Source organism: Triticum urartu, chromosome 4A, assembly GCF_056163025.1.
Source record: "Triticum urartu cultivar PI428250 chromosome 4A, HENAU_Tu73, whole genome shotgun sequence".
NCBI lineage: Eukaryota > Viridiplantae > Streptophyta > Magnoliopsida > Poales > Poaceae > Triticum > Triticum urartu.
Genome location: NC_141876.1, coordinates 508,123,147 through 508,195,235, shown reverse-complemented (window position 1 = coordinate 508,195,235; position 72,089 = coordinate 508,123,147).

The window sequence follows — 72,089 nt, the reverse complement described above, 5'->3', positions numbered from 1 at the left end:
CCGGGCGCTCCCTGCTCCAGCACGCCGCGACCATGCTCCTGCTCCAGCACGTCAAGACCCCGCGCTGCTCCCAGCTGTTGCGCGTGGGGACATGCAAGACCAAGCTCTCCGTCAACCAAGGCCTCCCGTGGCCACAGCAGGCTGCCGTGCCTTCACCACCGAGCTACGCAGCGTCGCGTGGCCCGGCAAGTTCAAGCCAGACCTGCCTCCTCGTTACGACGGCATGGCTGACCCTGCGGAGTTCCTCCAGCTCTACGAGCTGGGCATCGAAGCTGCCAACGGAGACGAGAAGGTCATGGCGAACTAGTTCCCCATGGCGCTCAAGGACGAGGCCTGCACCTGGCTCCTGAACCTGGCTCCAGGCACGATCTCCTCCTGGGACGAGATGCGCACCCGCTTCATCGCCAACTTCCAAGGTACTCGCGACCGGACACCCGCCGTGAGCGACATGCGCCGCATCAAGCAACAACCCGGGGAGACCCTGCAGAAGTACATCCAGCGCTTCAACAACGCACGCCTCAAGATTCCCAAGGTGACTGAGGAGGCCATCATCTCAGCCTTCTCCGACGGCGTGCGCGATGTCAAGATGAAGGAGGAGCTGGCGATGCATGAAGACCTGTGCACTTCCTTGGAGCTGTTCAACTTGGCAACCAAGTGCGCCAGGGCTGAGGAAGGGCGTCTCTCCCCCCTCGAGCTGCCTGCCGCAGACCCAAAAGAGAAGAAGCCCAAGGCCAAGGATGTGAAGCGCAAGGGGGCTGTCGTGCTCGCGGCAGAGCCAGACACCAAGCGGGGCAGAGATTAGCCCGAACCTTCCAAGGGCAGTCAGTACTGTGTGTACCACGACCTCCACACCCACAACACCAACCAATGTCAAGAGCTCCGAGCCGTGCGAGAAGGAAGGATCGGCCGTCGCCCCGACCGCGGAGACCGGGGCTACGGTCGAGGAGGAGGAAGGAATGCAGGACGCTGGGAAGACCGTGGCCCGCGCCAAGGGTGGCGCGATCAACCTCACGAGGATCGCTGGCAAGAACCGCCTCGTGAGGGACACTAGAGGGATCAGCCTCGCGAGGATCGCCCGCAAGGCAACGCAGGCCTCCCTCCGCTGCCCCCGTAGCCAAGGAGAAACGAGGACCGCCACCAGGACGAGGGGGCTGGGGGCTTCCAGGAGCCACGCGCGATCGCCTGCATCCTAGGCGGGGCTCAAGCCCCAGCCTCTCAACGCATCTTCAAGCAGTTCGCCCGCGAAGTGAATGCAGCCCTCCCCAAGCTCGAAGCCGCGCGCCCTCTCAGGTGGTCGGCGTATGCCATCACGTTCAGCTCAGCAGATCAGCTCAAGTGTGCGGCTACAGCTGGAGTCCTCCCGATGCTTTGTTCCCCAATCATCAGCAACATGGTGGTCACCAGGACCCTCATCGATGGCGGGGCAGGGCTCAACGTCCTGTCCGTGGAAACATTCAACAATCTCCAAGTGCCCTACAGCTAGCTTCAGCCAACCAAGCCCTTCTCCGGAATCACCGACGGCTCCACGGTCCCGATTGGGCAGGTCCGCCTCCCTGTCACCTTCGGGGCACGCGACAACTACCGCACCGAGCTCATCGACTTCGACGTCACTCACATTCGCCTGCCGTACAACGCCATCCTTGGGTACCCGACGCTGGCCAAGTTCATGGCCGTAACTCACCACGGCTACAACATCCTCAAGATGCCAGGAAGTGGCGGAGTCATCACGGTGCCCTATGAAGAGAAGGACGCGGTGTGTTCCCTGGAAGGAGCCTTTCAGGCCGCGTCACTGGAAGACCCGGATCACGGAAGCAGGAGGCTTCCCGAGACCGCCCCCAAGAAGAAGAAGACATCTTCCGGCCCGGCCCCTCAGGAGGCAGGCCCCTCTGGGCCCGTGCCTGCCCAGGGGGAACCTCCTTCCATCGCATAGGAAAGCGCGCCCAGCGCCCTCCTCAGGCAGGGCTCGGGGGATCCCCCTGGAGGGCCACCGACCTGGCTAGGATCATGAGGGAGGCGCTTGGGGCACCACATGGAGGCGTGTTTCGAAGCACGTTTCCCCCAAGAAGGAGTAAGGCAAGGAGAGCCAGACCCTCAAGAGTTCGTCAGCAAGGCCATTCAGGAGCTACAGGAGTCAAGAGTCATGAAAGGCGGCCGCCGCCTACCAGCAGTGGCTCCCCATCCAGGCGAGGATGGTGGGCGGCGCATCTGCATCGACATACCAGGGCTCAACCGAGTCGCCTTTCTGGAGCGCCTCTGGCCCTCGCGAGTGGGGCGCTGCGGAGGTCCACCCCATAGCTACGTTCGCATGCCTTACGGCTTGCCGAACGCGGCTGCCATGTACCAGCGCCTCATGAGGGGCATCATGGAGGCACAAGAGGCCAGGCGTTCCGCGGCCCTGGCGGAGATGGAGATGGTCCACGAGGAGCCACCAGCGCCTCCAGAGCCTCCCGAGGCCCCTGGGCCTGGGGGCTCGTGAGGATCGGCTCCCGCAGCCCACCGAGTCTGCTACACCAACACCCCTTCATCCTCAACGTCATCAGGTGACATCTTTCAAGTTTTCACTTCCAGCTGGGAGCGCCCCCGAGGGCTGCATTATTCCCAGGCCGCGTGGGTCCGTCCCTGCGGCATGTATCCCTTTTATTTCATGCTGTTAGCTTACCTTGTTGGGGGCGCCCCTCGGGCTGCATGATCCCCAAGTCGCTCGAGCCAGACCCAGCGGCATGTATCCCATTTGCATTTATTTCCGGTTATGCGTTCGACCCACCATGCTTGATTATTTGATGCCGGTCCACGGCACCTCTTCTTCTCCATGCCGACCACTTTCACGTTAAAGGGGGGGTACCTGAGCATCGCGACTCAGGGCTCTTACTGGCTCTCCAGCCCTCACCCTCTGGCCTTGTCCACGACATCGTGACCTGGCATACCAGCGACGGCTGAGACCAGCTCGAGGTCCGGGACCCGAGGACATAGAGTGCTGACATCTAACCGAATTTGCAGGGACACATCACAAGATAAGGCCCAGTGCCAGGCACAACCCGCCTAGAGGTAGGGCCCCGTGAGTCCTGCGCTGGCTCACGGGTGCCCAGATACACCTCGCCAGGCCCTACCGTGCCAGCCACGTGTCAGGGCGGGGCTGTACACGCCCCGGGGGCTCCTCCCGGAGGGGGGCCCCCTCCCACGTACCAATGGAAGCACCATGCTCCGTGCTGGCTGACGACACTGCCGAGGAGCGGCTATGCCAGTACACATACGGAAGCGCTATGCTCCGCGCTGGTGATAAACAACTGAGGGTGGCCCCCGGGCCACATCAACCTCAGGGAGCCCAAAGCTCAGTGTCTAGCCTCATCGTAACGCCTCCCCTCGGGAGTGCCGCGCGAGGGGGCTGGGCACGGGGGCTGCGCCTGGGTCACACCCAGACGCACACCGCCCAGCCAGGTCCCCCCGGGCCTGGTTCGTCGCGCGCCTCTCCCGGAGCGGAGCCAAGGTACGAAGGCCGTTTGAGCATCAAGGGGGACTTCTGAGCATCGTGACTCAGGAGCCTAACTTGTCACGTAGCCCCTCACTCCTTAGTTCCGAAAGGCTAACGGCGGTTGAGGTATGCGCGCGGCCGGGCTCTGCAGACGTAGAATGGTAGATCCACCCACATCACACCTCCCTACTTGTTGTTCGTGCGCCAAGGGGGATTCCTGAGCATCGCGACTCAGGAGCCTAACTTGTCACGTAGCCCTTCCCTCCTTGGCCCCGTCCTGGTTTTCGGTCGGGGCTAACGCTGGGTGAGGTATGCGCGGGGCCGGGCTCTGCCGGCGTAGAACATAAGCAAGTAGGAAGGAAAAGCGCAAATTTCAAGGAATTCAAAAGCAAATATTACAGTCCACACTGTTATCTCAATGCCAAACACAAGTTTAAACGCCTCCCCGAGGCATGATACATGTGTAGGAATTAAAGGCAGGACAGGAGCCACAACGGAGTCACTTGTCGGCGGTGGAGCAGCACGGAGTGGGTTCGCCTTATGGAGCAATGGGGTCGGCAGCGCCTTGCTTCAGCTTGGTGCTGAAGGTCCGGAACTTCCCCAACAGAGACTCCGCGCGACCCTTCACGGCCTCGGCAGCAGCAGCGGCACGCTCACCGCTTACTGGCTCCAGCAGGCTGTCGAGGTCGACGTCGGGATCGCGAAGGTAGATGTGGGTGAGCACCCGCATCAGTGCTGCAGAAGACAGGACACGCGCCTCGGCCTCAGTCGTGGGGCCAAGGCCAAGGGCGACATCTTCAAGAGCACGAACTAGGAAGGGAAGCAGCTTGGCAGGGCCGTCCTCGGCGCCAGCCAGCGGGCTCTCCAGGCCGCTGTCATAAAGCGTCCTCAGCGAGGAGCGAGCCTTCGCATCCATCTCCGTGAAGGCCACGCGGTCCTCGGCAAGAACCAGGGCCTTGTCGTCCATCTCGACCTTCCTCGCCCCCTACTCCTGCTCCAGCGTGCCTAGGCGGTCGCGGCGCTTCCTGAGCTTGACCTCCCTCTCCTTGACGGCCGCCTCGCCGAGCAACCTCACGCCTGCCGATGCACGGACCCGGCGACACACCAGAGAGCGACCCCTGATTCTCGAGATAAGTCACCACCCGGAAGCGCCAGCTACCGTGGCACCATCCCCACACCTAATGCAATCCCGTGTTAGCGATGCCGCTCCCCTTTCTCACCAAACGACAGCTGCTTGAGCGCCAAAAGGGGACCTCCTGAGCATCGCGACTCAGGGGCTCTTACCGGACTCTGGGTCGCTCACCTCCTGGCCTTGACCACGGCATCACGACCTGGCATACCAGCGACGGCTGAAGCCGCCTTGGGACTGGGACCTGTCGGCGCAGAGCACCAAGCCCTTGTGAGGTTCGAAAGGGAGAACTGAGCTAAGACGGAATGAGCAACTCGCACAATTCTACAACAAGGGTTATATTAACAAAACAGGATCACGGGCACCTTACAAGCCCCCACGGGACGCGTCTTTGATTCCTCGCAGGGAACAGATCCTAAAGGGACACTAACTACGCGCGCCCCTGCAAAAGACACCATCATCAACAGTGGGCCATCAAGCACCGGCGCCAACCCCATCCAGATCAGAGTCGGCGACGGCCTGACGAGCCTGCCCTGCTCCAGGAGCGGCGCCGGCTTAGGGGCTCGTAGCTGTCATCGCTCGTCTCCGGAGTCGCGAAGAGCTCGCCGGAGTCGCTAGAACCTCCGACACCTCCACCGCCTGAGGAGCCGCCAAGGGAGCGATCGGCGGGCCCAGTCCTCGCCGCAGCAGGGTCCCGGCCACCTCTCCCGGGGCAGCACTCCAGCCGGCGCCCGTTCACGTCGAAGACCTTGAAGAACATCACCGAAGCACTGTCGTACTCCAAGTGGATCACGAAGGCGCCTCTTGTCCTGCAAACCCGGGCGATTTCGCTCCAGCCTCGAGTCATGAAGACCTCGCCCGGGCCAACGACCGCGACCTCTGCCTCAGTCGTGAGGGTGCTGCAGCCGGCGTGCTGCAGCCAAAGCTCCAGGGGCTCTCCCTGTGGGACGATGGAGGCGAAGAAGGGAGGAAGGCGAATCCAAGACTGAGGAGGCATGGCGACGTGAAGCACGAGCTCTTGGGAGGAGCCTTCGGTGTGGACCCCAGGGGGGACGACCCACACCTTCGTGACCCGTCGGCGCCGATGGCGGCGCCGCCTGTGGCGTTCAACATTAGCTCCTTCAGGGCCCTCTATGTGGGCGAACAAGGGAAGCGGGAACCCCGGCGGTGCCCGCTCGCACCAAGGCCTCGACACCACCTGATGGGCCCCCTCGTCCGGGCCACGGAGGACGAGCCGTTTCTTCAGCGGGAGCGGGTCTGGTTCCTCTCGGGGAGCCTTTCCCTTCTCTGCCATCGAGAACCGGTGGATCGGATCCATCGCAGCAAGACGGAGCAAGGACCGGGAAGAAGGAGAAGCAATGAGGGGTTGACTATAAGGGTGCACGCCGTTCCGTACTTATGGCCGGCGAAGGCCAACCGCCGACCTCCACGATCGCCGGTAATCATGACCCACTTTGCATGCAGGGACTTGTCCAATCCGTGCAGTTGCTGAGGCGCCATGGGGAAGTGGAGATGCCCACGTCCAATCAACCGCCACGCGGAGCCCAAGGCCGCAGGCTGTTAGGGCCCGCGGCGCTTCGCTCTTGCCCTTCCGCCTCCCTGCACGGCCAAGTCCGGGCGCGCCTTGGGCCCAGGGCTACTATCGGTGTTCTGGGAACGGGGGTCCCCAAACTTGCCTGCCTGCGGCGTGGCTCAAAGGGGGGCCCAGCACGGCCCATCTTCATCAACACAGACCCCAAGACCCTCGCGAGGGGCCAAGCCTCGCGGGGCGGATGACACGGAGCTTCCTCAGGCACGACCTCATCAGGCTGGCTCGCGAGGAGGCGGAGAGATCAAGGTGGGGTACCTCACGAGGTGCCCATGACGCAAGCCATGACGACCAAAGGCGCCAGGCGGGTGCCAGCCCGCGCAGTGTCCTCCTTTCCTCTTTGGTGCAAAGGGAGCAAGCGCAGCCGCGGAGTACCGAGGCGTCAGGAAAAGGTTGCCATTTCGGTGCAACAAGACCAAGACCAGGATGACTGCAAGATGGAGGTCATGGAGCCCAAGACGGCGTCACCACCAGAGCTTTGTGCAGGCGAAGACTACTTTTGTCAGGATAGCTAGTACTAGCTGTCCTCCTTCAAATTAGCCCGCCATTGTTGGCTCCCTTCCCGCTCGATATTTGGGAAGAGGACCAGGGCCTCTATAAATAGGACCAGCCACCCACAGGGCAAAGGGAGAAAAAAGAGGGAGAGGTTCAGGGAGATCGAGACAAACAATAGGGGAGAAAGGGAGAGAGTTTTAGGGGGATCGAGACCAACGATAGAAGGGAGAGAGAGAGAAGGGTGACTGAACTCCTCCCAGCAGTTCATCGCCCCAGCCAAGAACAGACCCTCGCGAGGCTGTTCTTCCTTGTATTGTTCCTCATCATCAGCCCAAGAGGCAATCCACCACACCACACACTGGAGTAGGGTATTACACCACAACGGTGGACCGAACCAGTATAAACCCTGTGTCTCTTGTGTTGTTCTTTCCATAGCTTAGATCTTAGCGAGGCGGAGGGGTGCAGGTACATAGGAGGCGAAATCTCCGCGCGCACCCCAGTGTTCGAACCTCAAGGGTCTGCCGGAACCCGAAATCCGACAGTGCCGAACATGAGTTATACTAAATAAACAAAGTATAAATCGAAATGGGTAAAATTGAGCTTTATTGTCTCGTGTTTTATATGCGCGGAGCCCCTAGTATAGGGGTATACGGCTATTAAGCCTTTATCAATTGTATGTTTGTGCCGGACTCGTCTAGCCGTGTCCGTGGTCTTGACGACCTGTTTAGGTGCTTTGGCTGGTGAAGCCGCTTTACTGTGGGGCTGTCAAGGCAGCCGCACTGTCTTTCACGCGAGAGGAACACTCAATGTTTTCCCTTTAATGAGATGATGCCTCGTGGACCGGGCATCTAATGCGTAAGAGATGCATAATGCGGTATTGCATTAAAGCGGGCAAAAGCTTCGCGTCCCAGCAGTGCTTCATAGCTACTTGAGAATGGGGCGATGTGGAAAGTTAGCTGTTCACGACGGAAGTTATCGGGGGAGCCGAACATAACTTCTAGCCGGAGAGAACCCATGCAGCGGGCATCCAGGCCTGGCGTTACCCCTTGAAAGGAGGTTTTGCTATGGTGAATTTTTGTTGGGTCTATCCCCATGTTGCAGATTGTGTCCTGGTATAACAGGTTTAGACCACTGCCGCCGTCCATCGGGACATTTGTAAAGTGGAGTCTGCCGATTATTGGATCTAATACCAAGGCAGTCTAGCCTGCGTTCCAGATACTTCTAGAGTAATCCTGATGGTCGAAGGTGATCGGTTTTAACAACCATTGGCAAGACTCCTTTGGGATAGGCTGTATGGCGCGTATCTCTGGTAGCGCCATTCTGTTCGCCACGTGAAGTAAGTTTACTGTTTTGACTTCTTTTGGGAAATCCTTTTGTTTCCTGGTGCTCTGCTTGTGGGGTTCGTCGTCGTCCTCACTTGGTGTGTCGAGCCCCTTCTGTTCGGCGTTGAGTTTGCCGGCTTCCTTGAAAACCCAACAATCTCTGTGGGTATGGTTCGCAGGCTTCCCGGGAGTACTGTGTATTTGACATATCTTCTCCAAGATTTTGTTTAAGTTGGATAGCTCGTCCCTGTTATCCTTGAGGGGCGGCTTCCTCTGATTCTGTCGCGAGCTTTTGAATCCAGCATCGACCGCCGTGCTCTTTGGGCTGTTTCCCTTATTCCGGCGTTGTTCCTTGCTGTGTCAGGGTTTTCCGTTTCCATCCCTAATTTCGGATGTACTTGGGTCGCTGGTGCTACATCTTGCCAACCAGCTGTCCTCTCCTGCACAAAAGTGGGTCATGAGGCTTGTTAATGCGGCCATTGTTCTTGGCTTTTCTTGGCCGAGGTGTCTGGCAAGCCATTCGTCTCGAACGCTATGCTTAAAAGCTGCTAGGGCTTCGGCGTCCGGACAGTCGACTATCTGATTCTTCTTAGTAAGAAATCTGTTCCAGAATTTCCGGGCTGACTCTCCGGGCTGTTGAGTTATGTGACTGAGATCGTCTGCATCCGGAGGGCGGACATAGGTCCCTTGAAAATTTGACCGGAAAGCATCCTCAAGCTCTTCCCAACTTCCAATGGTGTTTTCGGGAAGGCTTTTGAGCCAATGCCGGGTTGGCCCTTTAAGCTTGAGGGGTAAGTATTTTATGGCGTGGAGGTCATCTCCTCTAGCCATGTGTATGTGGAGGATATAATCCTCGATCCAGACCCCAGGGTCTGTTGTTCCGTCGTATGCCTCTATGTTTACGGGCTTGAATCCCGCTGGAAATTCATGGTCCAGCACCTCATCGGTGAAACATAGGGGGTGTGCGGCACCCCTGTATTTGGGTGTGCCGTGATGTTCGGATATTTGTTGTGTTGCATTGCTTACTAGAGCTTGCTTTCTTGGCCCGTAGATAGATCTGGATGGGCCGTCTTTTTGATGCAGATCCTTTGGTGGATCGCGTGCCGGCTTTTGTGCGGCGCCGCCTGCCGCTCCATGCTGGCCATGCGGTCATCTATCCGATCGGGTGGCTTTCCTATTTTTTGACTGCGGGGGCTCTAAGGCCTCCTCGTCAAATTCAGGCAGTAGCTTTCGCTTTGGATAGCTTTTTGTGCGGCGACTGCCGCCATATTTGTCTGCGGTGTTGCGTACATTGCTCCATCTGATTCTGAGTGCATCTTCCGCAGTTTTGAGCTTCCGCTTCTGCTTTTTCAGGCTATGCACAGTGGCGACGAGCCTTTTGTGGATGTTCTTCTGCTCCATGAGTTTATCCGGCGTAAGGTCGTTCGGACTGTTGTTTTCGCCCGGGATGGGGTGTTCGGTTTGTTTATCCAAGTTGCCATGTTCGGACGTTTGCTCGAAGGCATGTTCGTCGTCCGTCGGCTCGTCCTGCTCTATGGCTGGGTCTGTATGGCTATTGTCTCTGTCGAGGCGGGGCTTGGAGCGGCGCTTACGTCGCCACTTTGATTGCTTTTCGAGTGAACGATCCCTCGTTGCATCCCTATGTTCCTCGTCGTCGCTTCCTTTGGGTGTGTCCACCATGTATACATCATGAGATGAGGTGGCTGTCCAGTGCCTTATAGGCGTTGGTTCATGTTCATATCCTACATCGTCGTCCATACCGTCGATGTCTTCGGAGTCGAAGTCGAGCACGTCGTTTAAATTATCGACAGTGGCTACGAAGTGGGTGGTGGATGGGCATCGAATTTCTTCATCGTCCACATCCCAATCCTGCCGGTCATAGTCCGGCCAGGACTCTCCTGACAAAGAGAGACCTGAGTGAATTCAGAATGTCGCCGAAGGGCGAGTGCTGAAAGATGTCTGCGGCGGTGAACTCCATGATCGGCGCCCAATCGGATTCGATCGGTAGGGGCGCGGAGGGCTCGGAGTCCGGAGAGGAGTTCGACACCTTGGAGTCACGGGCTTCACAGAGGACAAGGCTGGTGTTCGGCTTGATCACCGTAGAGATTGCATCCCCCGAGGTGGTGTCTAACCACCCATCCTCGATTGGTGTGATCGGCTCTGACCTAGGGGTCAGAGCGGACACAGGTGCGGCCTCTAGGGCACTGTTCAGCGGCAGAGCTAGATCATGCCCATCATGACAGTGCGGCGCGCTCGGCTGTGGCTTGAATCCCGTTGAAGATCAAGTCTCCACGGATGTCGGCCGTGTAGTTCAAACTTCCAAATCTGACCTGATGGCCAGGGGCGTAGCTTTCGATCTACTCCAGATGACCAAGCGAATTGGCCCGCAGTGCAGAGCCGCCAAATACGAAGATCTGTCCTGGGAGAAAAGTCTCACCCTGGATCGCATCGCTGTTGATGATCGGAGAAGCCATCGGGCCTAAAAGTGATGACGTAGAGGAACTCTCAATGAAAGCACCAATTCGGTGTAAAAACCGGCGGATCTCGGGTAGTGGGTCCCGAACTGTGCGTCTAGGCGAATGGTAACAGGAGACCGGGGACACGATGTTTTTACCCAGGTTCGGGCCCTCTCGATGGAGGTAGAACCCTACGTCCTGCTTGATTAATATTGATGATATGGGTAGTACAAGAGTAGATCTACCACGAGATCAAAGAGGCTAAACCCTAGAAGCTAGCCTATGGTATGATTGTTGTTCATCCTACGGACTAAAACCCTCCGATTTATATAGACACCGGAGAGGGCTAGGGTTACACAGAGTCGGTTACAATGGTAGGAGATCTACATATCCGTATCGCCAAGCTTGCCTTCCACGCCAAGGAAAGTCCCTTCCGGACACGGGACGAAGTCTTCAATCTTGTATCTTCATAGTCCAGGAGTCCGGCTATCCGGACACCCCCTAATCCTGGACTCCCTCACATATTATTACCCCTCTGATTATGAACATGAATATGCTTTGTGAGTAATTACGTTCGTTCCTGAGGACAAGGGAGAAGTCTTGGTATGAGTAGTCATGTGAATTTGGTATTCGTTTGATATTTTGGTAAGATGTATGTTGTCTAGCCTCTAGTGGTGTTATGTGAACGTCAACTACATAACACTTCACCATTATTTGGGCCTCGAGGAAGGCATTGGGAAGTAATAAGTAGATGATGGGTTGCTAGAGTGACAGAAGCTTAAACCCTAGTTTATGCGTTGCTTCGTAAGGGGCTGATTTGGATCCATATGTTTCATGCTATGGTTAGGTTTAGCTTAATACTTTTGTTGTAGTTGCGGATGCTTGCAATAGAGGTTAATCATAAGTGGGATGCTTATTCAAGTAAGAACAGCAACCAAGCACTAGTCCACCCACATATCAAATTATCAAAGTATCGAACGCGAATCATATGAACGTGATGAAAACTAGCTTGACGATACTCCCATGTGTCCTCGGGAGCGCTTTTCCTATTATAAGGGCTTGTTCTGGCTTGTCCTTTGCTACAAAAGGATTGGGCCACCTTGCTGCACCTTATTTACTTTTGTTACTTGTTGCTCGTTACAATTTATCTTATCGCAAAACTATCTGTTACCACTTATTTCAATACTTGCAGAGAATACCTTGCTGGAAACCGCTTATCATTTCCTTCTGCTCCTCGTTGGGTTCGACACTCTTACTTATCGGAAGGACTACGATAGATCCCCTATACTTGTGGGTCATCACACCCGTTGTATGTGAACGTAGAGCTTATCACACCTGATCATCACGTGGTGTCTCGGCACGACAAACTATTGCAACGGTGCATACTCAGGGAGAACATTTATACCATGAAATTTAGTGAGAGATCATCTTATAATGCTACCGCCGAACTAAGCAAAATAAGGTACATAAAGGATAAACATCACATGCAATCAATATAAGTGATATGATATGGCCATCATCATCGTGTGCCTTTGATCTCCATCTCCAAAGCACCATCATGATCACCATCGTCACCGGCTTGACACCTTGATCTCCATCGAAGCATCGTTGTCGTCTCGCCAACTATTGCTTTTATGACTATCGCTACCGCTTAGTGATAAAGTAAAGCAATTACATGGCGATTGCATTTCATACAATAAAGCGACAACCATATGGCTCATGCCAGTTGCCGCTAATTGTGTTACAAAACATGATCATCTCATACAATAAAATTTAGCATCATGTCTTGACCATATCACATCACAACAAGCCCTGCAAAAACAAGTTAGACGTCCTCTACTTTGTTGTTACAAGTTTTAGATGGCTACTATAGGCTGAGCAAGAACCGTTCTTACCTACGCATCAAGAACCACAACGCGGTATAGTGACTGCTTTTTGATCTTTAGAAAGAACCCTGTTCATTGAATCCGATTCAACTAAAGTTGGAGAAATTGACACCCACCAGTCACCTGTGTGCGAAGCACGTCGGTAGAACCTGTCTCGCGCAAGCATACGCGTAATGTCGGTCTGGGCCACTTCATCCAACAATACCGCCGAATCAAGAATCAACTAGTGACGGCAAGAAATATGTATATACCCACGCCCACAACTCCTTTGTGTTCTACTCGTGCATATAACATGTACGCATAAACCTGGCTCTGATGCCACTGTTGGGGAACACAGTAATTTCAATAAAATTCCTACGCAATCGCAAGATCTATCATGGTGATGCATAGCAACGAGAGGGGAAGAGTGTTGTCTACGTACCCTCGTAGACCGTAAGCGGAAGCGTTATGACAACATGGTTGATGTAGTCGTATGTCTTCACGATCCGATCAATCCTAGTACCAAAAGTACGGCACCTCCGCGATGTGCACACGTTCAGCTCGGTGACATCCCATGAACTCTCGATCCAGCTGAGTGTCGAGGGAGAGCTTCGTCAGCACGACAGCGTGATGACAGTGATGATGAAGCTACCGGCGTAGGGCTTCGCCTAAGCACTAAGACGATATGACCGAGGTGCATTATGGTGGAGGGAGGGACCGCACACGGCTAAGACAATGATCAACTTGTGTGTCTGTGGGGTGCCCCCCTCCCCGTATATAACGGAGTGGAGGAGGGGAGGGTCGGCCCTCTATGGCACGCCCTAGGGGAGTCCTACTCCCACCGGGAGTAGGATTCCCCCTTCCAAGTAGTAGGAGTAGGAGAGAAGGAAGGGGAGGAGAGGGGGAAGGAAAGGGGTCCCGGCCCCCACCCAATTCGGATTGGGCTATGGGGGCGAGCCTCCCACCTTTTCCCTTCCCCTCCTCTATTTCACTAAGGCCCAATAAGGCCCATATACTCCTCGGGGGGGGGGGGGGTCCGGTAACCTCCCAGTACTCCGGAAAATGCCCGAACTCATTTGGAACCATTCCGATGTCCGAACATAGGCTTCCAATATATCGATCTTTATGTCTCGACCATTTCAAGACTCCTCATCATGTCTGTGATCATATTCGGGACTCTGAACTACCTTCGGTACATCAAAACACATAAACTCGTAATATTGATCGTCACCGAACGTTAAGCGTGCGGACCCTATGGGTTCGAGAACTATGTAGACATGACCGAGACTCATCTCTGGTCAATAACCAATAGCGGAACCTGGATGCTCATATTTGTTCCTACATATTCTACGAAGATTGAGGGAGTCCTGGATTAGGGGGTATCCGGACAGCCAGATTATATCCTTTGGCCGGACTGTTGGACTATGAAGATGCAAGATTGAAGACTCCGTCTCGTGTCCGGATGGGACTCTACTTGGCATGAAAGGCAAGCTAGGCAATACGGATATGTATATCTCCTCCTTTGTAACCGACCTTGTGTAACCCTAGCCCCCTCCGGTGTCTATATAAACCGAAGGGTTTTAGTCTGTAGGACAATATACAATCATACCATAGGCTAGCTTCTAGGGTTTAGCCTCTTCGATCACGTGGTAGATCAACTCTTGTAATACTCATATCATCAAGAATAAATCAAGCAGGACATAGGGTTTTACCTCCATCAAGAGGGACCGAACCTGGGTAAAACATTGTGTCCCCTGCCTCCTGTTACCATCCGCCTTAGGCGCACAGTTCGGGACCCCCTACCCGAGATCCGCCGGTTTTGACACCGACATTGGTGCTTTCATTGAGAGTTCCTCTGTGACGTCGCCGTAAGGAAGGATGCCTCGTATCGTTGTTAAAAGCAACATTACCGCCGGGGGAGCTCTGGCTGTCGGCCAAACTCTTCGCTAGGCAATTTTGTCATGACTGCCTGTTCGGCCGCTGCACCGACGATGACTTCTCGGGTCATCAAAAACATCCTCCACGTCGGCTCGGAAGTCGCCGAGCAGATGGATCCAATGGAGCTCTCTTCCCTAAACGAACTCTTGGATCGCATCGCCTCCTTGGGAGTCGCTACGGACTATCACTGGATTGGGCTTAAATCCGATCAAAGGGAGATTAACTCTCCATCGGTCACCCATCACGTTGCGGTGGTGGAGGAACAATGCGGCAACTCTTCCTCTATTTTGAGGACTAACTATGTCCGGATTCCTGAGCTCTCCGAGCCGGATACCCGTTTACGAGAGGACATTACGCAAGCCCTGGACCTAGAATCAGGCAGCGGGCCAGACTTATCGCATAACACTCTGGAACCCAAACTTCCAAGATTGGAAACTCCTCGGCCCTTGGGTCTCAGATCGGGTAGGGGTTCAGACTCAAATCCACCCACCCACCCAGACATAAACGTTCTTTCCCACATCAGGCAAGAGCCCCATGAAACAATACATCATTATTGGGCCAGATTCCTCCTTGTGATGAACAAGGTTAAGGACTGTTCCGAGGAAGATGCAGTCTCACTTTTCTGCAATAATTGCATGGACAAGGGAATCCTTAACGCCTTAAGTCACCGTGACATATCACGCTTCGCTGACTTGGCATCCATAGTACGAAAGTAATGTGCGACAGAAAGCGCATGGAAAACCGAAACAAAATTTTGGGATAATTCGGCTCCGAATATACACCCAGTCCGAAGTAAAAGGGTGCACTATCATAAGACACCTGAGCTAGTTGCAAAGAAACAAAAACCCTCTACAGGGCATGGAACCGTACTGGAGGGATGGCTTAATGGACCCTGCAAAATTCATAGTATAATGGATACAATACCAACACACAGCCTTAGAGCATGTTGGATACTCCGGCAGGTGGCCAAAAGTGGTGAGGATCTTCTTATCCCAAATGCCACAGAGCACCATCCCGTGGATAACAATACGGTGTTAATAGTCTTTGAGACCTTTGCGTCAAATAATAGGCAAAAGCCCACACTCCACAGCATGGCCGAAATCTGCCACGTAGCATCAATAAATCCATGGAGTGACACGGCTATTACCTTCAATGCCAGTGACGAACCTAAATTCCGAACAGCCAGAGCACCAGCTGCACTGGTCCTCAGTCCAATTGTGGACGGCTTTCGACTCACCAAAGTACTCATGGACGGCGGCAGCGGATTAAACCTCATCTATGAGGAAACTCTTCAAAAAATGGAAATAGACTGGAACCGCATTGAGCAAAGTAGCACAACCTTCAGGGGAATCATACCTAGTCGGGAGGCACGATGCGCTGGGAAAATCACACTAGATCTGGTATTCGGTACGCCAGAGAATTACAAGACCGAAGAAATTACATTTCAAGTGGCCCCGTTCAGTAGTGGATACCACGCCCTTTTAGGACGTGAGGCATTCACGATCTTCCAAGCCGTACCCCATTATGGGTACATGAAGCTCAAAATGCTCGGGCCCAACAGAATCATCACCCTCGCTAGTGATCCGGACACAGCACTCCGCGCCGAAAACAAAACAGCCGCACTGGCCCTCGAGGCATTATCCGAAGCCCTCTTGGTCGAGGAACTAACCACGCTACGCTCCATAGTGGACAGGGATGACGTGATACTCGATAAGAGATCCAAGTCCACCTCTTTTAAACCAGCGGATGAAATAGTCAAATTCCAAGTCCACCCAACGGACCCTATGAAAAAAGCCTCCATCGGGGCGCAGTTAAACCCCGCCATGGACGCCGCACTACAAGAGCTCCTGCGCGAGAATTGGGACATATTTGTCTGGCACCCCTCAGACATGCCAGGAATCCCATGCAGGCTGGCCGAGCATAGCCTCAATATCCTAAAGGGATTCAAGCCGGTCAAGCAAGCTCTTCGGCATTTCTCCGAACCTAAGAGACAGCCATGGGAGAGGAACTAGCCAAGTTATTGGAGGCCGGATTTATCAGTGAGATAAAACACCCAGACTGGCAAGCAAACCTGGTGATGGTACCAAAGAAGGATAAATCCTGGCGCCTTTGTGTCGATTTCAAGGACCTCAATAAAGCTTGCCCAAAGGATCCCTTCCCCCTCCCCCGCATCGATCAAATTATTGATGCTACCGCAGGACACGAGTCATTGTGTTTCCTCGACGCATACTCCGGTTACCACCAAATCAAGATGGTGGAGTCCGACCAAGACGCAACGGCATTCATCACACCATACGGTCCCTTTTGTTTCAACACAATGCCTTTTGGGCTAAACAACACCGGCGCAACATATCAGCGCATGATTCAGACATGTCTGGAGAAACAAATCGGCAAAACAGTAGAGGCATACGTAGACGATGTGGTCGTCAAAACCAAACACGTTGACTCTTTGATAGACGACTTGAGGCTCACATTCGACAACCTCCGAACATACGACATTAAGCTCAATCCGGAAAAATGCGTTTTCGGCGTACCATCCGGAAAGCTCCTGGGTTTCATTGTCTCCAGTCGAGGTATTGAAGCTAATCCGGCCAAAATCCGAGCTTTGTCACAGTTGGCCACCCCAATAGACCTCAAACAAATTCAGAAGTTAACTGGATGCATGGCGGCTCTAAGCCACTTTATCTCCCGCTTAGGAGAAAAGGCTTTACCACTTTATCGCCTCCTTCGGCGCACCGAACACTTTGAGTGGACGGATGCTGCCACAACCATATTGGAAGAAATAAAGACCATTTTGGCAACCAACCCAATCCTGGCCGCGCCAAACAGCGGCGAACCAATGCTGTTGTACATTGCGGCAACTCATCAAGTTGTAAGCGCAGTGCTCGTCGTCGAACGAGAAGCTGACGGACATAAATTCCCTCTTCAAAAGCTGGTATACTATGTATCCACTGTCCTCATTCCATGCAAATCACGGTACCCACATTATCAAAAGATAGCCTATGCGGTATTCATGGCATCCCGGAAGCTGCGACACTACTTTCAAGAGTGTTCGATTACAGTAGCCTCGGAAGTGCCACTTAATGATATTATAAACAACCGCGACGCTACGGGCCGGATTGCCAAATGGGCCATTGAGCTCCTCCCGTTCGACATAACATACAAACCTCGATGAGCTATTAAGTCACAAGTATTGGCCGACTTTGTTGCCAAATGGATGGAGGTCGAACTCCCTAAAGAGTACGGCGCATACTCCAATTGGATCATGCACTTCGACGGTTCTAAAATGATGGCTGGTCTAGGGGCTGGCGTCGTCCCGACGTCCCCAACCGGAGATACCGTCCAGTACGTACTGCAAATATTGTACAAAGACTCCAATAACGCAGCCGAATACGAAGCTCTCTTGCATGGTCTTCGGATGGCAGTCTCCATGGGCATTCAACGCCTGGAGGTGCGTGGGGATTCAAACCTTGCAATATCCCAAATAAATGGAGACTTTGATGACAAGGATCCAAAAATGGCGGCCTACCGAAACGCCGTCCTAAAAATGTCAGCTCGGTTCGAGGGGCTCGAATTTCACCATGTGACTCGGGAAAACAATCAGGCAGCAGATATCCTCGCCCGCATCGGCGCCAAACGCGATGCGGTCCCCCCCCCCCCCAACATCTTTCTGGAAAGGCTGTTCAAGCCATCCGTAGTATGGGAAGGGGACACCGGTAACAATAGTCCGGACCTGGCCAAAATGCCCGATACCGAACACTCTGACACAATCGGAGGCTCCGCCACCGAAATAACACCTTCAGCCCACGTAATAATGGCCATTATAGCCCTGTGGACAGAACCATTCCTGGCCTACCTAACTAGGCAGGAACTTCCGGAGGACCAAAACGAGGCACGCTGCATAGTGCGGCGATCTAAGGCCTACAGGATCCACGAGGGATAATTGTATAAAAAAAGCACTACCGGAGTCCTTGAAAGGTGCATCTCCGAAGAGGAAAGGCGGAACCTTTTGGCAGAAATCCACGCCGGACTCGGCGGTCACCACGCCGTAGCCCGGGCTCTTGTAAGCAAGGCCCTCCATACAGGATTCTATTAGCCAACGGCCCGAGCAGATGCACATGACTTGGTCCAATGTTGCGCTGGTTGCCAGCTCTTTGCAAATCAAAGCCACATGTCACCCACCGCCCTCAAAACAATCCCCATTACGTGGCCCTTCGCAGTCTAGGGGCTTGACATGGTTGGACCCCTTAAAGGGGGAAACCACAAGAAAAAATACTTACTGGTCATGGTGGATAAATTCACCAAATGGATAGAGGCCAAACCTGTTAAAACAGCTGAATACGGACCAGTGATAGACTTTATATCTGGGGTCGTACACCGTTATGGCGTCCCCCACAGCATCATCACTGACAACGGCACAAACTTCACAGCCGATGAGGTAAAACTCTGGTGCAGCAAAATGGGCATCAAGCTTGATTATGCTTTAGTCTATCACCCACAAACCAACGGCCAAGTCGAGTGAGCAAACGGTCTTATAATGAGCGGCATTAAACCCAGATTAGTGCGTTCCTTAACGGAATCTAACACGCACTGAGTAGAGGAGCTTGACTCCGTACTCTGGGGGCTGCGGACCACGCCGAATCGTAGTACCAAATACACACCCTTCTTTACGGTGTACCGCGCAGGCAATATTGCCCTGTGACATAATTCATGACTCACCTCGAGTGCGCATGTACGAAGAAAGAGAAGCCGAGCTCGATCGGCAGGACAGCCCGGACACCCTGGAGGAGCAGCGCGACGTAGACAAAGCCCGTTCTGCATTTTATCAGCAACAGGCTCGCAGATACCAAAGCAGAGAAGTACGGGCCAAAACTTATAACGTTGGCGAACTAGTTCTACACCTACCGGATAAGAAAAAGAACAAGCTCGAGCCCAAATGGGAAGGTCCCTTCATTATTGACCAAGTTCTGACCGGTGGAGCGTACCGACTGCGGGATGCATCGACTAGTCGACTCGAGCCAAACCCATGGAACGCGGCCAGGCTCCGTAGATTCTACACCTAGCACCAGACTCTATGTTCGTCCCCTCCCTTTGTCCATTTTTTGCATATACATTACCTGTCTTGTTTTCTTTCTTCCTTTCTTTTATTCTTTCTCTAGGCCTTCAAGGGCCAACTTGTACCTCGCTTGCACATTATAGATGTGCTAGCCGCGCTCATCATACCTGGGGGCTTCTTTCACAGAAGCTTAATTATTTATCTGGGCCTCAGACACCGCACATGTGTCATGCTTCCGCATGTACCTTTTTTCGCCATTATATGCACCAATATGACTTAAGTTTTGGCCAAGCTGGGTTGGCTGGCTCTTGTATTTATGCCCTACGCTCCCGTTAATTTGTCTAGGGCATAAGGGAGCACCTCTGCGATTGTTACTGCCGGGTCAGTCGGATGTGTACCTCAGACTGGGTGAGGCCGAAAGCTAGCGTTCTTAAGGGAATATTCGGTCGGTGAACAAAAGATGATTTTTATTTATTATCCATATCTGCCCCAAGATGTTTTTCCTACGTTTCCTATCGCAGTCCGGACATGCACTTTAGGGCATGCTTACCCAGGGAAAGGAACCCTTAACGGAACTATTCTCCCTGGAAAATGTTTCTTACCACCCATGTAATATAACATAACTAGTTGGGCACTTGTCTGTTCAAGCACTAATGACCCCTACGCCTGGTCTCCATGCATACCCCGGTTCTTATATAACTGAGCGGGTATTCGGATACACTCCGGACTATCGGGTCCCGAGGTTGAAGCAAAAAGGTCCGCCAAGACAAATGATCTGCAATCCGGCTTGAAGGCATTATACATGTCACTTTAATTACATAGTCATGCAGACTGACTAAATTCCTCTTCTATGCCATCCAACAGGCGTCTAGCTTACAATCCTGTTGGGAATACTTTGCGGCTAATTCTACTTGCCCATAAACTAAGCTAACGGGGATCTCTTTTCCGTCGGGCCCCACAGGTCCGACCTCGGCCATGTGATTTGGGTCTGCATTGGTATACCGCGTCTTCACCATAGCCCAGGCTTCTCTGGCTCCCTGTTGGCAGGTCGATATCTTCATAATCGGAAGCACCGCCGTGCTCCCTTGAGCTTCTCCGTAAGCTCTGCAACGCCCTCTGGCAGGGAGATGGATGGCCACAAGGCCTTGGCAACACCTTGCATCACCTACTGAACTTGTTCGTGCAGATGTGAGAGCTCGGATAGAAGATCACCCACAGACCCAGGCATTTCCTCCGCGGGACAACCCGTCAGCATACCTACAGATATGACGTTGTTAGTCGGCTTCTTCGCCGAACTCCTTTAAAAGGATTCGTTCAAGCACTTACTGAAAATGCCGCGCCGAAGCCGCTTATTCTCCTTCTCGGAGTCTACAAGCTGGGCTTGAACGTCTTGTAGTTCCACGCTCAGCTTGATATTGGCATCTTGGAGATTGTTTTTCTCCCGCCTAACCTCAGTCAGCACGCGTTTGCCAGCCTCTAGCTATCGCATAACATGCTGGTCCTCCGGATTTTCTCGGGATTCATCTGCAACATCTATTGTTAGATCTGCAGCCACGCCGCACACTATATGGTAACCATAATTCTTTAAAGTAAATGTTACTAGGGGGCGACTTTTTCGGTTCCTGCAATGCGGCAACAACGGCCCGCAGTTGGGTCTTGCATTCCTCTAGCTCCTGTGACAGCCTAGTATTCTTCTCGGTAAGAACCTGCACAATAAAGATGATCCTTAAATCAGTTCTGCTAACTGTTCCAAGTCTCAGGGGCTACTGATACATATAAATCGTCAGATTTACTTACCCGTACATCCTTTACATACTGATCCGTGGCTCTGGCTAGACCAACTTGAGCAGCTCGGAGATGTGCCTCTCCAGAATTGAAGGCATCAAATGCCTTTGGTGAGAAACAAGCGTCACGGAGTACGGCCCGGGCGCGCCTATGATTCATGGCGCTTTCCACTTCTGAGTTTGTAGCGGATAATCTATCTGCATCCTCTGTAGGGGAATTATCCGGCGCCCGCCCCATATCGGCTTCCGCCTCTATGTCCGGTCCTGGCGCCCGGCTGGTGGAAGCGTGATTAGTAACATCGCCGGACATATTCCGGCGAACATTTTTCCTGTTAAAGAAACACGGGTGTCATTATATTTCGAGAAAGACGACAACCACGGAGCGGGGTTTTTCATACCTTTGCGTCGGCGTCTCCGTCCTGACCACCTTCCTTTCTGGCCTACCCGGCCTCGGTGCCTCTTGTTGGCGAGTTGCTGCGGGTTCGGCAGGGCGTCCCGAATGCCTTCCCTGTAAAAATGCCATGTGTATATGGTGGGTGAAGTGTCTAAAAGGGGATCCTAGTTTTTGGAATTGGGATTTTTTGGTTTTTCTTACGTGCGATGTAGGGAGCAGTCCGAGATAGTCGGCCGTAATGGCCACCATGGCATCATCGCAGCTTAACTGATAGAACTGCCGATCTATCAGCTCCACGAATATAACCGGATCTTCTTCAAGTCCGGAGTCGAGGGCCTGGTCAGGGTCCTCTGGTTGCGGAGAAGGGCTGCTGACCTCCTTTATGGCTTTTCGCAGTTCCTGCCGCAAAGTGGCAAGGTGAATACTTACGACAAAGAGTGCGGGAAAAAGGGGAGTAGGGAGATATAACTTACCCAGCTTGGAGGATTCTACATGGAGAATCCATCCCGTGGCTTGATGCGGGTGAACTCCTCTTCCTCACCCTTGAGCAATTCGGACAGAATTTTTGCTAAAGCGGCAGCATTATCCGGACCCTTACGCCCGCAGCGGGTGGCATCATCCGCCCCGTTAAAGCACCACAAGGGGTGCCCACAATATTGAAGTGGTTGCACTCCCCGCATTATGCAAATCGACATAACTTCGATTACTGTCAATCCTGATCGAGCCAGTGCTTTAATCCGATTCATCAGATAGAGGACTTCTCCATTGTCTTCCACCTGGGGCTCCGTGGGCGCCAACTTCGGCATTTCTTCAGAGGAGCATTGTTGAACTCAGGAAGACCCCGCTGAACAGGGTCCGAAACGGGAACGTCCTCCATATAAAACCATTCTGAAGGCCAGTCTTCAGATGACTTCTTCGGAGTACTGGACAGGTATCCGGTATCAGCGATGCGCCATATTTCGGCTCCGCCCACTTGATAAAGTGACCCCCTTTGTGTGCGAGGGACGAGGCAAAATAGCCTTTTCCACAGCTCAAAGTGAGCCTCGCGGCCCAGGAACAACTCGCAGAGAGCAACATAGATGGCGATATGTAGGATGGAGGCGGGGGTGAAATTGTGTAATTGGAGGCTGTAGAACTCCAGGAGCCCGCTGAGGAATGGATGAATTCGAAATCCGAGTCCCCTTAATAAATAGGGAACAAGGCAGACCCGTTCCCCATAGAGGGACAGGGAAAGCTCTCCGCTTGCTCCCCGCCATTGTAGGTGGCAAGCCCGGCTTGAACAGGCACCATATATGAAGGAGGGAGAAATCCCTTAGTCTGCAGTTCGACTAATCGACTGTGTGGGACTGAAAACCTCTCCCAATCACCGGGCTTAGGGCTTCGGGGGCGGGAGAAGGAGCTGCGGAGGTCGGCCATGCTGGAATGTGTCGGATTTCGGGTTCCGGCAGACCCTTAAGGTTCGAACTCTGGGGTGCGCATGGAGATATATCCCCTACCAACTCGCGCTTCTATGGCTCGCAAGAAATCTAGGCTGGAAAGAAGAACACACAAAGGACACGAGGTTTATACTGGTTCGGGCCACCGATGTGGTGTAATACTCTACTCTAGTGTGTGGTGTGGTGGATTGCCTTAGGGGCTGATGATGAACAATACAGAGGGAAGAACGGCCTCGCAAGAGGTGTTCTTGAGCTGGTGCGGTGTGTTCTACTTGGTCTGGATCCCCTCCCCCTCTTATGGTGGCTAGTCCTACTTATAGAGGCCCTGGTCCTCTTCCCAAAATGTGAGCGAGAAGGGCGCCAACAATTGGCCATTTTGAAGGGGAACATCTAGTACAAGTTATCCTGACCAAAGGTGGTCTTCGGCTGCCGAAAGCACTGGTGATGACGCCGTCTTGGGCTCCATGATGACCTCCATCCTGCCGCCCTACTGGTCTTGGTCTCATTGCACCGGAATGGTAAACTTTGCCCGATGCCTTGGACTGTGCTTGTTCCCTTTGCACCGAAGGTGAAACAAGGACACTGCACAGGCCAGTGCCCGCCTGGCGCCCGCGTGATTTCAATCGTCATGGCCTGCGTCACGGGCTCCTCACGAGGTGCCCCTGCCTTGAACTCTTCGCCTCCTCGTGAGCCTGCCTAATGAGGCTACTCCTGAGGAAGCTTCCTGTCGTCCGCCCCTCAGGGCTTGGCCCCTCGCGACGGTCCTGACTTTGAGCTGATGAAGCTGGGCCGCACTGGGCCTCCACTCAAGCCATGCCGCAGGCCACAGGCAGGCAAGTCTGGGGACCCCCGTTCCCAGAATGCCGACGGTAGCCCCCGGGCCTGAGGCACGCCCCGGCTGGGCCTAGCAGAGAAGCGAAGGGGAAAGCGCGAAGCGCCACGGGCCCCAATAACCTGCGGCCTTGGGCGTCGCGTGGCGATAGATTGGACGTGGGCATATGCACTTCCCCATGATGCATCGGCAACCTCATGACTTGACAAGTCCCTGCATGCAAAGAAATGGGTCATGATTACCTGCGATCGTGGAGGTCGGCGGTTGGCCTTCTCCAGCTATAAGTACGGGACTGTGCGAGCCTCGTTAGCGTTTCCCTTCCTGCTACTCCTTTTCTTCTTCTTGGCTACTCGCCATTCCCATGGCTCCGCCGAAGAGATTCTCGGTCGCGGAGAAAGGAAAAGCTCGTCCAGCAGGGCCAGACTCTTCACCGACCAAGCGCGGCCGGGGCCGCCCTCGCAAGCACCCCGCGGTCCCCGTAGTGGCTTCCCGTGGCCATGGGTGCAGTTCCTTGCACGGTGGTGAGCGCCCGGTTGCCGATGGGAGGCACGCCGTGGCCGCGAGGCCCACCAGGCCGCGCTTTCGCTCGGCGGAGGTGCTGCCGGAGTTCATCGTGTGGTCAGTGGACCCGACCAGCACCTAGCTCCAGCTTCCCCGTTTCTTCGTAGGTGAACTGCCGGCAGGCGCTTGGGGCGGCCTCTGGCTTCAGGCAGATGGTTGCTGCAGCAGGGCCTCCTGAGCTTCGCTGGAGGTCTCCGCTTCTAGGAATGCGGTCCTGACCCGCGGCTGGCAAACGATTGCCCGTGCGCGCGGCCTGAGCCGGCGGTGCACCCTGCACTTCAAATTCGATGGCGACGCCACCCTCTACGTGAGGGTGTTCGTGGAAGACGGTCGCCGCGCTGGGTGCTGCCCCGAAGACGATGACCACGGCCGCCTGCCCAGCCCCGGTGCTGACCAGGATGAAGACGGCGGCGGGCGTGTAGGCGGCGGCGCTTGGGGCTCGCCAAGCTTCGGCGACTCTTTCTCAGGCAGCAGCTCCTCCAGCGGTGGTCGTGACCAGCCCCCGCGCCGTCGCGCCCGCCTGGGTGAAGGTAGCGGGTCAACCCACCGTCGTGCCCTGGTGAAGCAAGAGGGGGATCCGCCTGAGCCCCCAGAGGCAGCTCGAGCTTTCGCCGCAAGTTGGTGCCGAGCAAGTCATGCCCATTTTGTTTTTCTTCTTTCCCTATGCAGAAAAAGAAGGTAGTATAGGGCCCTGCGGGGGCGTGTTAGAACTGTTGTTGTTAATCATCGTCCTGCTTCCGCTATTTCTGCGCTATGTTTCTGCGCCGCATGCCCATGTGCGGGAATTATTTAGCTCAGTGGGGTTTGACACGGTCCTCGCCTCCCGAGGCTGAGGCCTCGCCGCGCGCTTCATGTCCTGCAAGGATTAGCAGGAGGAGTAGCCTTCGGTCTGGTTGTGGGGGTAATCGGCCCAGGTCCTGCGCTCGTGTCATGATGCCCGTGGGGCACGGACTGGGAGGGGTGCTCCCGTAGCGGACCCGGACAGGAAAGCTTCAAACCATCGGGGCAGAAAACACTCGCGAGGGCGCCCGCGAACCTCCCTCGCGAGATTTGCGAGAGAAAACAAGGCAAGTGAGTGAAAAAGATAAAGAGTCACAAGCCTTGGACGGCAACAGCTCCAGTAAAACTTCAAACAGGAACGAACAAGCCAACTCCAGAAAGCAAATGAAAAAGCCGCGTCCGGCACCTATTCTAGTCTTCGACGTCTTCTCACCAGCGCGGAGCTAAGTGCTGCCACTGGGCGTGGGAGGGAGCCCCGAGGCCCGAGGGCGGCACTCCGGAGACTCCGGGGCATGTACAGCCCCACTCATTATTACGTGAGAGTGTCACGGGCGGCGAGCTTCACAGGCACCGGGCCTTTCCCAAAATGCAGCAGCTTCACAGGCATTGGCCTTCTTCACAGGCATCGGGCCTTTCCTGAAATGTGGCGGCTTCACAGGCATTGGCCTTCTTCACAGGCACCGGGCCTTTCCCAAAATGCGGCAGCTTCACAGGCTTTGGCCTTCTTCATAGGCACCGGGCCTTTCCCAAAATGCGGCAGCTTCATAGGCATTGGCCTTCTTCACAGGAACCGGGCCTTTCCATAGGCGCTAGGCCTCGCTCAGGGATAGAACCTCTAGAGATGTTGAATGTTCCACGCGTTCTGGACGGGTACCCCCTCTGGGGTCTCCAAGCGCGCGGAGCCAGGCTTGGAAACATGAACAACCTTGAATGGGCCCTCCCACATGGGAGAGAGCTTGTGTAGCCCCTCCCTGGAGAGAACCCGTCTGAGCACGAGGTCCCCTACCTCAAGAGTTCTGGGGCAGATGTTGCGGCAGTGGTATCACCGCAGTGCCTGTTGATACCTTGCCGCTCGTAGCGCGGCTTCTCGATGGCGTTCCTCCCCCAGCACGAGATTCATCCCCCGCATGGCGTCCTGCTGCGTCTCGTCGAACGCCAGGACCCGCGCAGAGCGACACCTGACCTCGTGAGGGAGGACAGCCTCTGCTCCGTAGACGAGGAAGAACGGGGTCTCGCCAATCGGCTTGGCTGCGGTTGTGCGAATAGACCACAGCACGGACTGGAGCTCGTCGTACCAGCCCCTGCCGCAAGCCTCCAGCTTCTTCTTGAAGGTCCTGGCTTTGAGGTCCCTCAGGACCTCCGCGTTGGCTCGCTCGGCCCGGCCGTTGCTCCGGGGGTGTGCCACCGAGGCGTAGCATATCTGCGTTCCAAGGTTAGCATAGTACATTTTGAAGAGATTACTGGTGAATTGCGAACCGTTGTCGGTGATGATGCGGTTAGGCACCCCAAACCGGCTCACGAGACCCTTGATGAACTTGACTGCGGAGCCTGCTGGGATGGTGTGGACGGCTTCAACCTCAGCCCACTTGGTGAACTTGTCCACAGCAACATAGAGGTAGCGATAGCCCCCTGGCGCCTGAGGGAACGGGCCCAGAATGTCTAGCCCCCAAACTGCGAACGACCAGGAGAGGGGTATAGTCTGTAGACCCCCCGCCGGCTGATGGATCTGCCTAGCATGGAACTGGCAGGTCTCGCAAGCCTTCACCAGCTCAACGGCGTCACTGAGTGCTGTGGGCTAGTAGAATCCACTGCAGAATGCCTTGCCGACGAGGGTTCACGATGATGAGTGGTGCCCACAGTCTCCGCCGTGTATGTCCGCCAGCAGCTCCTTCCCTTGCTCTCTGGAGATGCAACGTAGGGACACGTCATTGGGTCGCTTCCAATAGAGATCCCCATCCTTGATGCAGTAAGCCGTGGCCTGCCGCGCTACATGCTCTGCCTCCTCCTCGCTCTCCAGCAGGGTCCCTTGCATCAAGTAGTTCTTGAGCTCTGCGATCCAACACCCTTCCTGATGCTCTAACGCTAGGAGCAGGCGTGCCCCTGAAGCCGGGCCGCAGGACGAAGATCCCGAGGTAGGCGGCTGAGGGAGCTCCTCCCTTGGTTGTGCCGTGCTCGATAGTGACGGTGCCGCCGAGGGTTTGAAGAGCCGCTCCTCGAAGATGCCAGGCTCCTGATGCAGCCGCCTGGATGCCCTCTTGGAAATGTCATCAGCCTCTTGATTGGTGCCGCGAGGCACATGCTGCAACTTCAGCCCCCAGAACTGCTTCTCCATCTTGCAAACCTCAGCGAGGTAGGCTTCCATGTGCTCATCCTTTGGTTCGTATATCTTGTTGGAGAAGTTGACGAGGAGCTGCGAATCGCCCTTGATGATGAGGCGCTTTACCCCTAAGGCGATTGCGGCTTTCAAGCCTGCTATCAGGCCTTCGTACTCTGCTATGTTGTTGGAGACCTTTTCCCACGCTGGAAACAGAGTTGCACGGCGTAGTAGAGTTTGTCCTGGGTAGGGGATACGAGCACTACGCCAGCTCCCGCGCCGTGTCGGGAGAATGCCCCATCGAAGTACATGACCCAGCCGTCTGGTGCCTCACTTCCCGGGGAAAGTGATCGGTCCTCGCCTGCATCGAGACCTGGTGCTTCTGCCCATTCTGCCACGAAATCCGCAAGTGTGGCTCCCTTGATGACTCTGGTCGTACTGAATTCTAGCTGAAATGTCTGTAGTTCGATGTTCCATTCAGCGACTCTTCCAGCTGAGTTGGGGCTCATGAGTACCCTTTCCAAGGGGTATGCTAAGACGACTTTGATGGGATGGCCTTGAAATAGTGTCGTAGCTTGCGTGAGGCCACTAGTAGCGCGAGGAGGAGTTTTTGAGGCATGGGGTACCGCTCCCTTGTGTCCCGTAGCACCGTGCTGACGAAGTACACGGGATGCTCGACGAGGTTGAGGGTGCTGGGGCAGCTTGCACCCTCCAGAGGTCGAGGCGTCCCCTGAGATGGTGGAGCCCCCAATGCTTGGTCGCTTAGAGAGGCCTCTCCTGCCCCTGGTGCGTTCTCCTGCTGCGGTTGTTCCCCTCTGGCTGCGGTCGTGGTCCTCGCGAGGCCCTCTTGGCTTTGCTTTGCTTCAGCCCGGACGGTTGCTGCGGCCTTGGTCCAGCGCTCCTCCCTGACCGCCACCAGGGCTGCGCCAGCGGAGTAGGGGGTGGCCGCAAGGTAGATCACCAGGGGCTCCCGTGGACGCGGAGCTACCATCACTGGTGGGCTGGTAAGGTACCTCTTGAGATCTTGGAATGCCTTTTTGGACTCTCCAGTCCATTCGAAGGGGCCCTTCTTCTTCATCAGCTTGAAGAAGGGCAGTGCTCGTTCCCCCAGCTTGGAGATGAAGCGCCCTAGCGCGGTTACACGCCCGGTGAGCTTCTGCATCTGTCTGAGGGTCCTTGGCGGGCTCATGTCTTCGACTGCTTTGACCTTCTCCGGGTTGGCCTCGATGCCCCTGTGGGACACGAGAAAACCTAGGAGCATGCCTGAGGGGACCCCAAACACGCACTTCTCCGGGTTGAGCCGTAGGTCCACTTCGTTGAGGCTCGCAAAGGTTTCTTCCAGGTCTTGTATCAGGGTTTTTGCCTCCCGGGACTTCACCACAATGTCGTCGACGTAAGCTTCAGCGTTCCTCCCGAGCTGCCGGCCTAAGGCGATGTGCATCAGCCGCTGAAAGGTTGCGACTGTGTTGCGGAACCCAAATGGCATGCACGTGTAGCAGTACACTCCACATGGGGTCAGGAAAGCCATTTTTTTCCACGTCTTCTACCGCCATCTTGATCTGATGATAGCCCGAGAAGGCATCTAGGAAGCACAATAGGTCACACTCCGCGGTAGAGTCGACTATCTGGTCAATGCGGGGGAGCGGAAATGGATCCTGTGGGCGGGCTTTGTTGAGGTTGGTGAAGTCAACACACATGCGTTCCTTTCCTTCCTTTTTCGGCACAACGACCGGATTAGCCAGCCAATAAGGGTAGCGGACCTCGCGGATAACTCCTGCCGCTTCTAGCTTCTGGGTCTCTTGAACGATGAAAGCTTGTTTCTCAGTGGACTGTCGCCTCGCCTTCTGCTTCACGGGGCGCACGTTGGGGCACACATTAAGGTGATGCTCAATCATACCCCTCGGGACCCCTGCTAACTGATCAGGTTCCCATGTGAACACCTTCTTGCTCGCACGCAGGAACCTCACCAGGGCCTTCTCCTGCTCGGGCTCGAGGTTGGCTCCTATGGTGAAGGTAGCGTCAGTGGGCCCGTCCTCGTCGACCGGTACTTGCTTGGTTTCCGCCTTGTCTTGGGTGAACAGCTGCTTCTTTTTAGCCGGCGCAGCCCCCTTGGGCTCAAGGGCGTCAGTGCTGGTGGGCTGCGCCACTGCAGCCGCCCTGAAAGCAAGCTTGAGCGCCTGCAGTGCATCCCTTGTGTCTCCTAACACGGTAAGGACGCCGCTGCTTCCGGACATCTTCATGAGGTTGTACGCCGGGTGAGTTGCTGCCATGAACCGGGCCAAGGCCGGATAGCCGAGGATGGCGTTGTAGGGGAGGCCGATGGGGGCGATGTCGAAGTCGATCAGCTCTGTGCGGAAGTTGTCGTGGGTGCCGAAGGTCATTGGGAGGCGGATCTGTCCCAAGGAGGCGGTGGAACCGACTCCGACACCCAAGAAAGGCCTGCTAGGCAGAAGCCGGTCTAGCGGCACGTGGAGGAGGTTGAAGGCCTCCACCGAGAGCACGTTGAGGCCGGCACCGCCATCGATGAGGGTCCTGGTGACGGCCACCTAGCAGATGGTGGGGGTGCACAGCATCGGGAGCGCGCCCGAACCGATGGGGTTGAAGGGGTGATCATCCGAGTCGAAGGTTAGATCGGCCTCGGGCGCCACCCAGACCGGGGGGGCTTCTCGATGCTTGGAGGTGGTGCTGATCCGGCGTGTGAACGGCTTGACGTGGTGGATCGAGGGTGGTGCCTGTGAGCCACCTAGGAGAGCTGTGACGACGGGCGACACTGGTGCGGCATAACGGGCAAGGAAGAGGTCGCGCAGCTCCTCCCAGGAGATCCCAGAAACCGTCAGCAGGTGGAGGAGCCACGCGCGCGGGTCACCGGTGAGGGCCATGGGAAACCAGTTGGCCATCACTCGGTCGTCGCCCCCGACTTTGAGGACGGCCTCCTCATACACCAACAGGAAAACCAGCGGATCCGTCGCGCTGTTGTAGTGCGGCAGCATCTCAGGCTTGAACTTGTGCGGCCACTGCACCTGTCGCAAGGTGGGGGCCAAGGCTCGGAGCCCCCCGGCCCCAGTGCCGGCATCGGTTGCTGGAGCGGGCGGCGCGTTGTCCGCCATGAGGGCGAAACACGATGTTGGTGGAGAGCGGGTCGTCGAGAGGGAGAACTCCGGCGCACCCCTACCTGGCGCGCCAAATGTCAGATTTCGGGTTCCGGCAGACCCTTAAGGTTCGAACTCTGGGGTGCGCACGGAGATCTTTCCCCTACCGACTCGCGCTTCTATGGCTCGCAAGAAATCAAGGCTGGAAAGAAGAACACACAAAGGACACGAGGTTTATACTGGTTCGGGCCAGCGATGTGGTGTAATACCCTACTCCAGTGTGTGGTGTGGTGGATTGCCTCAGGGGCTGATGATCTACAATACAGGGGGAAGAACGGCCTCGAAAGAGGTGTGTTCTACTCGGTCTGGATCCCCTCCCCCTCTTATGGTGGCTAGTCCTACTTATAGAGGCCCTGGTCCTCTTCCCAAAATGTGAGCGGGAAGGGCGCCAACAATTGGCCATTTTGAAGGGGAACATCTAGTACAGGTTATCCTGACCAAAGGTGGTCTTCGGCTGCCGAAAGCACTGGTGATGACGCCGTCTTGGGCTCCACGATGACCTCCGTCCTGCCGCCCTGCTGGTCTTGGTCTCGTTGCACCGGAATGGTAACCTTTGCCCGATGCCTTGGACTGTGCTTATTCCCTTTGCACCGAAGGGGAAACAAGGACACTGCACAGGCCGGTGCCCGCCTAGCGCCCGCCTGATTTCGATCGTCATGGCCTGCGTCACAGGCTCCTCGCGAGGTGCCCCTGCCTTGATCTCTCCGCCTCCTCGCGAGCCTGCCTGATGAGGCTGCTCCTGAGGAAGCTTCATGTCTTCCGCCCCGCAGGGCTTGGCCCCTCGCGAGGGTCTTGAGTTTGAGCTGATGAAGCTGGGCCACACTGGGCCCCCACTCGAGCCACGCCGCAGGCCGTAGGCAGGCAAGTCTAGGGACCCCCATTCCCAGAACGCCGACAGAAAGGATCTTTCCGAAACACGCTTTGATGGATTCTTGCTGGGGAAGGATGGTATGTGTAGGATCGAAAGTATGTCTAGAGGGGGGGTGATTAGACTACTTGACCAAATAAAAATCTATCCTTTTCCCAATTTTAGTTCTTGGCAGATTTTAGCTATCTTAGCACAAGTTAAGCAATCTCCACACAATTCAAGCAAGCATGCAAAAGAGTATATGAGCAGCGGAAAGTATAGCATGCAACTTGCAAGAATGTAAAGGGAAGGGTTTGGAGGATTCAAACGCAATTGGAGACACGGATGTTTTTGTCGTGGTTCCGATAGGTGGTGCTATCGTACATCCACGTTGATGGAGACTTCAACCCACGGAGGGTAACGGTTGCGCGAGTCCACGGAGGGCTCCACCCACGAAGGGTCCACGAAGAAGCAACCTTGTCTATTCCATCACGGCCGTCACCCACGAAGGACTTGCCTCACTAGCGGTAGATCTTCACGAAGTAGACGATCTCCTTGCCCTTACAAACTCCTTGGTTCAACTCCACAATCTTGTCAGAGGCTCCCAAGTGACACCTAGCCAATCTAGGAGACACCACTCTCCAAGAAGTAACAAATGGTGTGTTGATGATGAACTCCTTGCTCTTGTGCTTCAAATGATAGTATCCCCAACACTCAACTCTCTCTCACAGGATTTGGATTTGGTGGAAAGAATATTTGAGTGGAAAGCAACTTGGGGAAGGCTAGAGATCAAGATTCATATGGTTGGAATGGAATATCTTGACCTCAACACAAGTGTAGGTGGTTCTCTCTCAGAAAATGTGTATTGGAAGTGTAGGTATGTTCTGATGGCTCTCTTTACGAATGAAGAGTGGGTGGAGGGGTATATATAGCCTCCACACAAAATCTAACCGTTACACACAATTTGCCAAACTCGGTGGGACCGAATGGTTAAACTCGGTCGGACCGATTCAGCAAACCTAGTGACCGTTAGGATTTTCGGTGGGACTGAGATGCAACTCGGTAGGACCGATATGGTTAGGGTTAGGGCATAACGTAATCTCGGTGTGACCAATTACACAAACTCGGTGGGACCGATTTTGGTAATAAGCTAACCAGAGAGTTGGTCAGGTAAACTCGGTGGGACCGATTCGCTCATCTCGGTGAGACCGAAATGTTACAAAAGGGAAACAGAGAGTTTACATTGCAATCTCGGTGGGACCGATCGCTCATCTCTGTAAGACCGAAATGTTACGAAGGGAAACAGAGAGATTACAATCCCATCTCGGTGAGACCGAGATCCCTATCGATGAGACCGATTTGCCTAGGGTTTGCGGCAGTGGCTATGACATTTGAAACTCGGTGGCGCCGGATAGAAAGAATCAGTGGGGCCGAGTTTTACTTTTGGTTTAGGTCATATGTGGATGTGGGAAGGTAGTTGAGGATTTTGGAGCATATCACTAAGCATTTTGAGCAAGCAAGCCATTAAGAAACACCTCATCCCTCCTTGATAGTATTGGCTTTTCCTATAGACTCAATGTGATCTTGGATCACTAAAATGTAGAGTCTTGAGCTTCAAGCTTGAGCCAAACTTTTTGTCCTTAGAATTTTGAGGGATCCACTTTCCTCATCCATGCCATGCCATTCATTGAGCTTTTCCTGAAATATTAATCTTGGAATAATATTAGCTCAATGAGCTATATGTTGTTAGGAATTACCAAAACCACCCAGGGATAGTTGCACTTTCAATCTCCCCCTTTTTGGTAATTGATGACAACATATAGATCAAAGCTTCGACAAATGATAATAGGAGTGAAAGATATTGTCGCTTTGAGAAGTATGTGAAAAGCAAGAGCTCCCCCTAAATTTGTGCATATCTTAAGATTTTCTTTGGACTGCAAATGCACAATGAGTTAGGATCATGGGTTACTCTTCCATGTCACATACATCTTGGTGGAGCGCTCAAAATAATAAAGATTGAATACATGCACTCATCACCAAGCAAAGTGAATGATCATATAAGGATAAGTAAGATAATATCATCTAACAAGCATAAGTGTAGCTTATGATTGACCACATGATCATCAATGTCTCACAGATAATAGCATAGTATCTCAAGCAATCAGAAGACAAACTAAGTTCAACCACCAAAGCAAGAGAGAATAAAAAGCAACGCTCTCTCTCGAAGCCTATGATCTATACATGTTTCTCCCCCTTTGGCAACAAGTTACCGAAAAGTTCATAGAAAATGCATAGCACTAAAACGTCTCTCAAGCTTGGTCTTCAGGTGGTGGTGTCCGGATAACTCCAAGAACGAAGGCTTCAGTCGAAGTAGATGGAGCTGATGGAGTAGGTCCTGGAGCTGGTTGCGCTGAAGCTGTAGCTGGTGCACATGAAGTGGCTCTAGTGTCTGGAACATGCACTTCAGCAGACCTCTGAGCTCTAGGCACTCTGGCAAATGCATCAGTGGTTGTCTTTCCCTTCCTCTCCTGCATATCATCTTGAAGTTGCTCCACAACAGACTAAATCTCAGTTACCTTCACATCCAAGTCATAGAATTTTTGCTCCATGATTCTTTCCAAGCTCTCCTGGTTTTCAGTCAGGGTGGCCAGTCCCTTCTCAATCCTCAGAGTGGATGCAATCAGGTAGCCCAGCTGATCTTGCTTGCTCTTCAGGAGATACTGATATGCCTCCTCCTGGGTTGGCATCTTTGCAACCTTTTCAGCTTTTGCCTTCTCCTTCTTGGCTTGTGCGTGCACAGAAGATGGTCCATCCTCATTCATAACCACAATGTTGTCCTCGAAGTCTGGATAGATAGGCATGTGCTCCTTGTCCAGCAGATATGTACCAGTGCCCATCTTGGAGTTGATTAGCTCCTAAATCTGTGGGGCATACCCACAACTCCTCTTCTGATCTGCAGCTGTCCTCTTGATAGTTTCAACTATTAGGCTCGTGACTTTGAACTTCTGTGGGACATCAAAGATGTGAAGCAAGTTAATTGCATGGCCTCTGATCATCTTGTGATCACCTGACTTTGGCAAGAGAGTGTGCCTGAGGATCCAGTTGATGGTTGGCAAGCCTGACAAAAGGTAATGTACAGATCCAAACTTATGTGTCTCAAGAGCAGCATCTGGGATCTCCTTGTACAGGTGTGCCATTGTGTTGTGATCCTTCTTCCTGTTGGCATAGACATCCAAGTCATCTTCACTTTCTTTTGGGGCATTGATCAACTTCTCCCATTCAGCAACCATGGACTGGTACCTCGTACCTTCAGACATCCAGACAATCCTTCCATCTGGCTAGAAATGAGTTGTGGAGTAGAACTGCATGATGAGCTCATCATTCCATTTTGTGAGCTTCCGCCCAACAAAGTCTACAACTCCACACGCACTAAAGCTGTCATACACTCCAGGATAGTGTTCTTCATTCTCCTTCATGTAGGTCCAGTCAACCCATCTCATGTCACACACTATGGGCTTCTTGTCAAGCAACACTGTCTCATAGAAGTCCTGTTGTTCCTTTGTGTGGAACCTGTAATCAACAGCAGTCCTTCTCCTGGTGGCATATGGATCTGACTCTCTCCATAGCCTCAACCCTGAGTCTCTCCTGATCTTCATGTTCTCAGCCACAAGATGAGCATCATTGTGGTCTGGAATCTTGGGTTTGAGCTTCCTCAGGACTTGTCCTTCATCATCTTCATCAGCAGCAACTTCAGGCACTGGAGCCTTGTTCTTCTCAGCAGCTGGTATACTCCTGGTATTCCTCTTAGGTGCACTCTTGGGCTTGGAGGCTGCTTTGGGTGCTTCTTTAGGCTTTGATGTTGCAGCCCCTGACTTTATAGCATCACCCATCAGCTTTTGTGCCTTGGGTGCTGGTGCAGCAACCTCTTCTTCCTCTTCCTCTTTAGAATCTCCCATGATTGAGGATCTCCCAAGCACTCTAGCAGTGGTCTTTTTGATCCTCTCCTTCCTCTTCTTCCCTTCTGCAGCAGCCTCTTTGGATATACATCCCAAAGGGACTTGAGTAGATGCTCTGGCCTTAGACATTGGAATTCTCTTTGCAGGAACCTTTTGCTTCATGCCTGGCTTGGTGGCAGCAGCAGTGCTATATTCCTTCTTAACGACTTTCTTCTTGGAAGTGGCCTCATCCTCAACTGCCACATAGTCTTCATCCTCAGATTCAGAGGTCTTCTTCTTTCTGGCCCTGGTGGCAGCTTTGGGTAAGTTGCTTGGGGTGCTCCTGCTACCATCATCTGAACTGCTAGAGGGACTAGTGCCCTCACTCAGGTGAACCTGCTCCTCTGACCTGTTCTGGTTGTCACTCTGATCAGTCATATTGCAAACACTAACAGCAGACCCTGTGAATAGATATAGATGAGATAGAGTGTATGAGCATCACAAAATGCAGAGGTTTTTGCAAAAGAATGAGTCAAAAACTTAGTTTTAGTTTTCCACAGAAAGCATTTCGGATCAACCAATTTGTAAACTCGGTGATACCGAAGCAGCTGCTGGAACCTAAACTAGTGAACTCGGTCACACCGATTTGCAATTCTCGGTCAGACCGAAAAATACATGTGCAATGGCCTGAGCCGAATCGGTGGTACCGAGTTCCACAACTCGGTGGGTCCGAGATGGTTTCGGAGGAAACCTAACCCTAAATTTTCAATTCACGACTAAACTACGGAGTGTTTTGACTGGATAAGAATGATCTCAATCGTGGCAAGATACATGGCGAACACAATGTGCTAGGAATCAGATAGGGATAGCACAGTGATCGAGTTCATACCCTAGTTCGGCGATGAACTTGCTATGGCGGCAACGGCGGGGATGATTCCTGTTGACGGCGGCGGAGACCAATGGCAGGAGGCGGCTGGCGACGAGGAAGACGATCTGGAGACCCTGGAGGCAGAGCGGGCTAAGCGCGGGTCGAGGAGGTTCGGAAAGTTTTCCAAATTTTGACCCGTGGGTATATATAGCCCGACCCTGTCCATGTGACCGAGTGGAACAATTCGGTGGCACCGAGATTCATAACTGCAAGCAGTTACTGAAACTTGGTGTGACCAAAAGGTTCAAATCGGTTGCACCGAGATTGAAAACCTAGATCGACTTAGTGTTCTCGGTACGACCGAAATGGATGAATCGGTCAGACCGAAACGCACAAAGAAGTTTTGGAAGTTTAAGTCTATGACGAATCGGGGACTCCGAGTGCTCCTCACACAGAGTGGTTCGAATCTGACTTGATCAAATTTTGTGATGTAGCATGAATAGAGTTTGAGACGAGAAAAGCATAGATAGCTAGAGAGGGTTCTTAGGCATTCTTGTCCATCCACTTGGCAGAAGAAAAGAAAACCAATCAATCAAAACAACAAGTGGATGTCCTCGAATGAGTAAAATATGCAATCAACATGCTCACACAATAAAATGGCAATTGAAATGTGTGGCAATGCATGCACAACCAATTCTAGCATCTATCAAACATTTTGCGATGACTAGGTCATCTATATATGCGTATATTGACTTAGGAGTCAAATGAGAACATTTGATCATAGGTCATACTCATCGTTTAAGCACAAGTGGGGTTACCACTTTTACATAAAGCATTGTTGTGTTCACACCATTAGAGTTTCTTTAGCTCAATTCTTAGAGTAAAGCTCCCCCTAGATGTGAGATCCCCCCTAAGAGGGATGAACTAACCTTGGGTTTTGTCGATGATGAGTTCATGTAGATGTTGAAGATGTGGATGCTCAATGTTGATGTAGATCATTTGAAGCTATCCATTGGAGTGAGTTGCACTTTCAATACCTACACGGGTTAGTCCCACAAGGAACAAACAAGGATATCCATAGACATAAAGTGATGCACACACAAGATGATGTCTATGAAAGCTTTTAGGTTACCTTGTCCCTTGTCTTGCCAACAAGAGGGTTTGTGACTCCTTGAACTAGTGCAAGATGTGGAAGTTGATTGCACTTGTTCTTGCCAAGATGATAAGAGTGAAGCATGTTGGCGGAGTCACCCTCAAGAACTCTCTAGTTCTTCTTCTTCGGGATCCACACCATCTTGATGGGAATCCTCGGTGTTGTAGTTGTACTTGATGAAGTGGAACTTGAAGTAGTCTTGGGAACCCACTTGACCAAGGCCTTAGGAGCTTCTTCAAATGCATCAATTTCCTCTTGAAGCTTTTCCTTGCCTTTTTTCTTGTGGTCTTGTGGTGGAAGATCATCTTCAGCTTGTGTCCCTTTGAAAGAAGTAGGATCATACTTCTCTTGTTGAGGAACAAACTTCGTCTTGGGGTATTTATCTTCTTCCCACTCAACTCCATTGGCATTGAACTTTCGTTCAAAACCAACACCTTGATTCTTCCGGTGCCTTCCTTGCTTGCGTACAATTTCCTCGAATTGCTTACTTCCGGCAAGGCTCTTGTAAACACCTTTCTCTATAATTCCCTTCAATAAGCTCTTTTCTTGCTCAAGTGTAACTTGGCTAAGAGAATCATTAGTGGAATCAAGAGAACTACTAGAAGCAACAATAATGGATTTAGCATGATTATTGTTACTACTAGAGGAAGAATCTTTCTTGTTCTTGTTACTAGACTTGACTTGAGGCATGTAAGTGGATAAGAGTAAACACTTGCCAATGTAAGAAGAACTTTTCTTACGAAGATCATCATTGATTGCTTTTAAGAACTCATGCTCTTGCTCAAGGTTGAGCTTTTCAAAGCGTAATTTCTCATGAGTCCTTAAAAGTTCTCGATGATCTCCTAAGATAGTTTCATGAGCTAACTTAAGAGTGTTTAGTTCTTTAGTTAGAGACTCAATCTTCTCCTTATCATTGCCATTCGTTTTATCTTGATTAGCATGATTAATTGACGTTTCATCACAGTATTCATCACTAGAGTTGTCAACAAGTAAATCATCATCACCTAACAAGTCATCTTCATCACTATTGAAATCAACATACTCGGGGTGTGGTACCTTTGGGCCTTTAGCCATGAAGCATGTTCCAACTCCTTCATTTGGTGAGTCAAATATGTCGTAGGAGTTGGTTGTCACAAGTGCTAGACCGACAACACCTTCATCTTGAGTATATTCGGAGTCGGAGTGATAGCTTCTCTCGGAGTGGTTGTCGGAGTCGGAGCCGGATACCCATTCACCAACATGAGCTTGATGTCTTCGTTTTGTGTAGCTCCTTGATGACTTGTCCTTTCTTTCCGAATCCTTGCTTCTCCATGAGGGTCTTTGTTCATAACGATCATATCTACTCCTTCTTTCTCTAGATGGTGATTCTTCTCTTCTACTTCTTCTCTTGGGAGAATCTTCTCTTCTCTTATAGGGGGTCATACACTCATTGGAATAGTGTCTGGGCCTTCCACAATTGTAGCAGTTTCGCTCTTGACTAGAAGATCTTTTGTCATTGTAGGACCTTGACTTGGAGCTTCTCTCTTTGCTTCTACTCTTGTAGAACTTGTTGAAGTTCTTCACCATTAAGCTCAATTCTTCATTGAAGGTTTGTTTCTCACTCGATGATGTGGGGGCTTCACATGAGGCTTTGTAAGCACCACTTGATTTGTTGTGAAGTTCCTCTTTATCCTTGAGTGACATCTCATGAGCAACAATTCTTCTGATGACTTCCGTTGGCTTGAGATCTTTGTAATTTGGCATCATTTGGATCAATGTGCACACAGTATCATATTTTCCATCCAAGGCTCTTAGGATCTTCTTGATGATGAATCTATCGGTCATCTCTTCACTCCCTAAGCCGGCAATCTCATTTGTGATAAGAGCAAGCCTAGAGTACATTTCAGCAACACCTTCACCATCCTTCATTTTGAACTTGTCAAGTTGACTTTTAAGCACATCCAATTTGGATTCCTTGACGGAGTTGGTACCTTCGTGCATATCAATCAAAGTATCCCAAATTTCCTTTGCATTCTCAAGACGGCTGATTTTGTTGAATTCTTCGGGGCACAATCCGTTGAAGAGGATATCACAAGCTTGTGCGTTGTATTGCAGCATTTTCAACTCTTCTGCGGTGGCTTCACGGTTTGGTTATTTCCCGTTAAAGAATTCACCTTCCAAGCCAATACACACAATAGCCCAAACGGCGGGGTTATGTCCAAGAATATGCATTTTCATCTTATGCTTCCAACTAGCAAAATTAGTGCCATCAAAGTAAGGACCTCTACGGTGATAATTTCCCTTGCTAGACGACATACTCTCCTAGGTTGTGAAACCAAGGCTATGAACGCCAAAAGCTATGGAAATCAAAGCAAATGGAGACCAAAGCTCTGATACCACTTGTAGGATCGAAAGTATGTCTAGAGGGGGTGATTAGACTACTTGACCAAATAAAAATCTAGCCTTTTCCCAATTTTAGTTCTTGGCAGATTTTAGCTATCTTAGCACAAGTCAAGCAATCTCCACACAATTCAAGCAAGCATGCAAAAGAGTATATGAGCAGCGGAAAGTAAAGCATGCAACTTGCAAGAATGTAAAGGGAAGGGTTTGGAGGATTCAAATGCAATTGGAGACACGGATGTTTTTGTCGTGGTTCCGATAGGTGGTGCTATCGTACATCCACGTTCATGGAGACTTCAACCCACGGAGGGTAACGGTTGCGCGAGTCCACGGAGGGCTCCACCCATGAAGGGTCCACGAAGAAGCAACCTTGTCTATTCCATCACGGCCGTCGCCCACGAAGGACTTGCCTCACTAGCGGTAGATCTTCATGAAGTAGGCGATCTCCTTGCCCTTACAAACTCCTTGGTTCAACTCCACAATCTTGTCGGAGGCTCCCAAGTGACACCTAGCCAATCTAGGAGACACCACTTTCCAAGAAGTAACAAATGGTGTGTTGATGATGAACTCCTTGCTCTTGTGCTTCAAATGATAGTCTCCCCAACACTCAACTCTCTCTCACAGGATTTGGATTTGGTGGAAAGAATATTTGAGTGGAAAGCAACTTGGGGCAGGCTAGAGATCAAGATTCATATGGTTGGAATGGAATATCTTGACCTCAACACAAGTGTAGGTGGTTCTCTCTCAGAAAATGTGTATTGGAAGTGTAGGTATGTTCTGATGGCTCTCTTTACGAATGAAGAGTGGGTGGAGGGGTATATATAGCCTCCACACAAAATCTAACTGTTACACACAATTTTCCAAACTCGGTGGGACCGAATGGTTAAACTCGGTCGCACCGATTCAGCAAACCTAGTGACCGTTAGGATTTTCGGTGGGACTGAGATGCAACTCGGTAGGACCGATATGGTTAGGGTTAGGGCATAACGTAATCTCGGTGTGACCAATTACACAAACTCGGTGGGACCGATTTTGGTAATAAGCTAACCAGAGAGTTGGTCAGGTAAACTCGATGGGACCGATTCGCTCATCTCGGTGAGACCGAAATGTTACAAAAGGGAAACAGAGAGTTTACATTGCAATCTCGGTGGGTCTGATCGCTCATCTCGGTAAGACCGAAACGTTACGAAGGGAAACAGAGAGATTACAATCCCATCTCGATGAGATCGAGATCCCTATCGGTCAGACCGATTTGCCTAGGGTTTGTGGCAGTGGCTATGACATTTGAAACTCGGTGGCGCCGGATAGAAAGAATCGGTGGGGCCGAGTTTGACTTTTGGTTTAGGTCATATGTGGATGTGGGAAGGTAGTTGAGGATTTTGGATCATATCACTAACATTTTGAGCAAGCAAGCCATTAAGAAACACCTCATCCCTCCTTGATAGTATTGCCTTTTCCTATAGACTCAATGTGATCTTGGATCACTAAAATATAAAATGTAGAGTCTTGAGCTTCAAGCTTGAGCCAAACTTTTTGTCCTTAGAATTTTGAGGGATCCACTTTCCTCATCCATGCCATGCCATTCATTGAGCTTTTCCTGAAATATTAATCTTGGAATAATGTTAGCTCAATGAGCTATATGTTGTTAGGAATTACCAAAACCACCCAGGGATAGTTGCACTTTCAGTATGGATCGGATCTAAGGATCCCCATCCCTTTAATAGACAATTTATTTATCCGGCTAGGGGGCGAATGTAAAAACACCCTGGCGCCTCGTATTCATTCGACACGTGGGAGAAAGCCCTTATTGGGCACAGAAGCCAAGAAGTCCAAACATTTATGGGACCGGACACTGCTTTACAAACGTTCGAAAGATGGAGAAGAAGCCGCCTTGCAATGCCGAAGACAATACTGCGCGCTGGACTCATCGTCATTGAAGCCTGGTTCAGGGGCTACTAAGGGAGTCCTGGATTAGGGGGTATCCAGAAAGCCGGATTATATCCTTTGGCTGGATTGTTGGCCTATGAAGATACAAGATTGAAGACTTCGTCTCATGTCCGGATGGGACTCTACTTGGCGTGGAAGGCAAGCTAGGCAATACGGATATGTATATCTCCTCCTTTGTAACCGACCTTGTGTAACCCTAGCCCCCTCCGGTGTCTATATAAACCGGAGGGTTTTAGTCCGTAGTACAATATAGAATCATACCATAGGCTAGCTTCTAGGGTTTAGCTTCTCCGATCTCGTGGTAGATCAACTCTTGTAATACTCATATCATTAAGAATAAATCAAGCAGGACGTAGGGTTTTACCTCCATCAAGAGGGCCCAAACCTGGGTAAAACATCGTGTCCCCTGCCTCCTGTTACCATCTGCCTTAGACGCACATTTCAGGACCCCCTACCCGAGATCCGCCGGTTTTGACACCGACAAAGATCTTCATCGGTCAAACCGCACAACAACATACGTTGTTCCCTTTGTCATCGGTATGTTACTTGCCCGAGATTCGATCGTCGGTATCTCAATACCTATTTCAATCTCGTTACTGGGAAGTCTCTTTACTCATTTCGTAATGCATCATCCCACAACTAACTAATTAGTCACATTGCTTGCAAGGCTTATAGTGATGTGCATTACCGAGAGGGCCCAAAGATACCTCTCCGATACTCGGAGTGAGAAATCCTAATCTCGATCTATGCCAACTCAACAAACACCATCTGAGACACATGTAGAGCATCTTTATACTCACCCAGTTACGTTGTGATGTTTGATAGCACACTAAGTGTTCCTCCGGTATTCGGGAGTTGCATGATCTCATAGTCATAGGAACATGTATAAGTTATGGAGAAAGCAATAGCAACAAACTAAACGATCATCATGCTAAGCTAACGGATTGGTCAAGTCAATCACATCATTCTCTAATGATGTGATCCCGTCAATCAAATGACAACTCATGTCTATGGTCAGGAAACATGACCATCACTGATTCAACGAGCTAGTCAAGTAGAGGCATACTAGTGACACTCTATTTGTCTATGTATTCACACATGTACTAAGTTTCCGGTTAATACAATTCTAGCATGAATAATAAACATTTATCATGATATAAGGAAATATAAATAACAACTTTATTATTGCCTCTAGGGCATATTTCCTTCAAAGATCCCCCTCTCCGGAGCCCCAAACGGACTCCATATCTGCCCTCCCAAGGAAGAACAGGGCTTGGCAGCGGCTCCGTCTCGTGGATCAGGATAATTCTTTCTCCTTGATTTTTTCTCCGAAAATAGGAATTTATAGCGTTGGTTTCAGGGTCGGCGGGGCCACCAGGTGGGGACAACCCACCTGGGCGCGCCAGGAGAGGGGGCGCGCCCTAGTGGGTTGTGCCCACCCAGGTGCCCCTCTCCAGTAGGTCTTGGCTCCAGAAATTCTTATTATTGATATAAAAAATCCTCGCAAAGTTTCGTTCCATTCCGAGAACTTTTTTCTGCACAAAAACAACACCATGGTAGTTCTGCTGAAAACAGTGTCAGTCTGGGCTTAGTTTCATTCAAATCATGCAAATTAGAGTCCAAAACAAGAGGAAAAGCGTTAGGAAAACTAGATACATTGGAGACATATCAACTTCCCCAAGCATAAACCTTTGCTTGTCCTCAAGCAATTCAGTTGATAAACTGAAAGTGAAAAAGAAAAACTTTTACGAACTCTTTTGCTCTTGTTTGCATAAATAAGCTTAAACTGCACCAAGATTTTTAGCCAACATTATAACTAACCATGTCGATAATAACTCTTAAAGATTATAATGATTCATATCAATGACATAATTAGCTAGCGAGCAATAATAAGATATCTCAAACAGCAACACGTTGTCAAAACAACCATGATATAATATGACAATAGTGGTATCTCGCTAGCCCTTTCTGAGACCACAAAACATAAATGCAGAGCACCTCCAAAGTTCAAGCAGCGACTAAACATTGTAATTCATGGTAGAAAAGATCCAGTCATGATGCACCTAACATTAGCTACACACAATACATAAATCATGACAACTATGCTCTACTCAGTTTTTGGTGCTTGTTTTAGAAGGTGATGACACAACATAAAAGTAAATAGATAGTCCCTTCGTAGAGGGAAGCAATAATTTGCAGAGGTGCCAGAGCTCAATTTTTAAAACAGAGATAAATGATATTTTGAGACACGCACCCTTCTCATTTACTTCACGACCATCAGTTATCAATATCTCCCATGCTAAACAGGCTAGTGGCGGTTCCCAAGCGATAAAAGTAAAGGTTTACTCCCCCTCCACCAACAATCACATTCCACAGCTTGTCCGAAACAACGGGTGCCGTCCAAACCAACAATAGTCCTGGGGGAGTTTTGTTTAATTATTTGCATTTTTGAGTTCGGGACTGGGAATCCCTATTACCGCCTGTCGGTGTCAAAACCGGCGGATCTCGGGTAGGGGGTCCCGAACTATGTGTCTAAGGCGGATGGTAACAGCAGGCAGGGGACACGATGTTTTACCCAGGTTCGGGCCCTCTTGATGGAGGTAAAACCCTATGTCCTGCTTGATTTATTCTTGATGATATGAGTATTACAAGAGTTGATCCACCACGAGATCGGAGAGGCTAAACCCTAGAAGCTAGCCTATGGTATGATTGTATGTTGTCCTACGGACTAAAACCCTCCGGTTTATATAGACACCGGAGGGGGCTATGGTTACACAAGGTCGGTTACAAAGGAGATATACATATCCGTATTGCCTAGCTTGCCTTCCACGCCAAGTAGAGTCCCATCCGGACACGAGATGAAGTCTTCAATATTGTATCTTCATAGTCCAACAATCCAGCCAAAGGATATAATCCGGCTATCTGGATACCCCCTAATCTAGGACTACCTCAGTAGCCCCTGAACCAGGCTTCAATGATGATGAGTCCGGCGCGCAGTATTGTCTTCGGCATTGCAAGGTGGGTTCCTCCTCCGAATACACCACGGAAGAATTTGAATACAAGGATAGTGTCCGACCCTGCAAAATAAGTTCCACATACCACCGTAGAGACAATAGTATTTCCACAAATCTAATATGTTGACACGTGTTGGCAACATGACATTATGCCATGGCCCGATGATTATTCGAACCGTTTCCTTTAACTAGCCCCGCACATAACGTGAGGAAGTTTTTTGACACGTCTTGTCAAAGCAGAGATCGTGTCCCCCTTATTACGGGATTCCCATCAATACGGGCGTGGGTAACCCAGCCGCGCCATCGATTACGGTGCTTGGGGGATAAGGAGTTTTACCAGGCTAGTGGGGGCGCATAGTTTTGGCCGCCCTTATAAAGGGACAAGGTTTAACCTTTTTCTACCCATGCCTTCTTCCTCCTTTCTCATCCACTCTTGCGCACTCGAGCTCCAACGCCCAAGCCCACATCCTTCCCCTCAACCTTCTCCAATCATGTCCAGAGCGGGAGGCAAATGGATGGCTTCCTCCATTACGGAGGGGCACATCAAGAAGCTGCACGGAGCCAGATACTTGGCTGCGAATATCGCGCATCGGCTGCCCGCTGCAGGGCAGATCATTCCTACCCCTGAACCTCACGAGAGGGTAGTCTTCCTCCACCACTTCCTCCGCGGACTGGGATTTCCCCTCCATCCATTCGTCCATGGTCTCATGTTCTACTACGGGCTGGACTTCCATGATCTGGCCCCGAACTTCGTCCTCAACACTTCGGCATTCATCGTCGTGTGTGAGGCTTTCCTCCGCATCCGGCCCCACTTCGGCCTGTGGTTAAAGACCTTCAATATCAAGCCGAAGGGGGTGGGCGGCCAACAAGAAGAATGCGGCGGAGCCATGGTGGGCAAGATGCCCAACATTACATGGCTTGAAGGCTCCTTCGTGGAGACCATAAAGGGGTGGCAATCGACGTGGTTCTACATCACCGAGCCGCGCGACGCCAAATGGGTGGCTGCCCCCAAGTTTCGATCTGGAATCCCCACGTGGCTCACCTCCTGGAAAGAGAAGGGCTTGTCCTGGGGTTCATCGGTAGAGCTGGACGAACTCCAGAAATGTATCCGGAATATGGTAGGCAAAAAGCTCAAGCTTGTCAACATAGTCCAGGTCATGCTCATCTGCCGGATCCTCTCGTGCCAACAACGGGACTTCAACTTGTGGGAGTTCGACCCAGTCCAGCACCAAACTCTGAGCGAGCTCTTCGACACGATGCACCAGGACGTCTGGAAGGTGCTGTTCAAGGGCGCCGAGGTCCCTCCCTCTCTCACCGAGGACCGCGGGTTAAGCGCGAAGCGCCGAGCGCATTCGGTGAGTTCTATACATCCGGTAGGATATTTATTTCCCCTAGCTTAACCATGTGCGGGGTCTGAGCTCCATGCCTTTGACAGGACTGTGTGGAGACGTCGGGGCAGATTAACTGTCCGGCCCCTCTGCCCGAAGACACTGCGGACGCTCTCCTGACGGAGATGCTGACTCCGGCTCCTTACAAGGTGCCCGAGAAGACCAAGAAGGCCAAGGGAACCCGAAAGAGTTCCCAACGCCAGGTATTATCGGACTCGTCATCCGATAAATCCGCGACGCACTCCTCCCCCGAAGACGAGGAGGAAGATGAAGATGCTCCCCCTCCAGTCGGGGAAGACAAGAAAAGGAAGGCCGCCCCAACCGGGGGGACCGAAGGGTCCAAGAAGGGAAGGACTCTCCTTCCGGACCACTCCACCACCACCGCCGAAGGCGAAGACAAGTGGCTGCTCAGGGCCAAGCCCCTGGCAAAGTCGTAAGTATTCGGATGCCAGAGTAACTCATAGCATACATTTGGCGCACTGTTTCTTCTAACGCTGAATTATGATTATGCAGACCGCCACGAGCCCGTATCAACGTATCGTCGGACGGCTCCCTGGGCTCGTCGGATATGGATAGTGAGGGAGTCCTGGATTAGGGGGTGTTCAGGTAGCCGAACTATACCTTCAGCCGGACTCCTGGACTATGAAGATACAAGATTGAAGACTTCGTCCCGTGTCCGAATGGGACTTTCCTTGGCGTGGAAGGCAAGCTTGGCGATGCGGATATTCAAGATCTCCTACCATTCTAACCGACTCTATGTAACCCTAACCCTATCCGGTGTCTATATAAACCGGAGGGTTGTAGTCCGTAGGCAATCAACTCCATACACAACAATCATACCATAGGCTAGCTTCTAGGGTTTAGCCTCCTTGATCTCGTGGTAGATCTACTCTTGTACTACCCATATCATCAATATTAATCAAGCAGGAGTAGGGTATTACCTCCATCGAGAGGGCCCGAACCTGGGTAAAAAACATCGTGTCCCTTGTCTCCTGTTACCATCCAGCCTTGACGCACAGTTCGGGACCCCCTACCCGAGATCCGCCGGTTTTGACACCGACATTGGTGCTTTCATTGAGGGTTCCTCTGTGCCGTCGCAATCAGGAAGGATGCCTCCTCCTGTCTTTAAAGACGGCGCCTTTGCTAAGGGAGCCTTGGCTGTCGGCCAAACCCTCCGGCTAGGTGGTTTCCTCATGACCGCCTGTTCGGCTGTTGCGTCGACGGTGACCTCTCGGGTCATCAAAAGCAACCTACACGTCATCTCGGAGCTCGTCGAGCAGCTAGATCCAATGGAGCTCTCTTCCCTAAACGAGCTATTGGATCGCATCGCCGCCCTGGGGGTCACTACGGATTACGACCAGGTTGGGCTTAAACCCGATCTAAGAGAAATTAACTCTCCCCAAGTCACCCACCACGTTGCCGTGGTAGAGGCGCAGTGCGGCGACCCTTCATCTATTTTAAGGACTAGCTACGTCCGAATTCCCGACTCCTCCAAGCCGGATACCCGCGGAGAGGAGGATGTAACTCAAGACCTGAGCTTAGGATCAGGCAATGGGCTAGATTCGTTGGACAACATCCAAGAATCTGAACTTCAGAGTTCCGAAACTCTTCGGCCTCCGAATCTTGGATTGGGTGAGGTTTCAGATTCAACGACACCCGCCCACCCGAACATAAGCGATCTCTCCCAAATCAGGCAGAAGCCCAAGGAAACAGTACATCATTACTGGGCCAGATTCCTCCTGGTTATGAACAGGATAAAGGATTGCCGCGAGGGAGACGCAATCTCAATTTTCTACAGTAATTGCAAGGACGAGGGAATCCTTAACGCCGTAAGTCGTCGTGATATTACACGCTTCGCTGACTTGGCGTCCATAGTACAAAAATACTGTGCGATGGAAAGCACCTGGAAAACCGAAATAAAATTTTGGGATAATCCAGCCTTGAATAATAATCCCGTCCGAACTAAGAGGTTGCATCATCATAGGACACCTGGGATAAACACCAAAAAGCCAAAACCCTCTACAGGGCATGGAACCATACTAGAAAGGTGGCTTGATGGACCCTGTAGAATTCACAGTACAGAGGACGCCACACCAACTCACAGCCTTAGAGCATGTTGGATACTCCGGCAGGTGGCCAAAATTGGCGAGGACCTCTTAATTCTGGAGGCCGCAGAAAACCAGCCCGAGAACACCAGTACCGTTCTCACAGTCTTCGAGACTTTCGCATCAAACAATATGCGAAAAAGAACACTCCGTAGCCTCGCCAAAGTCTATCAAGTTGCAACAATAAATCCATGGAGCGACACTACTATTACCTTCAACGCAAGTGATGAACCTAGATTCCGAACAGCCCGAGCACCAGCCGCATTGGTCCTCGGTCCCATAGTGGACGGCTTTTGCCTCACCAAGGTGCTCATGGATGGAGGCAGCGGACTGAACCTCATTTATGAGGAAACCCTTCAAAAAATGGAAATAGACTGGAACCGCATCGAGCGAAGCAGCACAACCTTTAGAGGAATAATCCCCAGTCGGGAAGCGCGCTGCACAGGAAAAATCACACTAGATGTGGTGTTCAGCACGCCGGATAATTACAGGTCCGAAGAAGTCACGTTTCAGGTGGCCCCGTTTAAGAGCGGATATCACGCTTTACTAGGGCGGGAAGCATTCTCAATCTTCCAAGCAATACCCCATTACGGGTACATGAAGCTTAAGATGCCCGGGCCGAACGGAATTATCACTCTAGCTAGTGATCCGGACGTAGCACTCCGCGCCGAAAACAAGACGGCCGCATTAGCCCTTGAGGCACTATCCGAAGCCTTAGCGGCCGAGGAACTGACTGCGCTGCACTCCACGGTTAACAAGGATGATGTGATACTCGATAAGAGATCCAAATCCACATCCTTCAAGCCAACTGATGAAATAGTCAAATTCCAGGTCCATCCAACGGACCCCAATAAAACAGCTTCCATCGGGGCACGACTGAACCCTGATGTAGACGCCGCACTGCGAGAGTTCCTACGAGAGAACTGGGACATTTTCGCCTGGCACCCTTCAGACATGCCAGGGATCCCACGCAGGCTGGCCAAACACAGCTTAAATATCCTAAAAGGATTCAAACCTGTCAAACAAGCCCTTCGGCGTTTTTCCGAGCCCAAGAGACAGGCTATGGGAGAGGAGTTAGCCAAGCTATTGGAGGCCGGATTCATTAGAGACATAAAACATCCGGACTGGCTAGCAAACTTGGTGATGGTACCAAAGAAGGACAAATCCTGGCGCCTGTGTGTCGATTTTAAAGACCTCAACAAGGCTTGCCCAAAGGATCCCTTCCCCCTCCCCCGTATCGATCAAATTATCGATGCCACCGCAGGACACGACTCGTTGTGTTTCCTCGACGCATACTCCGGATACCATCAAATCAAGATGGCTGAATCAGACCAAGCCACAACAGCATTTATCACACCATACGGCCCATTCTGCTTCAACACAATGCCCTTCGGGCTGAAAAACGCCGGCGCAACATATCAGCGCATGATTCAGACATGTCTGGCAAATCAGATCGGCAAAACAGTGGAGGCGTATGTTGATGATGTGGTCGTCAAATCAAGACATGTCGAATCTCTAGTAGACGACTTGAGGTTTACATTCGATAACCTCTGAAAATATGACATCAAGCTCAACCCGGAAAAATGCGTCTTCGGCGTTCCAGCCGGAAAGCTCTTGGGATTCATTGTATCCGGTAGAGGAATTGAAGCAAATCCAGCCAAGATCCAAGCTTTATCACAATTGGATATCCCAAAGGACCTCAAACAAATACAAAAATTAACCGGATGCGTGGCGGCTTTAAGCCGCTTCATCTCCCGCTTGGGAGAAAAGGCACTACCCCGCTATCGCCTCCTTCGGTGCACCGAACACTTCGAGTGGACGGAGGCCGCCACGGCCGGACTTGATGAAATAAAAGCCATATTGGCAACAAACCCAGTCCTGGCCGCGCCGAACATCGGCGAACCAATGTTATTGTACATTGCAGCAACACATCAAGTTGTCAGCGCAGTGCTCGTTGTCGAACGGGAAACAGATGGACACAAATTCCCCCTTCAAAGGCCGGTCTACTACGTATCCACTGTCCTCACTCCATGCAAATCACGGTACCCGCATTATCAAAAGATTGCATACGCGGTATTCATGGCATCCCAGAAGCTACGACACTACTTTCAAGAGTGTCCCATAATAGTAGCCTCAGAAGTACCACTCAATGATATTATCAACAACCGCGACGCAACGGGCCGGATTGCAAAATGGGCCATCGAGCTTCTCCCGTTTGATATAACCTATAAGCCACGACGAGCTATTAAATCGCAAGTTTTGGCCGACTTCGTCGCAGAATGGACGGAGGCCGAGCTCCCTAAAGAGTACGGCACATACTCAAACTGGATTATGCATTTCGACGGCTCCAAAATGTTGGCCAGACTGGGGGCTGGCGTCGTCCTGACGTCCCCCACAGGAGACACAGTCCAATATGTGCTCCAAATCATGTACATGGATTCCAACAATGCAGCCGAATATGAGGCCCTCCTACATGGTCTCCGGATAGCAGTATCCATGGGTATCCAGCGCCTAGAGGTACGCGGGGATTCAAACCTTGCGATATCCCAAATAAATGGAGACTTCGACGCCAAGGACCCAAAAATGGCAGCTTACCGCAACGCCGTCCTAAAAATGTCAGCTCGGTTCGAAGGGCTGGAGTTTCACCATATAGCCCGAGAAAACAATCAAGCAACGGACGTCCTGGCACGCATCAGAGCAAAACGCGATGCAGTCCCCCCCAACATCTTTTTGGAAAGATTGTTCAAGCCATCCGTAGCATGGGAGGGGGGACCAGCAAATAACAGCCCGGACCCAGCCGCACCACTCGACGCCGAACAGTCTGACACAATTGGAGGCTCTGCCAATGAAATTACACCTTCAGCCCATGTAATAATGGCGGTCATCGCCCCGTGGACAGAACCATTCCTAGCCTACCTTACTAGGCAGGAACTCCCGGAGGACCAAAACGAGGCCCGCTGCATAGTGCGGCGATCTAAATCCTATAGAGTCCATGAGGGAGAGCTTTATAAGAAAAGCACTACCGGAGTCCTTCAAAGGTGCATCTCCAAAGAGGAAGGGCGGAACCTTCTGGCTGAAATTCATGCCGGACTCGGTGGTCACCACGCCGCTGCTCGGTCCCTTGTTAGCAAGGCTTTCCGTACAGGCTTTTATTGGACCTAGTCCAACGATGCGCTGGTTGCCAACTTTTTGCCAACCAAAGCCATATGTCAAGCCGGACTCCTGAGGGAGTCCTGGATTAGGGGGTGTTCGGGTAGCCGGACTATACCTTCAGCCGGACTCCTGGACTATGAAGATACAAGATTGAAGACTTCGTCCCGTGTCTGAATGGAACTTTCCTTGGCATGGAAGGCAAGCTTGGCGATGCGGATATTCAAGATCTCCTACCATTGTAACCGACTCTATGTAACCCTAACCCTATCCGGTGTCTATATAAACCGGAGGGTTGTAGTCCGTAGGCAATCAACTCCATACACAACAGTCATACCATAGGCTAGCTTCTAGAGTTTAGCCTCCTTGATCTCGTGGTAGATCTACTCTTGTACTACCCATATCATCAATATTAATCAAGCAGGAGTAGGGTATTACCTCCATCGAGAGGGCCCGAACCTGGGTAAAAAACATCGTGTCCCTTGTCTCCTGTTACCATCCGGCCTTGACGCACAGTTCGGGACCCCCTACCCGAGATCCGCCGGTTTTGACACCGACAGATAGCGATCCACTTCCGACCACCACCTCCCCTTGCCCTACGGACAACGCTAAGGTATTGTCTCAAGAGGCACCGGGTCAAGGGGAGACAGTCCCGGAGGCGCCTCAAGGCGACCTTCCGGACTCCAGGAGTAGAGGGAGCAAGGCTCCCGAGGGCTCCGAGTTCGGCCCTCAGCCAAATACTGCGCCGGAACCTCCAGTGGTTCCGGACTCAGGCAGGCGGCCCCTTCCAAAAGGGGCAAGACGCCTGTGCCGGTGACCTCTGTCCATCCAGAGGCACCGGACACTCTGCTGGGAGCGCTTCGCAGTGCTTCCATCGACGAAGAGCACCGCACTATTATGAGTGCGGTGGTCGAGAAGGTTCAGTCCGCCAAGAGCGGACTGACTAAAGCCTGTGCCAGCCTTCTAACAGGCTTTGGGGTAAGTATATAGGAAAAATATTACCGCATAGACAGTAGCCCGTGATGCTCTATTCGGTGTTCACAAAGAAAAGCCGAACAGAGGATCAGACAATATCGCAGGAGTCTAATATAAGTATGTCTATATGCGTATGCAGGCTTCGCTGCTGGCCTCTACCGCACTGACTGCGGAGGTCGCCACACTGAAGCAGGACCTCAAAGGGTCCAAGGACGAGCTCGGCCTTGCCAAGAGGCAGCTCGAGGAGAACAAAGGTAAGTAGTACCTAGTCTATGGATATGTATAAAAAGAATGCGATTGCAAAATGACAGGATCATCCTAAATTTGCCAGGGGTCACGACCGAGGTGGAAACCCTAAAGCAAGCGCTATCCGAGGCCAAAAACAAAGTGGCCAAGGAGCGCACCGAGCGGGAAAGGCATGAGGCTCGGGTGGGCGAGGTGCAGCAAGAGCTCCACGCTCTCGTGACGAAGCACGAGGCATTAGAGCTTGACTTGAAGACGCGAGAGTTCGAGCTTGCCGCGGCCCCCGAGAGCGCAAAGAGTGCCAAGGCCGAAGCCCAAAAGGCCCTCTAGGAGATTGATGCGATGAAGAAGATAGCGGCGGGTAAGGCATTCTATATGCAAAGCAAGCATGTGAAAGTAAATTACCTGTTACTTACCCGAATCCGGAGCTCTCCAGGAGCATTCACAGATTTGCCCCGCAGCGTGTCGGATGCCGCTCAGTTTTACCAGGCCGAGGAGGGAAGCTCAATGGAGAAGCTGTTCTGGTCTCAGTATACTGGGACCGAACACCCGATGCCTCTGAGCGACCAGTTGAAGCAACTGGTTGAGCTGCACAAGGCGGCCGAGCAGGCCATGAAGGGCTTTATAGTCCGGATGTGGCCTGCCGACGCCCTTCCCAACAGCTACTTTGGCCTGGTGAGGCGGCTTGTGGATGCCTGCCCACGGCTTGAAGTCGTCAAGCGGTCTGTCTGCATCGAGGGTGCACGCCGGGCTTTCACCCGTGTGAAGGTGCAATGGGCCAAGATGGACGTCGTGAAGCTAGTGGGAAGGGCCGCCGCAGGGCAAGGAGCATCGCCACCCCAAGATGTACTATGAGGGTGTCCTGAAGGGTGCTCGTCTCGTAACGGACGAGTGTACGAAAGATGTAATATTTGAGTAAACTTGCTCTTGTGATCCTGTATTATGAAAACTTGTTCATATGCGCTATGCAACGCTTGTCTGAATTTAAAATATTACCTTTTGTTCGGCTGTTTATCAAATCTGAGAGATGGCTAGTCGTCGGCTTCTGCCCCCATGCCACGAGTGATGGGGTGTTCGGGATAAACCTGAGCACTCTTGTTCCCATTGTTGGGTCCTTCAAGGGAGGTGCTCAGCACAATGAACAAGGCAATCGGACCATAATGTGTTATCACTCTCACTTAGCCATAGAATTCTATAATTTTAAATTTCGGCGAAGCCCCTAGTATTCGGAAGGCCGAATTCGGGGCGCGATACACGCCTTAAGCCGGACAGGGCCGACTCCTCGCTCTAAGCGGCATAAGTCTTTAGGGACTTGAAACCTCTCGAACAGCGACCAATCTCTCACCTTATCATGACAGTCAGTTTTAGCTTTCTCTACTGAGGTGCTTAGCCCAGCAGAACCAGGGCACAATCGCAGTAGTTCTCCCAGTGCTACCTTAGCTGATATAGCGGAACGTAAGGTACCAAAACATGGGAGCCGGGCAAACCCAACTATTGACCCAAGACATGATTCGGAGCTGATGCATATAATGCTATAAGTTCGGGGTGCCGCACTGTCGAAAGTGTTCGGACTTCTTACGCCGTATTATGGGGTATGCTTAAGCCCCTAGTGTATTGGCCGTACCAGAGTGTACGGGTGCTGGATGTCATGAATGAACATATATATATAAAGGAAGAATGCAATAATAGTCTTAATGCTATGATTTTTTTATTAAAAAGGTGCGTTAAACTAGAATGATACAAGTAGTGCGAGAAGCAAAAAGTAGGACTGTTTGACATGTCCCTTCCAAGGGCAAGCTGAGGAATAGTATTAAAGCAAATATTTCACTCGTTATCGTAATCCACCTGGGAGTTCCGTGGTGTGACGTAGCTTTCTGCCTCCTTGGTTGCTGCATCATGTGTTCGGCAATCACGCTGCCGGACAGGGTTTCTAGAGATTAAAGTCCTGAAAAAGAAAAATAACAAAGCGGGAAGCCCCTAGTGCGGTTTAAGCCGCGACTTGGGGCGTGCTGCCATCGTGCCCCCCTCCCCGCCTGTGCCCATGGTATTTTTAATGCGTAATTATGTACGCGTGGCACGGATTTTGCTGTTTCGCTGGGGCCGGGGTGGGGGCGCATTGCTATGCGAGCTCGGAACGTGCCAGGCGGTCCAGTTGCCGATTACTCCGGACACGCTTGAAGTTGTTCGGGTCCTTAATCGCCGAACTAGTGGATTGCCTTAAGAGGCTGCTTTGCACTTCTGCTGCGAGGGCCGCAGTGTGCTCCTCCGTGCAGAGAGAGCGCTCTGTGTTTCCATTGACTGTGATGACCCCCCGAGGTCCTGGCATCTTGAGCTTGAGATATGCATAATGTGGTACCGCATTGAATCTTGCAAATGCAGTTCGCCCGAGCAGGGCATGGTAGCCACTGCGAAACGGGACTATGTCGAAGATTAACTCTTCGCTTCGGAAGTTATCCGGAGATCCGAAGACCACTTCCAGTGTGACTGAGCCTGTGCAATGGGCCTCTACACCTGGTATGACGCCTTTAAAGGTCATTTTAGTGGGTTTGATCCTTGAGGGGTCTATACCCATTTTGCGTATTGTGTCCTGATAGAGCAGGTTCAGGCTGTTGCCGTCGTCCATTAGGACTTGAGTGAGGTGAAATCCGTCAATGATTGGGTCTAGGACCAGTGCGGCGAATCCGCCATGACGGATACTAGTGGGGTGGTCCTTGCGATCGAAGGTGATCGGACAGGAGGACCATGGGTTGAACTTGGGGGCGACTGGCTCCAACGCATATACGTCCCTGAGCGCACGCTTCCGCTCCCTCTTGGGGATGTGGGTTGCGTATATTATGTTCACCGCCCGCACTTGTGGGGGGAACCTCTTCTGTCCTCCAGTGCTCGGCTGCCGGGGCTCCTCCTCGTCATCGCTATGTGACCACTTATCTTTGTTTTCGGCATTTAATTTGCCAGCCTGCTTGAACACCCAACAGTCCCTATTGTTGTGGTTGGCTAGCTTGTCGGGGGTGCCATGTATTTGACATGAGCGATCGAGTATACGGTCCAAAGTGGACGGGCCCGGAGTGCTTCTTTTGAATGGATTTTTCCGCTGACCGGGTTTAGAGCCTTTGAATCTGGCATTGACTGCCGTATCCTCGGTATTGTCATTGTTAATGCAGCACTTATGCTTGTTGCAACGTGACCTGCCATTGCTGTCCTTGGTATCCAAAGTACCATGGTTCTTTGATATGTTGTTACTGCGAGCCAGCCAGCTGTCTTCTCCCACGCAAAAGCGGGTCATGAGTGTCGTGAGGGCTGCCATAGATTTCGGCTTTTCCTGACCAAGGTGCCGGGCTAGCCACTCGTCGCGGATGTTGTGCTTGAAAGCTCCTAGGGCCTCTGCATCCGGACAGTCAACGATTTGATTTTTCTTTGTTAGGAACCATGTCCAGAATTGCCTGGCCGATTCCTCTGGCTGCTGAATTATGTGGCTCAAGTCATCGGCATCTGGTGGTCGCACGTAAGTTCCCTGAAAGTTGTCGAGGAATGCGGCTTCCAGATCTTCCCAACAGCCAATGGACTCTGCTGGCAAGCTGTTGAGCCAATGCCGAGCTAGTCCTTTGAGTTTGAGTGGGAGGTATTTGGTGGTGTGTAGGTCATCACCGCGGGCCATGTGGATGTGCAGGAGGAAATCCTCGATCCATACCGCAGGATCTGTTGTGCTGTCGTATGATTCTATATTTACGGGTTTGAAACCCTCTGGGATTTGATGATCCGTTAATTCGTCTGTGAAGCATAAGGGGTGTGCGGCGCCTCTGTACTGGGCTATATCGCGGCGCAGCTCGAATGAGTCTTGCCCGCTGTGTTCGGCCCGGCCAGACTTACTTTTACTGTATTCAGCGTGACGATTATCGTCTCGCATAGTAGCATGCCCTCGTGATCCATAGATCGATCTTGCATGTTTTGCTTTGTCCTCCAATACGTCTCACAGGTCTGGCGTATTTCCCCATGCCTTTTTATTTAAATGACGTCGGGGTGCGGGCTGAGCTTTTGGCTGGAATGTCTCTCTGTCGCGGCCACGAGGTGGCCGATCAGCCGCGTCATACGCCGGGGATGTAGGTTTTGGTGCTTCCTCCTCCAGTCGGGGTAGCAACCTGCATTTTGGGTAACTCTTGGAGGGGCGTTTGGGTTTATACTCTTCGTCCTCCAGGACTTCAGTCCATCTGTCAGCTAGCAAATCTTGATCAGCTTGAAGCTACCGCTGCTTTTTCTTAAGGCTATTTGCCATGGCTATAAGCCTGCGCTTGAAGCGCTCTTGTTCGACGGGATCCTCTGGCACGGTGAATTGTTCATCGCCGAGGCTTGCCTCGTCTTCGGAGGGGGGCATGTAATTATCATCCTCCGCCTCTCCATCTGCCGCTCTCTCAGGAGGGCTGGCTCCTCCACCCTCCTGCTCTAAATCTTGCTGGAGGGGGTTGTTGTTGTCTTCGGCACTGTCCGGAGTGCTATTATCTCCGGTGCCGGTATCACCACTTTTTCCTTGGCGGGACTTAGAGCGGCGCCGCTGATGCCGTCGCTTGGGTTGCTTCTTGGAGGGGTCATCCTCTGTTGTCTCGTCGCCATTGCCTTCTTTGGGTGTGTCCACCATGTATATATCGTATGATGAGGTGGCTGTCCAGTGCCCTGTGGGCACTGGTTCCTCTTTGACTCCCGCATCATCGTCCGTACCGTCGATGTCTTCGGAGTCAAAGTCGAGCATGTCGGTTAAGTCATCGAAAGTGGCTACTAAGTGGGTGGTGGGTGGGCGGCGAATTTCTTCGTCATCCGCATCCCAATCCTGCCGGACGTAGTTCGGCCAGGATCCTTCTGACAAGTAAAGAGACCTTAATGAGTTCAGTATGTCGCCGAAGGGCGAGTGCTGAAAAATATTCGCGGAGGTAAACTCCATGATCGGCGCCCAATCGGATTCGATAGGAACGGGCGCACGCGGTTCGAAGTCCGTGGCCGGAGAAGGATCCGGTAGTTTGGCAACACGGCTCTCATGAAGGGTAAGGTCGATATTCGGCTCGATCGCCGCAGAGGGTCCGGCCTCCGTGACGGGGTCTATCCACCCGTTTGCGGATGGCGAAACTGGCTCCGAATTGAGGGTCGGAGCGGCTGCCGGTGCGGTCTCTTGAATACGGTCCGATGGTAGAGCTAAATCGTACTCATCGTGACCGTGTGGTGCACAAGGCAGGGGCTCAAATCCATCGAAGATCAAGTCTCCGCGGATATCGGCTGTGTAGTTTAAGCTTCCAAACCTGACCTGGTGGCCAGGGGCGTAACTTTCGATCTGCTCCAGATGGCCAAGCGAGTTGGCCCACAGTGCGAAGCCGCCGAACACAAAGATCTGTCCAGGGAGAAAAGTCTCACCCTGGACCGCATCGCTATCGATGATCGTAGGAGCCATCAAGCCTAACGGCGACGACACAGAGGAACTCTCAATGAAAGCACCAATGTCGGTGTCAAAGCCGGCGGATCTCGGGTAGGGGGTCCCGAACTATGTGTCTAAGGCGGATGGTAACAGGAGGCAGGGGACACGATGTTTTACCCAGGTTCGGGCCCTCTTGATGGAGGTAAAACCCTACGTCCTGCTTGATTTATTCTTGATGATATGAGTATTACAAGAGTTGATCTACCACGAGATCGGAGAGGCTAAACCCTAGAAGCTAGCCTATGGTATGATTGTATGTTGTCCTACGGACTAAAACCCTCCGGTTTATATAGAAACCGGAGGGGGCTATGGTTACACAAGGTCGGTTACAAAGGAGGAGATATACAGATCCATATTGCCTAGCTTGCCTTCCACGCCAAGTAGAGTCCCATCTGGACACGAGACGAAGTCTTTATCTTGTATCTTCATAGTCCAACAGTCCGGCCAAAGGATATAATCCGGCTATCCGGATACCCCCTAATCTAGGACTCCCTCACCACCCTTCTCTCATGCGATGGCAAGCGAATAAACACTCGACCTGAGAATAATCCGCTTAGCATGGAAGATACCGACCACATCCTGTCGTTCCATGAACGATCCAGGCACACAAAACAGATAATTTTTAGAAGTTTTTAGAGGTGGCACATGCAAATTTACTTAGGACGACAGGGTAATACCGTATATAGATAGGTATGGTGGACTCATCTGGAATAACTCTGGGTTCAAGGTTTTTTATGTACAAGTAGAATCACCACTTAGTACAGGCGAAGGCTAGCAATTTAGATTGAGAAGCGGCCAGCTAGAGAGCAACAACGATCATAACCATGCATTATGCATAAGTAACATTGGACACTAGCATGAGTAGGATATGAACGCCATGAACATAAATATTATAGAGGCTATGTTGGTTTTGATTCAACTACATGCATGAACATGTACCAAGTCAAGCCAGTTGAATATTCAGAGGAGGATACCATATCATCATACTATATCACAATCACTTTAACGCTATGTTGATATCCAAGATAAATCATTATCAACTCCCAGCTACTTATGCATCGCATGAGAAACTATAATCTCTAATTGTCATTGCAAACATGTTTAATCATAATGGGCTGAATCATGGATACTAGGTTAAACATATTTATACAAAAAGAACAAGTCGAGTTCATACCAGTTTCTCTCTGCCACGGCCAGTTCGTTGAATGTCGTCATTATTGCCTTTCACTTGCATGACTGAATGATATGAAAATAATAATAGTGCAAGAGTGTCGTGGACTAAGCTGGAATCTGCAAACATTTTATTCAACAGGAGAAGACAAGGTAAAATGGGCTCTTTATTAGTTAAACAATTATTCATATGAGAGCCATTCAACATTTTCATCGTGGTCTTTTCCTTGGTACAACTCAAATAAAAAGAAAAGAAATTCAGAGAAACACATTGAAATATTTTCGGAGTTTTTGGTTTTCTTGAACAAGCAAATTAAAAGTAAAAACGATAAAAACTATTTACACGGGAAAGCTCCCAACAAGCAAAAGAAAATTAACTATAACTAATTTTTTGGTTTTTTCTAAAGTTTTTCAAACACACAAGAAGAAGGCAAGAAAATAAATCTAAGCATAGATGATACAATGAAAAAGTGTGGGCACCAACAAATGGAATAAGTGAACATGAACGTAAAGTCAGTGGAAACACGTACTCCCCCAAGCTTAGGATTTTGGCCTAACTTAGTAGTCGATCAGTAGCCTGGAGGGTAGTAGGGGTGCTAAGGAGCGGCATCCACTCATCCCACTGCAGAGGCTCATCCTGTGCCGCTTCCGCGGCAGCTCGAGCGTTCCGGTAGGCGATGATGTCTGCAGGCATGATCCTATATCCACCCCTGGCAGCAGAATCAAACAAAGCAGGTGCAGGCAGTGGAATAATATCACGAGTTTTGACGCTAAAAACCAGGTTATAAGGAATGGGAATGTCAGGATAATCTCGTGCAAGAAAATGATGGTGTTCCATGGCTGCCCTGTCTAGGTAGACCTTGGTCAAAGGGTAGTCATGAGGTCGTATCTCGACCTCAAAGTGAGCTGCCAAACGAGTAGCAAAAATCCCACCATGTATTTCACCCTGTGATTTATTAAGATGGAGGCGACGAACCACAATAGCTCCCAAGCTATGGGTGGTGTCGCCCTCTAGTGCTCGGCATAAAACAACAAAGTCTGATGCACTGAGCGCACCTACTTTCTTTCTAGCAAGCAAGCACTTAGCAACAAATAAAGCAAATTAATGTATGGCAGGAAAGTGTATGCTAGCAGCCATGGTGGCTGACACCCCTCTCTCATAACCCACTGTCAAAGTGCGATAAAAATCCTTAAACCCAGTCGGCCTAGGCTTGGCTAAGCTCCCATCAGAAGGGATCAAGCATATATCACAAAATTCAGTAAGTGGTATCTGATGGTTTTCAGCATATAAATTGAAGCTCACTTCAAGAGAATTATTCCTAGGCATGAAAGTAAAGCTCTGAACAAAGATATTTGTGAGGATTTGGTGCTGGTCACACTCATCTGTGATGAAGTCGGTGAGGCCGGCATTTGCAACATATTGCATGAACTCCTGAAGAATTCTAGCCTCTTCCAGGAACGGGGTGTGCGGCCATTCGCACGACCGTACCTCCGCCAACCTCCGAGGGTGGAGATCACTGTCAGAAGACTCCCCAATAACACCCTTGTAGTTCTTCCTAGAGCCAAACTTCCTGAAGATATTCATGTCCGCGTACAATTTTCTAAAAATAAAAATTTTTGGGTGACAAAAATTTGTCAACAAAACTTTGTAAGATTGATAGCAACTACTCATAGGGATACATAGAGGCCAAAGCACGCATTCAAACTACTTAGAACACTAAGAATTCAACATACAAGCACATCTACAACAGCACCAAGAGTAGCTAATTATTCAAAATATAAAGTACTAAAGCAAAAACTAATTGGACAAACGGTGGATTCACATACCAAGCAACAATCTCCCAAAACAGTTTCGGAAACAGAGCTTCGAGCAAAGAGATCGAAATCCGCGGGTTTTAGCTCAAGAACACGGGAGAGAGAGCAATGAAGATTTTTTTTTCTGGAGGTAAGTGATGATGTGGGATGAAGAGGTAAGTGAGGGGGGCCCACGTGGGGACCACAACCCACCAGGGCATGCCCGGGTTGGTTGTGCTCACCTAGTGCACCTCCCTCTGATGTTTATTGCACCAAAAATTCTCAAATATTCAGAAAACAAATCATGTAAAATTTTCAGGGCATTCTGAGAACTTTTATTTTTGGGTCATTTTTTATTGCACGAGAAATTCAGAAAACAGACAAAACATGGCATTTTATTTTGTTTAACTAATAAAAACATAAAATAAAAGATAGGGACAGAAGGTAGTGCTTACTAAGTTCATCAACTTCATACCGTTCAAAAATGATCCATTAATAAGGTTGATCAAGTCTTATTGATCAACCACTTTTGATTAGCATGAAACCGAAGAACTTTCGTAAATCACTAAGTTACCTCAATGGGGATATGCATTTCCCCAACAATAAGCATTTCATATTTCTTTTTGACAGTAGGTAGAGGTATTTGAAAACTTCCAATAGTGATTGTTGAAGATTTTTCAATAACATTAATGCCATTCACTTGGAATTGTTTCTTCGGAAAGTGCATCGTATGCTCATTACCATTAATATGAAAAGTGACCTTGCTTTTATTGCAATTAATAACAGCCCCTGTAGTATTCAAGAAGGGTCTACCAAGGATAATCGACATGTTGTCGTCCTCGGGCATCTCAAGTATAACAAAGTCAGTCAAAATAGTAACATTAGCAACAACAACGGGCACATCCTCACAAATACCGATAGGTATGGCAGTTGATTTGTCAGCCATTTGCAAAGATATTTCAGTAGGTGTGAGTTTATTCAAGTCAAGTATTTTATATAAAGAGAAAGGCATAACACTAACACCAGCTCGTAAATCACACAAAGCAGTTTTCACATAATTCTTTTTGATAGAGCAAGGTATAGTTGGTATTCCCGGATCTCCAAGTTTTTCAGGTACTCCATCTTTAAAAGTGTAATTACCAAGCATAGTGGAGATTTCATCTTCCGGTATTTTTCTCTTATTTGTGATGATGTCTTTCATATACTTTGCATAAGGAGGCATTTTCAAGATATCAGTCAAGCGACTACGCAAAAACACTGGCCTCGGCATTTCAGCAAAGCGTTCAAATTCTTCATCATCATTCTTTTTAGTTGACTTAGGTGGAAAGGGCATAGGTTTTTGAACCCAAGGTTATCTTTCTTTACCGTGTTTCTGAGCCACAAAGTCTCCTTTATCATATTTTTTTAGGTTGTGGGTTATCAAGATCAACAGGTGGTTTGCTACCTCTTGAGCATGCGTTGGTTTTCCCTTGAAGAGGAAAGGGTGATGCAGCAAAGCAGCGTAAGTATTTCTCTCAGTTTTTGAGAACCAAGGTATCAATCCAGTAGGAGACCACGCGCGAGTCACCTCGTACCTACACAAACAAATAAGAACCTCGCAACCAACGCGATAAAGGGGTTGTCAATCCCTTCACAGCCACTTGCAAGAGTGAGTTCTGATAGAGATAATAATAAGATAAATATTTTTGGTATTTTTATGATATAGATTGAAAGTAAAGATTGCAAAATAAAATAGATTGGAAACTTGTATGATGGAAAATAGACCGGGGGCTATAGGTTTCACTAGTGGCTTATCTCAAGATAGCATAAGTATTACGGTGGGTGAACAAATTACTGTCGAGCAATTGATAGAATTGAGCATAGTTATGAGAATATCTAGGTATGATCATGTATATAGGCATCACGTCCGTGACAAGTAGACCGACTTCTACCTGCATCTACTACTATTACTCCACACATCGACCGCTATCCAGCATGCATTTAGAGTATTAAGTTCATAAGAACGGAGTAACGCCTTAAGCAAGATGACATGATGTAGAGGGATAAACTCATGCAATATGATATAAACCCCATCTTTTTATCCTCGATGGCAACAATACAATATGTGTTGTTTCCCCTACTGTCACTGCGATCAAGCACCGCAAGATTGAACCCAAAGCTAAGCACTTATCCCATTGCAAGAAAGATCAATCTAGTAGGCTAAACCAAACTGATAATTCGAAGAGACTTGATCATAAACCCACAATTCATTGGATCTCGACAAACACACCGCAAAAGAGGATTACATCGAATAGATCTCCAAGAGAATCGAGGAGAACTTTGTATTGAGATCCAAATAGAGAGAAGAAGCCATCTAGCTAATAACTATGGACCCGAAGGTCTGAGGTAAACTACTCACACATCATCGAAGAGGCTATGGTGTTGATGTAGAAGCCCTCCGTGATCAATGCCCCCTCCGGCGGAGCGCCAGAAAAGGCCCCAAGATGGGATCTCATGGGTACAGAAGGTTGCGGCGGTGGAATTAGGTTTTCGTGGTGCTCCCCGATGTTTTCAGGTTACGTAGGTATATATAGGAGGAAGAAGTAGGTCACTGGAGCCACGAGGGTGGAGGGCGCGCCCAGGGGGTAGGCACGCCCCCTGCCTCGTGGCTTCCTCGTTGGTTGCTTGACGTTCACTCCAAGTCCTCTGGATCACGTTTGTTCCAAAAATCACGCTCCCGAAGGTTTCATTCCGTTTGGACTCCGTTTGATATTCTTTTTCAGTGAAACACTAAAATGGGCAAAAAACAGCAATTTGGGTTGGGCCTCCGGTTAATAGGTTAGTCCCAAAAGTAATATAAAAGTGTATAAATAAGCCCATTAAACATCCAAAACATAATATATAATAGCATGGAGCAATCAAAAATTATAGATACGTTGTAGACTTATCAAGCATCCCCAAGCTTAATTCCTGCTCGTCCTCGAGTAGGTAAATGATAAAAACAGAATTTTCGATGTGGAATGCTTCCTAATATATTTCTCAATGTATTTTTCTTTATTGTGGCATGAATGTTCAGATCCAAAAGATTCAAGATAAAAGTTTAATATTGACATAAAAATAATAATACTTCAAGCATACTAACTAAGAAATCATGTCTTCTCAAAATAACATGGCCAAAGAAAGTTCATCCCTACAAAATCATATAGTTTGGTCATGCTCCATTTTCATCACACAAGAATGCTCTCATCATGCACCACCCCGATGACAAGCCAAGCAATTGTTTCATACTTTATAATCTCAAACTTTTTTCAACTTTCACGCAATACATGAGCGTGAGCCATGGATATAGCACTATGGATGGAATAGAATATAATGAAGGGGTTTATGTGGATAAGACAAAAAAGAGAAAGTCTCACATTGACGCGGCTAATCAATGGTCTAGGGAGATGCCCATCAATTGATGTCAATGCAAGGAGTAGGGATTGTCATGCAACGGATGCACTAGAGCTATAAATGCATGAAAGCTCAACAAAAGAAACTAAGTGGGTGTGCATCCAACTTGCTTGCTCACGAAGACCTAGGGCACTTGAGGAGGCCCATTGTTGGAATATACAAGCAAAGTTCTATAATTAAAATTTCCCACTAGTATATGAAAATGACAAAACAAGGGACTCTCTATCATAAAGATCATGGTGCTACTTTGAAGCACAAGTGTGGAAAAAAGGATAGTAGCATTGCCCCTTTTTATTTTTATTTTTATTTTGGGGGGGGGCTTCTTTTTTGGGGCCTTTATCTTTCTTTTTTTGGGGACAATGCTCTATTAATGATGATCATCACACTTCTATTTATTTACAACTCGATACTAGAACAAGATATGACTCTATATGAATGCCTCCAGTGGTGTACCGGGATGTGCAATGACTCATGAGTGACATGTATGAAAGAATTATGAATGGTGGCTTTGCCACAAATACGATGTCAACTACATGATCATGCAAGGCAATATGACAATGATGATGCGTGTCATAATAAACGGGACGGTGGAAAGTTGCATGGCAATATATCTCGGAATGGCTATGGAAATGCCATAATAGGTTGGTAAGGTGGCTGTTTTGAGGAAGATATAAGGAGGTTTATGTGTGATAGATCGTATCGTATCACGGGGTTTGGATGCACCGGCGAAGTTTGCACCAACTCTCAAGGTGAGAAAGGGCAATGCACGGTACCGAAGAGGCTATCAATGATGGAAGGGTGAGAGTGCGTATAATCCATGGACTCAACATTAGTCATAAAGAACTTACATACTTATTGCAAAAATCTACAAGTCATCAAAAACCAAGTATTATGCGCATGCACCTAAGGGGATAGATTGGTAGGAAAAGACCATCACTTGTCCCCGACCGCCACTCATAAGGAAGGCAATCAAATAACACCTCATGTTTCAAATTTGTTACACAACGTTTACCATACGTGCATGCTACGGGACTTGCAAACTTCAATACAAGTATTTCTCAAATTCACAAATACTCAACTAGCATAACTTTAATATCACTATCTCCATATCTCAAAACAATCATCAAGTATCAAACTTCTCTTAGTATTCAATGCACTTATATGAAAGTTTTTTTATAATATCAAAAGGAAATTACCATGATGTTCTAAAGGACTCTCAAAATAATATAAGTGAAGCATGAGAGATCAATTATTTCTATAAAATAAAACCACCACCGTGCTCTAAAAGATATAAGTGAAGCACTAGAGCAAAAACTATATAGCTCAAAAAAAGATATAAGTGAAGCACATAGAGTATTCTAATAAATTCTGATTCATGTGTGTGTCTCTCAAAAGGTGTGTACAGCAAGGATGATTGTGGTAAAATAAAAAGCAAAGACTCAAATCATACAAGACGCTCCAAGCAAAACACATATCATGTGGTGAATAAAAATATAGCTCCAAGTAGAGTTACGGATAGACGAAGAAAAAAGAGGGGATGCCTTCCGGGGCATCCCCAAGCTTAGGATTTTTGGTGTCCTTGGATTTTTACCTTGGTGTTCCTTGTGCATCCCCAAGCTTAGGCTCTTGCCACTCCTGGTTCAATAATCCATCAAATCCTTACCCAAAACTTGAAAACTTCACAACACAAAACTTAACAGAAAATCTCGTGAGCTCCGTTAGCGAAAGAAAACAAAAAACCACTTGAAGGTACTGTAATGAACTCATTATTTATTTATATTGGTTTTAAACCTACTGTATTCCAACTTCTCTATGGTTTATAAACTCCATTACTAGCCATAGATTCATCAAAATAAGCAAACAACACACGAAAAACAGAATCTGTCAAAAACAGAACAGTCTGTAGTAATCTATAACTAATGCAAACTTCTGGAACCCCAAAAATTCTAAAATAAATTTATGGAAGTGAGGAATTTATCTATTGATCATCTTCAAAAAGAATTAACTAAATAGCACTCTCCAATAAAAAGTGGCAGCAATTCTCGTGAGCGCTAAAGTTTCTATTTTTTACAATATGATCAAAAAGACTTTCCCCAAGTCTTCCCAACGGTTCTACTTGGCACAAACACTAATTAAACACAACAAACACAACAAAAACAGAGGCTAGATAAATTATTTATTGAATAACATCAAGGAAAAATATTGGGTTGTCTCCCAACAAGCGCTTTTCTTTAAAGCCTTATAGCTAGGCATAAGATTTCAACGATGCTCACATGAAAGACAAGAATTGAAGCACAGAGAGAGCATCATGAAACACGTCAAAAACACATCTAAGTCTAACATACTTCCTATTAATAGGCATCTTAAAGGCAAACAAATTATCATAGCAAGCAAAAACTAGCATATGCAAGGAAGCGGAAAGAAACAATAGCAATTTCAACATAACGAGAGGTAATTTAGTAACATAAAAATTTCTACAACCATATTTTCCTCTCTCATAATAATTACATGTAGGATCATAATAAAATTCAACAATATAGATATCACAAAACATATTCTTAACAACTTACACATGTATGCAAAGTTGACACTCTTCCAAAATAGTGGGATTAACATTAACTAAATTCATTACCTCTCCAAACCCACTTTTATCAAAAACTTCATAAGATTGAACATTCTCCAAATATGTGGGATCTAAAGTTGACACTCTTCCAAACCCATTTTCAATAATATTGCAAACACTGTTATTAATCTCATATTCATCATGGGGATTAAATAAATTTTCAAGATCAAAAGAAGAATCATCCCAATCATGATCATTGCAACAAATAGTAGTCATAGCAAAACTAGCATCCCCAAGATTGAGGTTTTGCATAAAATTAACACAATTGACAATAAGAGAATTTGTAATAAGTCATTGCAATCATGCTTTTCATCGAAGGAACTATCAAGTATAGGTGCAACAGCAACGATCTCATGTTTAACATAAGGAACTATAGCAAATTCATCTTCATAAATATTGGCATCATGGCCACAAGAATAGAAAGCATCATGTTCATCAAGCGATATTTTAATCAAATCATCGGAATCATAATTATCTATAGATTCATGCATATCATTATTTTCTTCCGAAGCAACGGTCATTCTTTCAATAAATTATTTGGCATAGACATTATGAGCATAGTTTTCATAGCAATATTTAAGTATGTCAAAATTTTCAGATTCGTAGAGAGTAATATCATACTTTTCAATTAAAGAAGCAACTTCATAAGCACCCTTAAAAGCAACAAATTCTTCAATTTGTTCGATATTGTAGTAATTATAAACACCCTTTGCATAAGAAGATAAGATTGCATTATCATTAAACTCACATAGGTAGGGGAGGTGTTTTTTAGGGTTCTTAGAGCAACAAGTAAAATCAAAAATTTCACAAAGATTCCAAGCGTAACATAGCAATCTATTTATTTGATCCCATAAGAGTCTCCCTTTTTCAAACAAACGGTGACGCATAAAATGAGCATGCTCATCTAAAGATTTCCCATCAACTAGGCTAGTTGGGGTTTCAGCACGAGCGCATAAGGATCGAAGATGATCCAAGTAGAACACTTTAAGTGGATCCATATCAATAGATTTTTAGTAAGCAAAGATGCAAGCAAATAGAAGGCACATGGACACAAACAAAGATACATACGGGAAGAAGGCGAATGGAAAAAGGGCGAATAAAACGGCAAAGGTGAAATGGGGGAGAGGAAAACGAGAGGCAAATGGCAAATAATGTAATGCGAAGGATAAGAGTTGTGATGGGTACTTGGTATGTCTTGACTTGGCATAGATCTCCCCGGCAACGGCGCCAGAAATCCTTCTTTCTACCTCTTGAGCATGTGTTGGTTTTCCCTTGAAGAGGAAAGGGTGATGCAGCAAAGCAGCGTAAGTATTTCCCTCAGTTTTTGAGAACCAAGGTATCAATCCAGTAGGAGACCACGCGCGAGTCACCTCATACCTACACAAACAAATAAGAACCTCGCAACCAACGCGATAAAGGGGTTGTCAGTCCCTTCACGGCCACTTGCAAGAGTGAGATCTGATAGAGATAATAATAATAAGATAAATATTTTTGGTATTTTTATGATATAGATTGAAAGTAAAGATTGCAAAATAAAATAGATTAGAAACTTGTATGATGGAAAATAGACTGGGGGCCATAGGTTTCACTAGTGGCTTCTCTCAAGATAGCATAAGTATTACGTTGGGTGAACAATTACTGTCGAGCAATTGATAGAATTGAGCATAGTTATGAGAATATCTAGGTATGATCATGTATATAGGCATCACGTCCGTGACAAACAGGCCGACTCCTGCCTGCATCTACTACTATTACTCCACACATCGACCGCTATCCAGCATGCATCTAGAGTATTAAGTTCATAAGAACGGAGTAATGCCTTAAGCAAGATGACATGATGTAGAGGGATAAACTCATGCAATATGATATTAACCCCATCTTTTTATCCTCGATGGCAACAATACAATACGTGTCGTTTCCCCTACTGTCACTAGGATCGAGCACCGCAAGATTGAACCCAAAGCTAAGCACTTCTCCCATTGCAAGAAAGATCAATCTAGTAGGCCAAACCAAACTGATAATTCGAAGAGACTTGCAAAGGTAACCAATCATACATAAAAGAATTCAGAGAAGATTCAAATATTGTTCATAGATAATCTTGATCATAAACCCACAATTCATCGGATCTCGACAAACACACCGCAAAAGAAGATTACATCGAATAGATCTCCAAGAGAATCGAGGAGAACTTTGTATTGAGATCCAAAGAGAGAGAAGAAGCCATCTAGCTAATAACTATGGACCCGAAGGTCTGAGGTAAACTACTCACACATCATTGGAGAGGCTATGGTGTTGATGTAGAAGCCCTCCGTGATCAATGCCCCCTCCGACGGAGCGCCGGAAAAGGCCCCAAGATGGGATCTCACGGGTACAGAAGGTTGTGGCAGTGGAATTAGGTTTTCACGGTGCTCCCCGATGTTTTCAGGGTACGTAGGTATATATAGGAGGAAGAAGTAGGTCGGTGGAGCCATGAGGGGCCCACGAGGGTGGAGGGCGCGCCCAGGGGGTAGGCGCGCCCCCTGCCTCGTGGCTTCCTCGTTGGTGGCTTGACGTCCACTCCAAGTCCTCTGGATCATGTTTGTTCCAAAAATCACGCTCCCGAAGGTTTCATTCCGTTTGGACTCCGTTTGATATTCTTTTTCTGCGGAACACTGAAATAGGCAAAAAACAGCAATTTGGGTTGGGCCTCCGGTTAATAGGTTAGTCCCAAAAATAATATAAAAGTGTATAAATGAGCCCATTAAACATCCAAAACAGAATATATAATAGTATGGAGCAATCAAAAATTATAGATACATTGGAGACGTATCATGGTTCTATCTCAACATTATTATCTGGTTCTTTATTATTTGGTTGAAAGTCTTCATGAACCTCATCATTATCTTTTTCATTATCATTAGGTGAGTGCTCATTACCAGATTGAGTTTCAACATCTGAGATAGAAACTTCATTATCATTGTCATGAGGTTTTTCTATTTCAGGTTCACTAGGAGCATGTGAAGTTCTATCATTTTTCGTTTTCTTTTTCCTTCGAGAAGAACTAGGTGCACTAGTGTTAGCTATTTGTGAATCTTGTTCAATTCTTTTTGGGTGTCCCTCGGGATAAAATGGTTCCTGATTCATTTTACCTCCTCTAGTTGCAACTCTAACAGTAAAGTCATGCATATTATCATTCATTTCATCAAGCAATTCTCTTTGAGATTAGCAACTTGTTCTAACTGAGTTTGAACCATAGAAGCAAGTTTTCCAACACCTGTAACATCATTTGATATTCTAAATAACAAGTCACTCAAGCGAGCAATCATATCAAAATTGTATTTCAATTGTTTCATAACATTTTCATTGAAGTGATCTTGTTTTCTAATGTAGTTTTCAAACTCATAAAGGCATTGACTAGGATGCATATTGTGAGGATTATCACTATCATTACACTTCATAAGAGAATTTACCTCTACCACCTTAGGCAGTGGTGGTGTATTAAGCCCATGTATTTCTTCAATAGGAGGTAAATTTTTAACATCCTCGGCTTTAATACCTTTTTCCTTCATAAATTTCTTTGCCTCTTGCATATCTTCAAGACTGAGATACAATATACCCCTCTTATTCGGAGTGGGTTTAGGCAGTGGTTCAGGAATAGTCCAATCATCATAATTTTTAAATATGTTATTCAATAATTCTTCAGCTTGTCCAACAGTTCGTTCCCTGAAAACACAACCAGCACAACTATCTAGGAAGTCCCTAGAAGCATTGGTTAGTCCATTATAGAAGATATCAAGTATTTCATTTTTCTTAAGTGGGTGATCAGGCAAAGCATTAAGTAATTGGCAAAGCCTGCCCCAAGCTTGTGGGATACTCTTCTTTGATTTGCACAAAGTTAAATATTTCCTGTAAGGCAGCTTATTTCTTATGAGCGGGAAAATATTTTTCAAAGAAGTAGTAAATCATATCCTGGGGACTACGCACACAACTAGGAGCAAGAGTATTGTACCAAGCTTTAGCATCACCCTTTAATGAGAAAGGAAATAATTTGAGAATAAAGTAATAGCGAGTTTTCTCATCATGAGTAAAAAGGGTAGCTATGTCATTCAACTTAGTAAGATGTGCCACAACAGTTTCAGTTTCATAACCATTGAAAGGATCAGATTCAACCAAAGTAATTAACTCTAGGTCGACAGAGAATTCATAATCCTTATCATCAATAAAGATAGGTGAAGTAGCAAACTTAGGATCACATTTCATTTTAGCATTTAGAGATTTTTCTTTATACTCGTGTAGTAATTTCTCTAGATCATCTCTATCATTACAAGCAAGAATATCTCTAGTTGTTTCTTCACTCATAACATAACCTTACGGTACCTTAGGTAAATCATATCTAGGAAGGCTAGTTCTAGTAGGTGTTTCAGGAGTTTCAGTTTCAAGCTCATCATCAGATTCAACAACATCATGTTGTATTACTCTAGAAATTTATTCATCAAGAAATTCACCAAGTGGCACATCATCATTAACAAGCAAGGTACTAGCATCATCGTAAGCATCATTCATAGTAGAAGTAGCATCATCAATAACTTGAGACATATCAGAATTAATAGCATGTGGTGGTGTTGCAAGTTTATTCATAATAGAAGGTGAATCTAAAGCAGAACTGGATGGCAGTTCCTTACCTCCCCTCGTCCTTGAGGGAAATATCTTAGTCTTAGGATCCTTCAGATTCTTCATAGTGATAATATGATAATAATCCCAGGTGACTCAACAAATATAGCTATGCTCCCCGGCAACGGTGCCAGAAAAAGGTCTTGATAACCCACAAGTATAGGGGATCGCAACAGTTTTCGAGGGTAGAGTATTCAACCCAAATTTATAGATTCGACACAAGGGGAGCCAAAGAATATTTGAAGGTATTAGCAGCTGAGTTGTCAATTCAACCACACCTGGAGATTAATTATCTGCAGCAAAGTGATTAGTAGCAAAGTAGTTTGATAGTTTTGATAGTAGTGATAGCAGCAATAGTAACAGTAACAGTGATAGCAGTAATTTTGTAGCAAG